The 59,617-nt window shown below is 38.8% G+C and overlaps 3 protein-coding genes across 4 annotated transcripts; 1 reads left to right on the forward strand and 2 right to left on the reverse strand.

The window, feature by feature from the left end:
- Positions 1-548: 548 nt before the first annotated feature.
- On the forward strand, positions 549-33,903 carry LOC146167023 (sodium/calcium exchanger 3-like). 2 transcript variants are annotated; one of them, XM_083389028.1, is made up of 10 exons: positions 549-2,108; positions 3,916-4,026; positions 5,957-6,310; positions 10,593-10,756; positions 21,911-22,011; positions 22,681-22,850; positions 25,759-25,858; positions 26,538-26,623; positions 28,314-28,500; positions 30,662-33,903. In XM_083389028.1, exons 1-10 carry the CDS (start codon positions 738-740, stop codon positions 31,054-31,056), a joined length of 3,039 nt encoding a protein of 1,012 aa, XP_083245154.1. In that variant the 5' UTR covers positions 549-737; the 3' UTR covers positions 31,057-33,903. The 2 variants fall into 2 exon arrangements, with proteins under 2 accessions (XP_083245154.1, XP_083245153.1); XM_083389027.1 differs by lacking the exon at positions 21,911-22,011 and adding an exon at positions 16,397-16,503 and having other exon boundaries at positions 550-2,108.
- A 2,858-nt stretch (positions 33,904-36,761) lies between these two features.
- On the reverse strand, positions 36,762-56,054 carry LOC146167024 (DNA mismatch repair protein Msh2-like). The gene is made up of 18 exons (XM_083389622.1): positions 55,843-56,054; positions 55,338-55,495; positions 55,046-55,124; positions 54,506-54,651; positions 53,935-54,071; positions 51,818-52,115; positions 51,040-51,194; positions 50,677-50,737; positions 49,748-49,918; positions 48,730-48,879; positions 48,088-48,200; positions 47,015-47,195; positions 45,840-46,020; positions 45,284-45,432; positions 44,773-44,869; positions 43,936-44,157; positions 38,260-38,450; positions 36,762-37,447 (listed from the first exon to the last, which is right to left on the reverse strand). The coding sequence occupies exons 1-18, from the start codon at positions 56,048-56,050 to the stop codon at positions 37,274-37,276; spliced, it is 2,871 nt and encodes a 956-aa protein (XP_083245748.1). The 5' UTR covers positions 56,051-56,054; the 3' UTR covers positions 36,762-37,273.
- Positions 56,055-56,278: 224 nt separating this feature from the next.
- On the reverse strand, positions 56,279-57,420 carry LOC146167025 (inosine-uridine preferring nucleoside hydrolase-like). Its single transcript, XM_083389754.1, has one exon. It carries the CDS (start codon positions 57,401-57,403, stop codon positions 56,423-56,425), a length of 981 nt encoding a protein of 326 aa, XP_083245880.1. The 5' UTR covers positions 57,404-57,420; the 3' UTR covers positions 56,279-56,422.
- Between the last annotated feature and the right edge of the window lie 2,197 nt (positions 57,421-59,617).

Consider the following 59,617-nt stretch of genomic DNA (forward strand, 5'->3'; position numbering starts at 1 on the left):
AGACGCGCGCGCTCGCGCTCTTATACTTTATTACGTCACAAACGGGCAAGCCGACAGCGCGCCGTATGCGTTTCGGGCGTCGCGTTCTTCGGTGGCATCAGAATTAGCCAACTTTGCGAAAACAAAAACATAAAGATGCAGGAAAAATTGTCAGGCAGCAGGAAACTACTGACCAAGTCCAAAAGCGAATGCTGTCGCTGTTTTTGGTTCTTTACACATTATTGGACACTTGCGACATTCAAATATTGGTCCTTTGTTACGAAACAAGAGTGACAATGCGTTGTTAAAAAAGTAAAGTTAGTAGTTTCGTGCTGCCTGGCAATTTTTCTTGCATATTTATGTTTGCGTTTTAGCAAAGTTAGCTATGTTACCACGGTTAAATTGAGCAGTTTTTGATTGAATCTTCAGTTTCGTGATCAGTACTTAAACGTGGGAAAGCTGTACTGCAGAACAATAGCACGCTGTTAGGTTTCGTTATATTTTATCTTTATGCAAACTTAAATAAAATACCTTAACCTAGTTTTGCTATTGAAATGTCCTTCAACACTGTAAGTCGTTCCTAGATTGTTTTAAAGTCAAAATCAAAACTTATTAAACAGCTAAACCACCTGTGTTTTGTTTTTCCTATAGGCGTTGCGCAAATTCCACTGTTTTCTTTAACGCGACAATGCTTTAAGCGTCAGCTGTCGGACAAGAAGCAAGTTATTTCCGTGGCACGGCAGAAGAAGCGGCAAAAAATGGAATCAAGGTCGGCGGCGTCATACGCGACGGAGCCTTGCGGCGGCCAGGCGACCACAACAACAACAAAAACGACGACAAGCGCGGGCTTTTGGGGCAAGGAATCGATAACGAGAAGAGGCGGTGGAAACCAGGCGAAGAAAAACTGGCGTTTTAGCTTCGCTGTCCCAAACCGAGCCCTGCTGCCTTGGCTTCTACTCGGCGGGCTTTTCCTTCTCGGTTGCCCGCCGAACGCCGGCGCTCAGACCGAGGTGATGTGGCCGGACATCGAGGAGCTGGAATACGACCGCTGCCATCCCAATGTGACCGGCAGGCCGCGGGTTTGCGAGCGAGGCCTGATTGTCCCCGTTTGGCCACCGGCGCAAACCGTCGACCTAACGACTGGCGACATTTGGGCGCGCGCCATTGTCTATCTCATCGCTCTTGTTTATCTCTTCCTTGGCGTTTCCATCATTGCGGATCGCTTCATGGCCTCCATCGAAGTGATCACATCCAAAGAGAAAGAAGTGGTTTATCGGCGTCCGGACGGCGAGGAGGTCACCACCACGGTGCGAATCTGGAACGAGACCGTCTCCAATCTCACCCTGATGGCTCTCGGCTCCTCCGCCCCCGAGATCATGCTCTCAGTGATTGAAGTGATGAGGAAGGGCTTCCGCGCCGGCGACCTCGGACCCTCCACCATCGTGGGAAGCGCCTCCTTCAACCTCTTCATTATCATCGCCATCTGCATGTACGTGATCCCAGACGACGAGCACCGCAAGATCAAGCACCCGCGCGTTTTCTTCATCACGGCCACCTGGAGCATCCTCGCCTACGTGTGGCTCTACGTCATCCTGGCTGTGACGTCGGTGGGCGTGGTCGAGATCTGGGAGGGCGTGCTCACCTTCCTTTTCTTCCCGGTCCTGGTGGTGCTGGCCTGGATCGCCGACCGGCGTCTGCTCATGTACAAGTTTATGCGCAAGCGCTACCGCACCACGCACAAGAACATGATCGTGGAGACCGAGGGAGGAACGCCAAGCGGAGACCGGAAGAGCCAGGATGGCAACATGATGCTCAACATGGAGACGATGGGCGAAAGAGACAGCCCTTGTGGAGAGGAGGACGCGCTCCATGACGAGCACGCGGTCGACTTCGATGGAGGAGACGACGTGATTAATCCGGAGAACAGCCGCAAGAAGATGATCCGGTTGATGCGGGATTTGAGGAAGAAGCACCCAAACGCCGACATGGCCGAGCTGGCGCGCCTCGCCACCGCCGAGTCCATCAACAAGCAGAGCAAGAGCCGGGCCTTCTACCGCATCCAGGCCACCAGGATGATGACCGGCGCCGGCAACATCCTCAACAAGAGCAAGACAGAGCAGATGAAATCGGTGGGTGCACTTTGCGTGGGGTTCTTTTCAGGGAATGGCCTGGTGCCGTTTAATTTTTGATCCTCGCGTTTCTGTTTGGCTCTTTTCGCGACCGTTTTTATTAAGCCAGGTCGTGTATTTATTTACTTTTTGCTAGGTTCTTGAGCCTAGCAAATGATTTTTTTCGCCTGTTTTGACAAGGCTGGAACTAAGTTTAGAACACAAGCAAGTCTGAGCGAATAAATCGCTGTGGGGGGACTGCTCATGATTTTGTGGGGAATTTGCCTGGCGCAATTTTAAACCTTGTGCCACATATAGTTGCGTACTTATCTTAGGTTTGGGCCTTATTTATTTCGCGCCATATTGATTGGTGCCAGGAGATTTTAATTTTCTGCTTGTGTGTTCTTGCCTTGTCAAAATATTTGCTTCACTGACCTGTACTGTATAATAGGTTTAAAATAATGGCGATGCACTTCTTTTAGAATTGGAAACAGTTGCTGGCCCAGGTGCAAAACTTGAATTTGCATTTGTGAAGGGAAAGTTAATTGTGGTGTCTTAGCAAACTATTTTGATAAATGTATTATTAGGCCTTCGTAGTTACCAGGAATACATATTAGGATAAAAGGTTGCTTTTAACAGCCCTTCCATTTCAAGGTTGACCTAGGTAACACGAAAACCATAGGAGACAAAGTTTTTTTTTTGAAAATCAACCTAGAAAACAAGCGAGAAAATACTTCCTTACCTTTAATTTTCATTGAGAGTTACGCCTTTTCGGTGTAAATAAGGCGTTGAGCAAAGTCAAAGCTCTCGAGCGCACAAAGGCCGCATAGTACTGAAGTAGCCCTAACGACCATCTCTCAACCCTCCAAGAGTGGCGGCGTTATTTTGAAACGATAACAAACGTTTCGGGCGAGCGCCGTAGGTGGCCTGGGTCCGTCTTGACCCGTCCCTTTGTGCCCGGGGAATGCCGCCGGGCGCTGGCCCAGTCAGGCGTAACAAAACACCGCCGCCGCTTCCCGACGTTCTGCTACAAAAGACGTTCTTTTTTGCGATTCAAGTGTTTTACGAAATTTTCAATGCGTATATGCTTGGGCAAATAGCATTTTGGTTAGGCTGTTAGGAGAATGATATTTTACATTATCTTTTTAAAAATAAAAAAATCTTTGCTTCCAACGAGGGTTTCATTTCCCGCGCCCATGGACAATTTTTTAGGATTTTCTTACTTTTTTTTACACCTAGGTCATTTTGTAAGTTTGGAAAAATGTCGTGAAAAAGGGGGCACGTTAACTTGTAAAGTTGGCAGTTTATCCGTTGCATTTTTGGACAAACACCCGTTGTCTTTTATGCAACAAAAACGACGTCCGTTCTACATTGCCGTAAATTTGTGGTTGTTGCTAACGTTCAATGGGACCAAGTGCTAAGAGTTGCAGAATGCACATTAAAAAAACGTTCAATCCCAGTAAAGTCACCAACAGGGAAATCAGTCCCTTTTATTAGGAGTTGGTAGTTTTTACCTATAGAATTTCTAAGAATCAATGTCCCCACTATCGTCTGATAAATGCAGGATAATATGTTTGTTTATTGTACAAAATAAAAGCCTTAAAATCACTTTTCCAACCGATTGAAACCCCTCCGAGAAAAACTGAAATTTGCTGTTTTTGATGTCTTGGTTTAGCTCAATGAGAAACTGTTACCGAGGAATGCTCACAAAAATAAATCGACACCAGTGCAAATAATAATATTAGGTTCTCTGTCGAATAGGATGATAAAGAGATTCTTAATGCTAACAATAAAGATAAAGTGGCAATTTGTCGCATTTTTTGCCCAGACGGAAAATCTGGACAGCATTTCGGTGGACGCCGACGATTCTGTTGCCAAGGTCTCATTCGACCCTTCCGACTACAAGGTCATGGAGAATTGCGGGCACGCAAAGTTATACGTAAGTAAAGTGCTGCTAATTTGCTTCCTTTGGCCGTGATTCGCTTGAACCAGAAATCAACAGATTTCATATTTGCTGGCACAATTTAAAATTGGCTTGGTATAGCGTTAGTGGTTGTCTTTAAGGGAAGGCCCAAACAAATGTGATGCCTTATCTCGTTTTTGGCGGTGGGCTAAAACCGTTAATTAAAACCAAATCGCATTTGGATGATTTCAATTTAAAACATTCTCATTTATTTTTCTAAGCTAATTTGCAAATTGTGACCTGCAATTCCGAGAGTTTCTTTTCGAGTCCAAACATAAAAAAATAGAAACCGTATTTCAAAGCAACCGTGTATAGCCGAGGTTCTAAAAGTTTGGCGGGCGCATTTGATTCTTTGAAATAAAGAACCCGTCAATATTTTTTTATATAAAGAAAATGAAAAAAAACACGGATTAATAATAGCAATTACTTTAACATTCAAATCACTACGAATGCTGACTACTTACGTTACAAAAGCTGTTAATGATTTATTACCAATAAGTCTTAGTAAGTAGGATTTGCCCCAGCTAATAATATATATCAGGTAATATATTTAAAGTATGTTATGTAGGCCTCTTGCGAATTCCTAACGGACCAGTAAGGATTCGCGAACCTCAATTCGAGAGCCGCTGCTCTACAGTGTTTTCCTAAATCAAGAACTGCTACTCAAAAAAAAAACAATTTACGGATGAAAAAAACACTTTAATTATTGCCATTCAGCATTATATATTTCCTTTGCGAAATTGGCTGGTTTTAACGATTTCCTGAATCCCAGGAAAGATGGTTCACAGAACCGTGAAATGTGCGTATATACCTTTCGTGGCAGTAAAACAGCAATTTACTTTCTATTTTAAATTGGGAGTTGTTTTCGTTCGTAACCATCGCGCGATCAAATCGAATGCCCTATTAAAATAAAATGCGTCATATAACTTTGCGAGCAACCAAATAAAACTTAAAAAAAAGCGAAAAATTGTCTATCAGGTGACAAAGAGAAGGTGTTTTTGCGTCTCATGAAAAACATTTAATTAAATCCAATGCTTCTTAGGAACATGTCATACATCTACTGTATATCCACATGGACCAAATATATTTGTCCTTCTCATCACAAAAACGTTTTTATTAAAGTTGAGCGAACGTCGATTAGCCATTGATGTTCAGTGTTTTCTTATTTTAAAGCTGTCAAAGGCACGTTGAACACATAGTTCAACAAAGCTTTCTGTGTTAAAAAGAATCACAGGGTTGAAAATGACAGGTTGAAAAAACTCTAGTAAATGCACTTTAAGGTTGCGTATATGTACATTTTCTTTTATTCAACATCAAACGAACCATTCTAATTTTTCCACTAAACTGGATCTGTAAAAAATCACTCACAAACACAAAGTGTACCACTAAAATTCCGGACATGTCTGTAAAAATTCGAAGGTATAAATTTTTTATACGTTTTTTTTACTGTACAAAAGTCTTGACCTGTTTTTCCACGGGTTTTAAACTTACACTTTCACTTTATTTATACTTTTTATATAAGCTGGCTAACGCATTCTCGTTTTAATTATTAACCCTGATGAGGTCTGCTGCCGTTTGATGCGTTCTTTATTTCACCAGAAGAGCGATTTCTAACTATTAATATGCTGCCTGGTGGCGCTAACTCTACTTGGAGTTTTACTGTTGATATACTCGTCGGGCCGTCGGTGGAGCAGTGATGGACAAGCAGAAACCTACTGCCAAACACAAACAAACACACAAGGCAGAGAAACATAGACAACACACACCAACGCAAACACACACAGAAGCAAACACACACAAAGACACATAGACAGACACATACACACACAAACACACACACATACAAACAAACAAACAAACACACAAACGCGTTTCTGATTCAATAAATTATATAATTCCTATAAAGGTGGTGCGAAGCGGCGGCGACTTAAACTCGACTCTGTACGTCGACTACCGCACCGTGGACGGCACGGCCAACGCCGGCTCCGACTTCGAGTTTTCCGAGGACACGATCGTCTTCAAGCCGGGAGAGACGATCCGGACGATTCGAGTTCGCATCCTGGACGACGACATCTTCGAGGAAGACGAGTACTTCAGCGTGGAGCTCTTCAACGTGAGGAGCGGATCGGCAGACGGGATGTTCGACACCAGCGGTGACGCGAGACAACTGGCGCGCCTCGAACCGCCAGCCACCGCCCACGTTGTGATCCTGGACGACGACCACGCAGGAGTGTTCACCTTCTCTGAGGAGAAGATATCGGTGAGTTGTTGTTTGATTCGGGTTTCACGGAGGAATAGAAGGTCTATGAACTTTTATTAACGCGGATGTCTGAACAAATTGTTTGGTTGGTTCAGGGTCGGCATGCAATTTTTTGAAAAAAGGACGTCATGAGACATGAACAAGTAGACGTAATAAACCTGCTTTTTTAAGTCCAACAAATGCGAAACTGAAAAAAGCGCCAAAGCGTCCTGTTTATAATTAAACTCTTCTTAAAGTTTTGGGTTTTAGGGAGTTGAGTTTTTGACTTTGGTTTAGTTAAGTTTAAGCACGGCTTTCGAACTTTTCATTCTGCCACCTCATTAAACGTTTACACGACCATTTACGTTTGATGCTAATGAAGCATTTTTATTGTCTGCTTTGTCGCGCAATTTTCGAAGTAATATGCCCGACAGGGTCGAAGGGAAACAGATTGTTCGTTACATTAAAAATTTTCGCACACCAAGCCCTGCCATTTGTTTAAGCATAGTGTAGGTTAATGTCACTTTGGATCGTTTTAACTTTTTTGATTTAAAACATTTCCATCGAAAATTGATCTACAGCGTTTGGTAAGTGAAGTAAGGACTGCTTTCAGATCACCACTTTAAAGGACCTCGTTTTAAGATAATCAAACACCAATGTATAAAGCGATATGAGAGGTCCATCACGCCAAGCGATTTTTCTAAAGTGGAATACTTGACGAGGCGCTTTGTCAGCTCTTTAATTCTACTTCGTTGTGTACTTTGCTAAGCCACGAACTATAGTACTTTGCTAAGCCACGAACTATAGTACTTTGCTAAGCCACAAACTATAGGCCCAAACACCACAAAATCAATCGTTTCCAAGTTATTGTGATACGAGGCGTACAGCAGCAAAACGGTCAGCGAGACGTTGACCTTGACTGTCAACGCTCTGACCTCTAAATCGACAGCACAGTGCGTCATTTGTCCTTGGCGCGGTGCCAGGACGCGGGAGGGGCCTAAAATAAGCAACGCGCAGCGCGTTTCTGCTCGGCATTGTCCGAGGTGCCAAGACGTCACCTTTGACAAATCAGGCCGCGATCCAATCGACACGCCGGCTTGCAAATCAACACGTCGCCTGTTTGCTTTATCGTGTAAGCCACGCAGCGGCGCGACACTGCCGGGTAGAAGTGTTGTGTTAGGTGCCGTTTACCTCTGTGACGCTAATCGTGGTTTTAGGGGGGTCTTGCCCGCCCCAGACGAGCCCACGGCTCCAAAGAGACAGCACAAAAGAGGCACTGTCCTGATATCGGCCAGTTTTTTAGGCTAATTCAAAGAGTTCCTATAGGCGTTTCGATTTATATTTTACGTTCCATTTAAATGGCTCATTTGAAAGTATTCAAGCAAGTGATTTTCTTACTTCTCGGCCAGTTAACTTAACTACGTTAAGAGTCCCCAATGATTCTTCCTATTTTTTTACATTTGAACAGCTTAGATGTAATAAGGTTTCAATCTCGCCTTGGTGATGTCAGCTAGCTTCTATCGCCTAATCGTCTGTTTTTACTTTGTCTACGCCAAATGAGCAACTTTTGTAGATTTGTATAAGGCTCTTTTCCAAAAAGCATCACGGCGGCCACAAAAATCATTGCGCGCCACAGTTCAGAGCGATGGTGTAACTGTAAGGCCATGTTTTTGTCGTAACATCACGGCCGTGTAATCCGAATTGTAAAAAATGGGCCCCGCAATTTTCTGGCCGCTTTTAGAGGCCTGCAACTCAATAGTCGAAGATAGGCCGGCCTACAATCCTAAAGCACGTCTGTTTCACAGTGGCCTTGTTCCCCAATAGCCATACTTAGGCCGGCCTGCAATCCTAAAGCAAACCTGTTTCACGGTGGCCTTGTTGCCCAAAAGCCATACTTAGGCCAGCCTACCTAAAGCAAGTCTGTTTCAAAGTGGCCTTGTAACCCAATAGACGAAGATAGGCTGGCCTGTAATCCTAAAGCAAGCTTGTTTCAAAGCGTCCCTGTAACCCAATAGCCTGGCCTGCGCGTCCGGGATGCTGGACTCTGTCAGCGCCCGCCCGAAACCCTGTAAGGCGTCGTGCGTCATTCGGTGCGCCGCAATTGTGCCGGCGATCAATAGCCCGGGACCAAAATAGCACCAGGACGAACACAAAGGGAGCGAAAGTCGCCCGTTAAGTTGCTGCCACTGCTTGTTCCGTTAGCCGCTTCCGCGCAGGTCGGAGCGCTTTTGGCGTGTTTACGGCGCGATCTTGTGTCCTGGAAGCGTGCATTTAGACGCTCGGTCCAGTGTCGGTCCTCCCCTTATGGCAAGATAAGGCAGAAAGGCTCTGTTATTTTATTTGGTACCCGGATTTAACGATGCTATTACAGTATATAAATATCTGCCAACTTACATTTCTAACGGATTTCGCCTTGAATTAAGGCGCCGAAAGACCTTAACACATTTTGTGACGTTCCACGAGGCGTGCGTATACAACAACCAACGGAAATATAAAAATAAGACGGCACTGCCGCAGAATATACTCCCGATTAGCTTTACGTGGCAGCTTTTTAATCGAATAAAGTTGACGATCTTTGGGTATAAACTGGTGTTGCCTTCAGGTTTATACTGGCGAATGACGCGAATAAGCCGTTTTTGCGTAAAATTAACTGGCCAATGAGAGTTGAAGTTAATGGCCCATCACCTGGATTATATGCTTTTATGTAACGCCAATGTCATTTTCTGAAACACTTAACTTTTTAACCTGGTATTCCACTATTTTGCTTACTTGTAAAACCGGAAGGCTGTATCAGCTTTTCAAACAAGGAAGTTTATAAAATACGTGGGTGGTATAACAATATACAAACTACCTATTGTACAAAAGCTGTGAAATATTTCAATGAAATTCGTTGATCCTAAATCCTAACATTCGTCTACCAATTTAAAAAAATGTTGCGAGTACCTCTTAACCTAAACATTCTACTGGTCCAAGTTTGCGAACCACTGCTGGTGTTACTTGAGTAATACCCACATCAGGGTAAATACTTAAAACAAGGAATCATAAATTCAAATGTATAGCTGTAATTATTATTGGAGTACATAGGTTGCGGATTTTGTTAAGGACTTTAATCCCTACAATAAGATGTGAAGTTTCGCAACTTAGATGTCGGACTGTCGGTGCAGGTCTGCATCAACAGGCGACAACCCTTGCTATTTAGTTATATATTACCAAATAGACAGCTGTAATATTACACGGAAATTACAGTTTAAAAATCAGTAAAAGTAGTGTAATTTTATAAGATAAGAATTTCTCAAGCAAACAAGTCTACCTATTTACTAGAATTTTTTTTACAAATAAAAACAGTAGCCATGATTTTCTTAGAAAGGCACTTTTTCAAAGTGTGGTCAATACATAAGAACTCTATGTTTAAAAAAAATAAAGGTTTTCAGCCTCATCTTGTAAACGCTATCTGTATCATGCCGCCAACAGATTTTCTGTTTTATTATTTTAAATAGAGCCCCACCACTAAATACACTCATAAACACAGACTCCTTGAAACAAAAACTTAACGGAAGAGCTTGTTTAGAGAGAGCATTAATCATTCATGCTTGCGTAAGCGTGCGGCAAACTTGCGTGGACGTTATCTCGGCGTTCTGTCACGTACGTTAACCGCTCTGTTATCCGATGCGTCATCAGGACTTTACCGCACATAGACAACGCACACGCCTTAAGAATAAGCAAGGTCCTAGAAATGACCTGGGCAAACTTGGCGCGCCGATTTTTTTGGCAATATGTCGGAGAGTTGTGCGGCTAATAGAGATGATTTTTTTATACAGTCCTTGCATTGACTTTAGCAATCCAGCAAACACACTTTTAGCTAGAAATGCAGTAAGGAAGCTAGGATTCGTACGCGGCGCGAGTTAATTTTAAATTTGGTGCAAGTCTTTAAGTTATGGGCTTCATGTTTATTGCAAGTTCAGTTAAAATAAACGTCCCAACGATAAGTGAAACAAGAAGTTGTTTTAAAAGTTGTGTTCCAGGTTCAAATACTTGCATAAATTATAAAGGCCATTTTATGTTTTAATGGCTTAATTTAAGTAAATGTTCAGATTTCGTGAAACATGTAAAGCTACGTTTTATGTATAATGGGTTCCATTTTGGTTGTTTTATGATTATTATATACAAATCTTAAACGCAATAAACACTGTTGAAAATCAGGTTTTACTATTCTGAATATAAACACTGCTACTCTGGTTAAACATTAAATAATAAATACATAGCAGTTATCCGACCTTTGACCTTTCAACCCTCTATGTCACAGGTCAGCGAGGGCGTTGGAATTCTCAAGGTGGAGGTGTCCAGGAATTCGGGGGCCAGGGGGAGGGTGATTGTCCCCTACAAGACGATCCCCGGAACCGCCAAGGGAGGAGGCGAGGACTTTATCGACGCAATTGGGGAGCTCGAGTTTGAAAACGACGAGACGACGTAAGTTTTTTTTGTTTTGAAAGAAATTTCTCGCAGTAAATAGGGATTCTATATGTAACCGAGTGTTGCTCATCCAGCAGTTTTATTAAAACAGAACAATGTTATTTTATTTGCAGTAGTTATAGCCTATGATTACAAGTCGTTAATGGATATAAGTGAAACATTATTAGACGTTGCGCTTCACCATAATCCGATATCATTGCAATGATAAAAGGCGTAATATAGCTATTTAAATTTCCCACGATATACTAAAATATGATTAACATATAGAATCCTGAAATCAGCTATTGCTGACAGGCATCGTGTATAACCGAGTATTGCTCATCCAGCAGTTTTATTATAAACAATAGACGTTTTCAAGTGCTATACAAGACACTTTCATCAGGATAATGCAATTGCAAGCAATTTGTCACATTATAAGTAATCTGTTTTGCAAGATATGCCATTATCCTGATGAAAGTGTCTCGTATAGGACGTCGAAACTAAGTTGAATCGTCGATTGTTTATAATAAAACTGCTGGATGAGCAATACTCGGTTATACATTATGCCTGGCAGCAATAGCTTATTTTAGGATTCTATGTTAATAATATTTTAGTATATCGTGGTAAAATTTAAATGTCCATAAAACGTATTTTTTATTGGAAAGATATCGGATAGTACTGAAATGTAACGTTTGACAATGTTCCACTTATATCAATTCACGATTTGAAATGATTTGCTATAACAACTGAAAATATAATAACATGGTTCTGATATAACTATAACCATTGGACGTTGAGTTATAGTAGAGCGACATCTTAAATACGTTCTGTTTTTAAATAATTGTATATTTTTTTTATCATATGTACGATTCTCAAGTCTTCGAAATATGTTCCTTAGTAATTATAAATTTCTGTCCATAATCTCTGATCAGGACCGTTTTTATTTTTTGGCTTTTATCCAAGATTTTGACCAGGTCATATATTTTATCTATTTATAATTTTTAATTTCTAACTTCATATTAAAATGTAGTCACTTTAGTGTTTAGGCCTATTGTAAGCCTAATTAAATGCGAAGAATATTTGTCTATCTTTATTAACAGTTTTTTTACATTAAGATTATTAGCCTTGTGTAGAACATAGATAATGTATTTTGGAGAACATAAAAGTAACATCTTCGGTTTTCAAACCGCTCTCTTTCTACTTTCTCTGCTCCTTCTTAGTTCTTCTATAGTTCAAAAAACTCATGCTTCATTTAAACCAACTTAACGGTCGAGCGTACAATGACCTTTCAACTGTCGTCTTATCCAGCTGTCGCGTCTATTAGTGTCGGCTCTCTGGGAATGCGACTTGACATAATTATAGCTAACTTGTGGTTTAAAATGGTCCAAGGTTTAAATTTGCGAATGACGCGTATAAGCGGTTTTGCTAATTTTAAAAGCGAACAAAACGAACCGCTAATGGAAGTTTAACGTCAATGGTCCGTCACCAAACCGGATTAAATGCTTTTATGTAACGCCAATGTCATTTCCTAAATCACTTTCTGTTCGGCCAATTAATTATTCTAAAGTGGTGGTTTAAGTGTATCAATGGGGGTTAAAACTGTTTTTTTTTTAAATGAATCGTCGACAGATTTAACAACACATTCAGAAAGTTTTATTGGATAATGAACAATGTGGGGGTAGTCTTCACATAGACTACCATGGAAATGGGGCAACATGTGTTTATAAAGATACTAACCACAAAAATACGTTTAGCTGATCGAAGCACCACAAGCCCGCATAAAAATCAAACGGTTATTAAGGTTTGATTGTCGACTAAATGGATCTCATAAAAGATTTGAGGTTTACTTGTAATCCTGTTGGTTCGATATGGATCAGTTAGACCAGTGGTTCTCAACCATTTACTTTCTTGGCCCAATTTCGTTGCACAAAAATTATGTGGCCCAATAAATGTTTATGAAAAAACAACTATATGAAATAGGTTTAGAACAAAACACAGCAGAACATGTTTGAAAACAGATTATTTCTTTAACCGTACAATAGTGAGATACTAGCTGCTGAACAATATATTTACCTTCCTTCTGTAAAATTAAGTGTAGTGACACAAATAAAACTTAATTCTTCATTAAATCTAGCTTTATAAAATTGGTCTGTGGCTCACTCAAAATGTTCCCATGGCCCACTAGTGAGCCATGGCCCACTGGTTGAGAACCGCTGAGTTAGACGAAGAACCTTGCCTGCTAATCATATAAATCCAAAAAGCAGCGCAATTTACAAAAGCTTTTGGGCGGGTTTGCTGCATAGCTTGATTAAGCAAAGGTGGAGATCGTTTACTCTTGATGGTGAAATTATCTCTTAGGCAAAAACCGGATCGAGGTATAGGCCAGTTTCCATGGACGCTTTTAATTGGTGCAGACTTCCCTACCAAGTCATGTTTTTATGTTTTCCATTTTGGGTCTACAGTAGTAACGTGACGTCTCTACATTCAGCCCCGACACACCTATTTTCGCCCTGCTTTATACGATTTGTGCACAGCTAAGAAGTAAACCGTCATTAGCTGAAGACCGCCTGTGAAAATACGTCACGAATTCTTTGATATTTTTAAACAGAAAAGCTTGTCTCGACGATATGCAACAAAGCAATAAAACAATTTACAGCCTTTTGTATAGGGCTGTGAAAACAGGCTAATCAATACTTTTTCATTCATTAATCATTTAGAGAAGATAGGATAAAACACTATAGCCCCAAAAAACTGGCGCCTTCTAAACAACATCGTAAACAATGGCGTCACGATTTTTTTTCTGTCTTAAGCGCGAGCCGAAGACGTTCAGGTGGCGACCAGGTACGATTTGTCTTCGTGCATAATTCATCCACGTTCATTGGCGCGCACGTGCCTTTCGCGCGTGAATCGTACGCGTAACGTCTGCGGATTAACGTCCGCAACGTAACGACGTTGAAGATAATTACGCGCGTGATTTCGCAAGGCGTAAAGAAGCCGTTAACCAAGTCAAGCAGTTTGGCGTTTTATAGTTTGGAAGTTTTATTACGCTGTAGGGTTTTCGCGAATATGTTACCTCTCTAACAAATAGCGCGTTTTGTGATTATGTTCGAAAAGTCCCAATTGTACTTCAAGGAAAAATTTAACAAAATGTGATCATTTTTTTTGTTTTTTTTTGCTTTTTTTTTCCACAAAGTGTGTTTTAGTTTTACTAATTTTTTACTAAAATTTGCAAAAAAAATTTAGTGTTACGAAATTTAACTATAATTTTACTGACGTTTTCCCCCCAATTCGTTTTTTTTAAAAATAGTGTTAAAAAATAGTTGTCAGTTTCAATAACGAAAAGTTTCCCAGTTTCACGAAATGTGATTCAATTTAACGAAGTAATTTCTATTTGAAAATGATTTTTACTTGATGAAATTTTTGAAATGATTTTACTTGATGTGATCCATGTTCGCGAAGCTTTTTCAATTTAGCTTACCGTTTCCGAATTTCATGAATTGTAAAAAAATCCCGTCATGTTATCCTACACAATATCTAATGTTATTTGCTGCAAAACGCAATACAACACTTTATACAGTTCGAACTCTCCTAAAAGCCTGTAGGTGTATTCTACGTCAAATCAAGCAAACAAACGTCCTATACGTGGAATTCCGCTACACCTGTTTTACCGCGCTCGAGCACGAAATCAGTGTGGTCTCCAAATTGCCATCTGCGCATTTATTGTAGTGAGACAGTCGTTGTATGTCGTTGCAAGAGAGAAGGACGTCTATTCGAGACTAATGAATAATTCAAATCACCACCTTGCAATGATCGCCCGATCCGGAGCACTACTCTGTCGCTTGGTGTATTGAGGATTGGGCTCAGTGCGCTATAATTAACAGGGCAAAATTAAAACAAGAAATTTTTGTAGACAAAGCCTTTGGCTGCCATTGTCAACGGACTTTAGGATTTTTTGGTAGATGGTGATAAAGAATGTCGCTCTTCATAGACGTGAATGATTTTAAAAGGATTTCAGTAAATACCTGTCAGAAATTCCTATATTAAGAACCGCCGAACAATATTTCCTAATTTGAAAACAAAAAGAGTCTTGTATAAAGTGATAACAGCGAAAATTTTAAATGTCACAAATAATTTTTTAACCCTGGTGATTTGATCACGGCGAAATTTTACTTTGAGGTACTGCACTGCAATTGCACGCCCAACACACACTCAATAACCCACGCACACACGTTCAACAGTGCCTTCATCTGTCTAGCACATCAAATAGAAGACCCTCGTGTTTACTATTATATTAAACCGACCGATGTTAATTGATTCCGGCAATAATCGAAATTCCCGTCAAAGATTTTTTTCGTTTCGACGTCGATCAACCGCGACCCGCGACCCGACGATCGACCAGGATCAAATTGGTCGAAAGATAATCGCACTTTCTCTGTCAGCCTAGGTTTACGTGGGTAGGAACCCGCTTAATGTCCTTACGATCGTTACTGAATCGCCCGATATATATTTTTAGCACAATTGTGAATGGATCAGTGTAACAAAATTCCAGCAATGTATTAAAAGCAGTGTATAAACATTTTGAAAAGCAAGGAGAAGCTCTTTTAACTTAATTTAAACTTTATTAGTATATTTTGGAAAATGTTAGACCAATTCTGCTAATTTGGTTTTTACTTAAAAAATTGACTTGGCAAAGTTATTGCTTAGGTTCGTAAATTCCACAGCTATACAATTTTTAAATGTATAAGTGCAAGGTTTTCTTAGATTTGAAGCTACAATTAATGGCCATCCAAACTTCGATGTCTTTAAATTGGCCACTAAATTTCCCAAAAGACCGATCGAGTAACGCACGAATTAGTTTCCTCCCACGCTTACCAGTACGAGCGAACTACTTGCTATTACAAAGTGCGTTAAAATTTTAGGCTGAGGGTCACTGCCTTTAGAAGTTTGTGCTCTATTAAACGCTGTTTTTAGCACGCCTCACTGGGCATAAATTTCCACAATCTGTTAAATTGCTAAGCGTTTTAGGCAATTACTTTTAATCCGAAGTTAAAGATAATCTAAATTCTAGATCGATTAATCGGGCGAAGTGCGGATTAATTTTGAATCACGTATTTAATTTCGCGGATTAAAAAATAGGATTGGTTATGGTTGCACTATACACTGTGGAATCATTTACCATACATGTGACCATACTGAAAAACAGGAACGTATTTTAAATATGTGCCTCCCTCCTTGGCACATGTTTCAAGGCACCAGAAAAATTGTTATGACAGACACAAAATGCAAAAGTGTGTGCAGCCATTTACTGAAAAATATATAAAAGTATCACTTGGCCAACTGACTCGATAACAACCCCTTGTTTTTTTAACCTTTTGCTACTTGTGGTTAAATTTGTGGCCAAAAATAAAAGAAAAACAGAAATCAAAAAAAGAAAAAATAAATGAATCTCCCTATTGATTTATCATGCTTATTCGCGAAAACGCAAAACTTGTACCAATGTTTTACTTAACATTTTATTTAGGAGCCTATGATACAAGATTTCGCGTGTTTGCCTTTGGTAGGCCCCGAACCTTAAACGCCCAGAGCCATTGCCTGAAAATTGCCTTGTATAAGGAACATAGAGTAAACCGATTGTTTTTTCAACCTGAACAACAACAGAAAGTGCATTCACGTGCAAATCGTGGACGACGAGGAATATGAGAAGAACAAGAGCTTTTCCATTGAGATCGCGACGCCCAGAATCGTGGCCGAGGACGGCGAGTCAGGTTTGTGGCATCCGTCAGTCGCCACTGACAGGAACACTTGCCGTGTCCGCATGCCAGTGTTCTTAGTGTGTGTCGCGAGGCTTGGGCTTCGGTAGGATGCTCGGTTTGTTCATTGTCATGTCTTGGAGTCTCTGGCGTTTGTTTGCTTTTATCACGCCGTGGCCACGTCACTGTTGTCGTTGTTTTATTTTGTTGTTGTAGTTGCGGAATGAGTTGTCCACTTTCATGTTTGCCTGATCTTTACGTAACGTTTTGCCTGAAAGAGTCCGTTTTCGACTCACAGAAATCACGCTTTGCTTAGGGAGAATATTAACATTGCGTTTACAGCAAATTAGAGCGTATAGCGCTTTTTTATTGAAGGCAGCAGCCTCTGTCCATTCCTGGCTAAGAAACATTTTCTTAGATAATTTTCTTTATGGGTAAACTTCCATGGATTTACATTAAAAATTCCAAGATTTTGACGTCCTATGCAAAACAACTGAATTGGGGTGTTACAAAGTAATGTCACAAGGCGTTTTGCATGGTACATCAAAATATCCGAGTTTTCTTATAAATTTCCCATAATAGCGGCGACTGCGTTATAAATAGCAGCAACAGAATATTACAAGACGGTTTGCAGGTTATTTTACACGTCTACGCCATTACTCGCTACGCCTTTTAAGCCATTAGGCAGGAAAAAGAAGGACGTTTTGGTGTCGGGGCGTCTAGGAGTAGTTTAGACCCTTGCTCGTCGGCAAACCCAAAAATGAACTGGAGCGCCGGTTTGAGCTCGCGCAACGGATAATATTGCGAAACCTCATTACGAGGCTGGTTTCGAATCTCCAACGACCGACATCAAAAATAAATGAGACGAGGGTTGAGGGATACGAGTTTGTAACAGATGCAGCTGTATTGTATATTCCACTAATACTGCAAAAGTAGGCGTAGGTGGACAAGACGTCCAGCAAAAATACTTTCGATATACGTTTGCACGTTTGACTGACGTCAGTTAAATTTAAGGACACGTTAATTAGGAAACAAAGATTTATCAAATACTATCCCAACTCAAATGCTTAAAATGGATAACGTTTAACACAGTCTCACTCAAATATTTATTTTTTGTCATCACACCTATCAAGGTTAAATTAAAACGGTTGGCCTTCCTTTGTAAGATTTAACTAGGTGCACTGGGGTTTAGCTCTTTTCAATAGACACAGCATGCTTGTAATAGGCCTTTTGTTGCTAGAGTTTTGGGATAATTTATGAGGTGTAAACAGCACTAGGCCCTGGAAGGCCCATTCTCACTTTACTTGAGAATAACTGTATTGATGTGCTTGTATGGCTTCAGGTTTAGCAGACTTACACTTGCACATAGATGACACACCGCTGCGATGCTAGATAAACTTATTCTACTTTGAAGTTCAAAGAATTGCGCGAGTTTGTTTCCAGGGCATGGTCATTTAAAAAAAATGCTGCCTCTCAAAAGGATATTGGTTCAGGGTGTGTGACACAGAATACATATTAAGTAAATACAAAGTTCGTTATACTGTTCCAAGGTTTTAATAAAACAACATACATTATTAACGGTATACTTAAGTGTATATGAGGTTGGAGCAAGGCCTGTGATAAACACAAAGCCCACACAACTAGGATATGTAAGCAAACACTGCAATGAATAAAGTTGTGGAAGTCTTAAACTCAAGTCTGCCAGCCAACTCAAGCACTTAGCTACTATAGGTAACTTCCAACATACAACGACAATGTGAGATTCCCGGTTTCTAAAAAGTTTAAAAAAGTTAACAAAACTATAGTATCTATAGTACAACCAGAAGCGTACAAACGCACATGGTAATGGTTTGGGCGTTGGGCACGTGCAACCGTTTACCGTTTTTTTTTAAATGTATTGAAAACAGCTATCGATTAATACTTGAGTTGTGATACGGTGGGTAAAATAACTAAAATCTGAGGAGACCTCAGTTTTTCTGCGTTTTGTTCCATGTATTTGCAACAACTAATAATGTATAATTTACAAATATCCAGGTCGTCATGATTTTACGTATTTTTTCCATTCCAAGTTGCAAGTGGATTGACTTAAAAGTTAAAACCTAATGACGTTGTTTTAAAGTCCGAACAGTCTGCAGTCTAAACCCGTTCTGGGTCACTTTGAGTAGCGATAAGGGGGAGCCTGTCCCCGTGAAGCAATAAAATCAAGGGTTCACTCGGTGTCGAATGACACGCAGTCGCAAGACATAGTTGGCCAGGTTTTGTGGCCGTTACCGGTCCGCTCTTTTTGTCTTCTCTATGTTTAAGCAGCTTGCAAATTTCTGAAAGACAGCAGCCTGGCACCTTAACCTTGACTATAGTTTAAATCGCAGGAAAGTTGTTTCGAAAATGGTAATTTGACGTCTTCAAGCTATAGTCATGGCGTGTAAGATTCTCTTGCTTTGACAGTGACTCCTTTGATGTATAAAATGCCATTTAATTTGAGATAATCATTCGATAGCGAGTGGAAAAGCTAGTTGCTATCTCTTAAGTTAGGCGACTTTAACCGGAGTAAATTGACTTACCATGATAATAAACTTGGTAAGCAAGATATTTGTCAAATTTTCTATTTCCCAGTCAAGGTCTACGTAAATAAATTGGAGAAGTTAGGCCGTAAACACCTTGCTCAAAGTTCTTCCAGGGTAAAACAACACTAAAACGTTAAAAAAACACTAAACCAAATAAAATCAAAGACTGCCTTTGCACAAATATAGAGACCCGGAAAAGGCTGAAAGGAGAAAAGCGGAAATCCGACCTCCGTGGCCACCGAAAGCGGCCAATTAAATTGTGTGGTTTCGCCGTCGCCTCTTTGTCTGCAATTGCGCCGAACTTTTTCACAACCAACGTCAAGGTTCAGCTCTCGACTCTTCCCCCACTCTATACCTCCTGGCGATTCTCCCAGACCCCAGTGTTCCGGGAGTTTTGCCGCAGTCGCTGGAGATTTTAATGGTCTGTGCCTTTGCGGGATTTCGCGGAATTGAATTGCGCCGAATCCCGTCTATTCCTGTAGCTTTTCGTTGCCTTTGACGAGTAAAACCTGTCGGTTTTGTTTTGCCAAAGAATCCTGGAGGGATTTACCGAAGTCTTCTTAGATAACCTGGTTACGTCTCAATTGGCGAGAAGTCATTTGACCTGCAGAGACGAAGTTGCAGGTGTCGCATTACAAAGTAATTGGGGTTGTTTGAAGAGATTGGCTTGCGTTCTGCGCAGATGCAAACGTTGTTCGGCAAATTAGGTTTGCAGAAATGTGTGACAACGTTTTGAGATCACCTGATCTAATTCATTTACTTTGTATTAATCAACCTGTAATAAAAGTCGCCTCGTAACGTGTTCACAATGTGTAGATATCCAAACATGTAAAAAATAATGATTAAGACGGATTTAAATGTTCGCCATGGTTAACAATACGGCGGTATAAGTGAACTCGGAATTTTAATCGCAGTTTCTCGTTTTTCTCCCGGAAGGTTTAATTAAAGCTATAAATAGTGTTTATTCAAAAAGGTTAAACGCTTCCAAGCTATTTTTTTATCGAAACCCCTAATGGTGAATAAGAATCTGACCTTGGGTAGATTACTCATAACTTTTGGAGTGTAACTCTTACAATACTCCTACAACTCGGAAAAAATGTGTAAAGAAGAAACGGGCGATATCAATTCATGTCAATTTGCATGGTGTGGCTCTTTGTGGCGCTAAACCTGACTACAAAATAAAGATCTGTGACGGTGTCGCCACCCTCGTCCCAAAGCATGGGCGCAGGCGCGGCGTTTGAACTCCCAAGGTCGCGTTAGGGGTGTAACGTGAAGCACTGGGCCACGCATTCTCTTAAGCCGGGAAGACGCGCAGACGTTACGCACGTGTGGGAATGTAAGGCCCCAGTCATGGCGCGTTTGTTCCTTGTAAGCAGAGCGACGCACCGACGCCCCGGGCTGCCTTGACGCGCTCCTCTTCTAGAGTTACCACCGTGGACGATGTTATCGATGCCTGTGCGACCGAGAAATTCTAAAAACCTGCCATTTTGGAAGCGGTTTTCTTTAGCTGAAAGTACTTGTTTTTTAAGACAAGTGAGACGAACGTTGCTCTACAGCTGCGTCCACTTGTTGAGTGGAAAAATTGTTGCCCCAACTCACTTGCGCCTGGTCTAACGGTGAATGTTGGTGGACCAATTTTGTACGACACGTTGTGTGGCTTCTCTAGCCGTTTTTCAGTTTATCTTTTTTAACTTTACATTTTAAGGTATTTAAACCCTAATTGAAAGCAAATCAAACTCAACTGTAAACTGTCGTTCAACCGTTGTACGTGGCCATTATTTTGGCATTTCACCCATAGACGCACAAAATGCTTGGCATTCCCATCCATGTTGTGTTTTTCACTGAAGTTTTGTCCTGTGCACTTTTATGAGATTTAATGTCACTAGGGATAAGTTCATTTGTATAATAAAACCAATTGCGTGTTTGCCTCGAATCGTTGGTAATAACAGCAGGAGTTTCGCTTTAATTTACAAAGGGCCCTTTTATTGAGCTTTTATTCCACAGTCAATGCCCCCGTCAGGCCGCCCACCATTTGCAAATCTCGCGTGTCGAATCTCTGATAAGGCGCAAACGAGACTTTCAAAGTCGTATGAAAACCATCCGAAGTTGGTTGACGACACAATAAACTCAGGAGCCTCGGTAATAGGCAGCTGTTGGCTATTTTGTGGATAAAGTGTTGGCGTATATTCACGTATTGCTGATTGCTTGGGATGATTAGCGAGCGCTGGATATTCGTGTCATGGGTTCACGAGTTCACACGTTTTACGCACAAAGTTTTTGCCGGCAAACTTTCAAGTAACATGTGCAATTGGAGAGGTAACATTTTTCAAACAGTGACAGTCCGCACATTTTTACTAACGTTTCGAGCGGGTTAGGACTTAATTAACATTATCCAAACCGTACGGGCAATTTTGCTTGTTTTTGCTTTGAAGAGCTAGTAAAATGAGATATAATTATTCCTTCATCTGACAATTAATATAAGGTAAAATGATAAGGATACAAAAATGCCGTAATGCAGACCACAGGATTTCATATATGGCAATATCCGGACTGCAACATATTTCGAACTCTATATAGAGTCTGGCTTTAACTTGAATCTTATCATGCAACTCATGGCCCCTAACAACTATAGGTAAAACTAAGTTTGGTTGATTTGATATTATAAGCTTGAACTTCTTATTACCTGAGGAACAATCCCAACGCCAAGACTCTTAACCCCGCTCTCAGAAGATCTTCCTGCCTCTTTTCTCTTTATCTTCATCATCTTCTGCTTTCCTGTCCTTCGTTTTTTTCGGACTTTCCTCCATTAAGAAGCCACTGAGAGTGTTTTGATTTAACCCGGGCTGGCGTTTGCACAGGGCGTTGCTGCACGTGAAAATCATCGACAGCAACTGCTACCATAAGCACGCCAAATTCCGGATATCGCTCTGCGCGCCCTACGAGCCTAGCAAGTCATTCGGTGAGTATAATACACTTCGGCAACGTTAAACCGCCCGGGAAAAGTGGGTTAATTTAACATTGAACCTTCTTCACGAAGAAGCAATGATCAACTAACACGTCCCTGAAATCGCATAGGTTCCAGTTTAAAAGTGTATCTGTTTTGCGTGTTGTATTTAGCGTAGGCGTACATCTAGTCGTGCATGGTTTGTGTTGCATTTGTGACGTGGAATCGCACCACCTGCTTTATAGTCTGCACTTGTGCTCCATAAAACAAAACATATATGCGTTTTGAAAGCTGTGAATATGGTTAACATACTGAAGTGAAAACGTTTTCAAAAGTAGCTTCAATAATGAAAATGTGTCAACTTTTATTTGTTAACGAAATTTTTTTATCATAAAACAAACTCCACATTCTGTGTCCCATTTTGATTTAGGTATCACCGAAAATTATGTATTTTTCGTTGTAAAAATATATTTGCGTCTTTAGCAGTTAAACTGCTGTTTCCTTCCAAACCAAATATTTCTCACACAACGTTGACCACATTGGGTTAAATTTTTCGTTTAAATAAGTTACGGCCCTTATTCCAAACACAAAACCTACATTTGCAAATTAACAAAAAAATGTTTAAATAAATAAAATACCTAAAAATTCTCACGTCCCCAATAATCTTTGTTCCGGACGTTGCAGGAACGGACGTTGGCAGCGACTCGGGGATCAACGGGAAGGGAGACGACGAGTCCAACAAGACGATCTCGGAAGAAGAAGAGGAGGCAAGAAGGATCGCAGAGCTGGGGAAGCCCCGACTCGGAGTCAACCCGAGCATTGAGATCGTGATTGAGGAGAGCTACGAGTTTAAGGTAAACACAAATACAAGTGTCGGGGTCTTATGTTTCCGCTTCCAATCGCTTTTTGATCTAATTGTTCCTTTCAAATCTCCTCCTGGTATAATTGTTCCGTTTCGATTTCCTCCCTTATCTAATTGTTCTCCAACAATTATTCCTCTTGATCCATTGTTCCTCCTCCACATGGAGGACCTTCTGATCCAGCTTGAAGTCTTCGACAAGAGGATAATTAATTAAATTTGATTAATATCAAGAAAAAAAAGTAAAATAATAAAACTATGCAAAGTCTACTTTGAATCTAAACAAACCCGCCATGTTTCGAGTAGTGTAATTCTACTTCAAAGTTAACATACGAGTTAGGTAAAGGGAGAGTTAAAGACTGCAATTAATTAAATGCTTATTTGGAAAATGATTGAATATTAGGTTTTCTTATTTCGTAGCGTGTTGAAATGTTAACTTAATTTAAAAAGCTTGATAAATAACAAAATTCTCACAAATTTAGGCAAAGTTTAGACAATATTTTATAATCATATTCACTACAGCATTGTCACTGTCAAAATTTCATAAAAAGCGGTTAATGCTACGAGTTTAAGCTAAATGGAAGAACTAAGGAGTGCAATAAATAAAGTGTTTCGTTTTAAGTTTATTTTTTGAGGGGTTTGGGACAACATTACGCTTTCTTTTTTCTTGTTATGTCTTTATTTCAATTACCTTGTAACTTGTTTAAATGTGGCCTATAACATACAACACACGCTCTGCAAGCTGCATTATATGCAAAAACTGTTCATCTGGGAACGAGGCAGTTGCCACGAATATACTTCTTTTTTTACCTAAAGGGCAGAACGTATGGATAATTACCTCCACTTGGGATATTTGACGTTTTAGAGGGGTTAGTTTTTGAAAAACGAATTTTTTTAATAGGCTCTATTTTTTTTTTTTTTTTTAAATAAAAAAAACTGCAAAGTTTCTCAATTGAAACCGGATTCTCATTGAAATGTACATCTAGATTCACTTTTTTAGAAATTTCAAGGGTAATAATATAATTTTGTATTCAAACGCTAAAAAGCAAAATTAGTACCATACCTTCACAATTTTTAATAATCAATTGTTTTTTTTATGTTTTTTCAACGAGGTAAACATATTTATGTTGCCGTTATTTTCCAACTTCATGTTTGTTGAACATTTTGTTGTTTTACAGTTTCTGGCTTTTAATCTGTTGACGTAATTTATCTCAACCATATTTTCCTTTCGCTTTGGACAAATTTAAAAATGCTAATAATTCTCCGTTTGTTAGTAAAACAAAGATAGGTATACTTGCGTCCGTTTTATTATTTTGTTTGACATTTAGCTAAAAGGGTTGCAAAAGTCATAAAACATCGTTTAGCTGAACGATTATATCTGGTCAGCGCTACTTTTTGTAATCTTGACTGGTTTTATTCGGGTCTTCCACGACGCATAATCTTGCTTTGTACCGTATATGCAGGGCGTTGTAAAATATTGATTTTAATGTGTTGCAATGTACGAACACTTGAGTGGTCGGGCGATTCTAAGAACATCGGGCTTTTAGTAGATATTTGTGTTAATGTTTACGGTGGAATGACAGGTACTAAAATCACTTAGCACTGCTTGCCAATGAGGTCCAGTTCTTGAATTACCTTAAGTGAATACGTCTTTGATATAAGTCGAACTTAAACAATCACTTTTCACTGTCACATATACCAAAACGTTTGTCTGGATACGGCAGGTTTATGACAAAAAACAATGACTTCTTGTTGTAAATTACCTAGATTGAAATCTTTGCTGATCCACTTGGACAATCAAGCTATTTTAAGTTCATCCTGACTCCCTTTTTTAATAATGTGGATCTCTATATATGTTTTACTCTTACCCGTAACCTTCAACAACATATACTACTTTATTTATGCATAATAATTTATTGGAATAAAAAAACACAATTTGTTGAGGAGGGGGGCTAATGTTCTTTTATTTCAGATTGTTTTAGTTTGTTCATATTTGTACCAATAATATTGGTTTATTGCGATTGCTCAAATAAGGTAGTGTTTATTTTCTATCGTAAACACGCATGATTTATAGAATCTTACACTATCTTTTCTCCAATGATGGGCTTCCGGGAATGAGTTGCCGCTGGCAAGGCGTTCGGTTTACAACATATCAATGCGGGAGTGCATCCGAAAGAGTATATTAACAGTGCCTAAGAAACAACGGCGTTTTAACAGGGCATGAAAATACCCGCCGATTCGCCGATTTGTGTCACCTATAGGCTGACTTTTACAAGTTCGAGCTAGTGGCCAGTACACGTTTTGGGATGTTGACTCAAGGGCCGCCAAAGCAAACACAAGACGCTTTATGGGAGACCCGACTGCAAAATGTAGCTGCCCGTTCAATCGGCCTGGCGTTTACGGCCGCCTTTCTATCACCGGGCGAATTCCGAGGACCGCGCTTACATGCAAAGTGCGGAATTCCAGCAGCCTTCCAGACTATTAAAGCTGCATACCGTAGGACATGTAAATACGTGTAGGTCCTGTCAAGATGTAAAACTGCCGCTTCGAGACACTGCGATTACGATTTGACTTATTAAAACAGTTTTATGTATAAGTTGCACCTTACGACACATTATGATCAACTGGATTAGTTGATTAACCGATTTACACGCATTTTGTAGACAAAGTATATTCATCTTTATAGGGGGAACTTTATACGGATTTTTGTGTGAACGTAATACATTTTAGAGCATAGAAGAGTAAAAAAAATGTAAACTTGAATCAAAACCACTTTACTTCACTCATGTTATGAAATAAAACCATTTGTTTCCAAGTCGCTATTTCTCATTCAACGATCAACGTGTTAAGGAAAGTGGCTCGTTGCCTTTATGAAACTAACCTTGGGTTTAATTGCAACGCAGAACACAGTGGATCGTCTGATCAAGAAAGCAAACTTGGCGGTGATAGTTGGAACTTCATCGTGGAGGGAACAGTTCGTGGAAGCCCTCACTGTCACTGGAGGTATGTGCATTGGGCTGAAACAACAAGTGTGGGAGCGGTTATTTAAAGAAATATTAGCCAAGTAGATATGATGTATTGCTACCAGGCATAGTTTACACTAAAAGGAGGCTCTTCCGGCATCTTAAAGCATCATGAATAGGTAGCCGAAACGTTGGATGAAATAAATAAGCGCCGATTGAGCTCCTTCTGGTATATTAGTCAAAGGTTGCAACCCAAGAGCACAATTTTTTCAAAGCACTAAAGATTCCTCAATGTACTAGTACGCTTGTTACACCATCATCTTTTGAGGTCTTTTTGTTTTTCGTTGTATAGTTTTCCCTTGCGATAATTTGTATACCGTATGTTATGCATTTATCCGGCGTCAATAGCTACGCAAAGGCAATTGCTAATTAGGACAGAATATAGCTCTTTACACTAGGTTACTGTTAAACAATCGTAAAACGCCGTTTACTACAGAAAAAACCTACCCTACTACGATCACTACACCCACATATCTAACATGTTCAAACATACAACAACAACAATATGTAACAGACTAATGGAGAAGGCGTATAAACTTCTCGGGTTAACAAGTTGAAGCGTATATGTGTAGTTCTAACTGGGATCAGCCCCTTAAAAGTCTTACCGGCCAACGAACGGCATTCGTATCAATAGTGCATCTCTTCTGTTTGATTGACAGGTGATGACGAAGACGGCGGTGAGGAAGTTCAGACAGAACCGACGTGCTTCGATTACGTCATGCACTTTCTCACTCTCTTCTGGAAGGTGAGAACGTTACTATGCAAACCGGTTAATTTCGTGGCCAATTTTATACCTTTTAAGCCCATCTTCTAAACCGTTTTATTCCACAGTTGCATACGCAGCAAACAATGTAACTACATAAGTCTTGAATGGTAGAATTTTGAGCTACGTTGGCCGATTAAGAATTGTCTAGAAAAATTGTTAAAACGATTAATTTGCCTAGGATTTGAGGACTCTTATTGATTTTCGTTTTAACATGATTTTCTTCAGTTAAACAGAGCTACTTTTAATTATTTTTAGGTTGTGATGTAAAGTTTGACAGCTATTTTGTAAACCAGAATTTCCATAACAAGCACAAGGGCTATTAATACTAACCAAAGAACAAAGGGCGTTTTCGACTGTTCCTTGACAAACAAACAAGTAAATGTTGGCATAACTTATAGAAGTCAAAGTTTAAAAATTTGCCCAAAACTTGTGTCGACTGAGCTATATCGGTTCTATAAACCTTGATCGAATTCTTGACACCTACGAAGCGATAAAGAATTACTTTGTGTCAATCGAAAGCAAGGAAGTCGTAAGGGTTTGCAATTTAGTATGGGCCCTATATCATAATATTTGATGGACATTCTTTTTTGTAGCCTTTCATTTGTGAATCAAAGTGCAGAATCCAAGAGTATGGGTGTTGCAGGAAGGACAGCTAAATTGAATAAATTTTTTATACAATTTCTCTCCCTGTCAAATCTATTTGTACCATGCAGTTATTTAGTCAAGTTAAATATGGACTGGTATTTCAACTATCGAAACATATCATGACTTTTAAACGTGAATACGAGTGAAGTTGGTAAATTCGTTGACTTTAATCGTTGCTTAAAAGCTACCTATCTTTCATCTCAATACAAATATTCAGCAAACACACTATTTTATACGTATTAAATAAAAAAAAAGCCTGAAAAGAAAAGCGAATATTGCACAAAATTTACCAAACAAAAACACTAAATTTTAAGTCAAAGTCACTTGTTTATTTGCTCAACGAATTTAAAATCAGTGTCTTCAGTGTCTGTAACTGAATGTCTGGTCAAGTATGATAAAAAACTTGTGTTAAATGTACTTAAACGAAATGATATAAGTCACAGTCTAAGCACTTTGTTCATTTACTTAAGTCAACTAATTTGAAAACAGTGAAGTGCACTGAAACTAAATGACTTAAGTTAAAGTCAAAGTCAGTAGAACAAAGTAATTTAAAAATACAGTCTCAGAGAACTAATACTAAATGAATTAAGTGAAGTCAAGTCAAGTATGTTGAAATAAAAACACCTATATTAACTACACTGAAAAAGATGACTTCAGTCACAGTCGAAGTAACTTGTTAAGTGCTACCAATCAACCAATTTGAAAACAGTGTCTGAAATGCACTAAAACTAATTATGACTTAAGTCAAAATGAATGTCAGTAGCACAAATGACTTAAATCAAGTCAGGCAATTTAAAAATAGTATCTTGATTTACTTATAGGCTACTAAATGATTCAAGTCAAGTCAAGTATGTTGACAACCATGTATTTTAACTACCCTGAAAAGAGTACTTAAGTCACACTCAAAATAATCTATTCATTGAAACCAGTCGATTAATTTAAAAACAGTGCTTTAAGTGTACCGAATTGAACTCAATCACTCTAGAAGCATTACAACACCGATCAACACGGGTTTGTTTTGCAGCTTCTCTTTGCCTTTGTGCCACCCACCGAGTACTTTGGAGGCTGGGCATGCTTCACCACTTCCATCCTTCTCATCGGTCTGCTAACGGCCGTCATCGGCGACGTCGCCTCCCACTTCGGCTGCGTGGTCAATTTGAACGACGCCGTCACCGCCGTCACAATCGTCGCCATGGGAACCAGCGTGCCGGGTGAGTGATCATTTGGCGCGACACTGCCAGTTGTGCTGTTTAGCAGGGATGGCTGTGCTGTTGACTGTTGACTATGTTTAGAGATGCCCAATACTGGATATTTATTCCGATACCAAATATTTGGAGCAAAATATATCGCGATCCGATACCAAATTACGTCATTGCTATGCTTAAACAAGAAAATTGGCTGAATTGAAACGTTCAAGAGTAGTTTCAATAGGTTATTAGGCAAAAATTAAAAAAAATAGTGATTTTCAGTTGTTAACCTACTACTTTTTTGATAAATTTACATCCATAGGTAGAAATTGCTGTGTTTGGTCGCAAATCTTGGCTAAAATTCTTATAATAATTTGGTATCGAGTCGGCACCGGTCCGATATTATCGGGCATCCTTAACGGTGGTTAAGTGGCTGATGTCCTTCAAAATGGCTGGCGAACGATTTGTTTGTTGGCATATGGGAAAACAAGACTGATATTTATGGCAAAGCTTATCGTCTTGCGCCTTATTGGACTTTGGCCATTTTGACTAAAGTATAAGGACAAAGAATGTTAAAAAAAATACATTTCTGTTATAAGTAATAATTTCAATGTTACAGAGCGAAATGTATTCTGCACTTTACTAGCTTCAAGTAAAAAGTGTTTGAAAAATGTTTTGCACTTTACGAGCTTGTAAAGTAAAAAGTGTTTGAAAATTTGCGTTGGAATTTCTGACCCCGCTAAACCGCCATATGTTCCATTACACGTGAGCAACAAGAATCGTGCGAACATGTAGCATTAACCAGACCCAAACATCGTTTGAACGTTGTCGTTCCTATACGTAAAACTCATCAACCTTAAGGTTAGGTATACACAGTCTGGCCGACGCATATTGCCGTCGAACGTTAACGACAAACCCCACTCATCTGCAAACACCCAATTTATGACGAGCAAATTTGTTCAGCTCTGCGTACAACAGGCCGTATGCGACGCTATTTCGGCTTTATTTGATGAATCACGAACAACGCGACGTTTTTTTTATGTGTGCGTTGTTCCTACAGAAAAACAAACGCGCGTCGCAAAAATGCTTGGTGCGTGCTCATATAGCGCCAGCAACAAGTATAACCATTTAACCACTACATTTGCATATTTTTGAAAGTTTTTCCAACTAATCAACTCATTTTTCCAGGATTGTTCCCATAGCTTAGTCACCTACGTTAAATGCGGGCTAAAATAACCTAGAATGTTGCTCCTAAAACAAATTAGTTGTATAAACGATCTTTTATGGAAAAAAGAGCATATGATCGTAAGAATATATCGTTGTTTAGTAATGAGTTGAACTTGTAATGAAAGCCAAAGTTACCTTTAGCGATTTTTTTGCAGCATTAATGTGCTGCTTGAAACATCGCCGGTGCCAACAAATAAAATAATGCTAAATATTGGTTGACTTATTTGAGTCAAAACCCGCAGGTTTGATAAGGCATAAACAAGCATTAGCCAGACGTGCAACCTAAACATAAACTTTGTATTTCAGGTGCTATTTTAAAACGCTTCTCGTCTACTCTTAACATGTAATCGATATTTACCAAATTTCACACACCATGCATTGTGCAACGTATACAAGTTTTACCAAGCTATACACGGATTTTAGCCTAAGTTCAATTAGTGACACATAGTAACGGAAGCATATTATTTTTACTGAGTTTTAATATAAAGAAAGTTTGTGTAAGTTGATTACAAAGTTGAATGTTAAAGTAATTATTACACTTCAAAAATGATTCCTCATCATTTCAAAGATGAAAGAGGAGGCCGCCAGGTAAAGAACCTTGATCGTTTCTAGTTTTCTGCTTCTTTTATTTTTTGTTGGAACCCTTTTAAAACAGTGATGGGCGAGGCAAAACAAATCTTAAGGCGGCGCGAGCGCTCTACTACAATATTTCACTTGTATACTGATTCGCTTAGTGTTAAGTCTGTTTTTATGCTGTCCAATGCCTTACATAAAAGTGCTCAAGAAATGACCGATAATATCGGATAAAAATCAAAATTACAGTTATTTTTTTTTTAAGGTACCGGTTTTATATTTAAAAAATGGTACTGGCTTTATACTTGAAACCACTGAAATAGATGGTTCGCGTTTTACTACTTCAAGTTACACGCAAAATAACTCAACTCCCGCCTATTTCCAGACACGTTTGCCAGCAAGGTAGCGGCGGTGGGCGACGAGTATGCCGACGCTTCGATCGGCAACGTTACCGGATCCAACGCCGTCAACGTCTTCCTGGGGATCGGCATCGCCTGGACGATGTGCGCCATCTACTGGGCGATCGCAGGCACCACTCCGGAGGAGAAACTCTTCCGCGTTCCTGCTGGAAACCTCGCCTTCACCGTGACCGTTTTCTCCATCTTTGCCGTGTTCGCGGTGTGCGTACTCATGTTCCGTCGTCGCTACTCCAAGATCGGAGCTGAGCTCGGAGGACCGCGCAAGTACAAGATCATCAGCAGCGTGATCTTCGTTCTCCTCTGGCTCTTCTACATCCTCCTCTCGGCCCTGGACAGCTACTGCGTCATCAGCACCTTCTAGACGGCTGCTGTGCGCCCGGGAAGGAACGAAACAATCGCGTGATTACGACGTCACCCGGACCCCTCGGGGAGACTCGCCCCCCCCCCCCCCTGAACCGCGCGGGTCGAGCGTTGGTCGATAATTGTTAAGCCCCGAGACCTCCTCCGTCCCCCTATCTTTTGCGTGTGTGTGTGTTCGTGCTTGAAGTGCATTTTCTACTACCGCAGTGTTCGAAATGCGACGGAGCGTGGCGCAGGGCTCGAGTCGGGTCGAGCGCGTTTTTATTTCGAAATCGTCTCTCAAGTGAACCTCCTTGCAAGTTTGGCATTTTTTGTCGTGCCAAGGTTTAGGAACTTAAAACATATTAGAAAAATTCTGGCAGTAAAAACTTATACATAACGTCAAATATGTTGGTGAAAACCCCCAAACTAAAACAGTTGTTCTGTTGCAGAAATTAATTTAAATCTGACCTTGAGTGGTGTTCTTTACAAACCTCCAAACGATGTTACCTATACTGTCATAACATGTTTTAAACTATTTATTTCATGTCTTGCTCAAAACTCCAAACAAAACAATCTTTTGAGTGATTTTTGCAAACAAGCCTGAAACAAAGGACTACAATATGTTTTGGGTATTTACCCCCAAAGGTGTAATTTGACAATTTGAAGGGGTGTTGTTTTTACCGTAGCAACACAGAATAGCCCAAAGTGGTATCAGCCTTTTGAGATCATCCTAGCGTTGTTTAATCAATATGTGATTGATGACGACACTATAAAATGCTACGAACCACTGATGCACTGTAAATGATGTGATTAAACGGTTACAACACCTCTGTTTTGTCAATAAACTTAATCAAAATTTCGCTGACTAAAAGCACTTTGAAAGTGTCCTAACTCTTAAATAAAACATACGAATAATAAAATTAACGTTAACAATAGGAGACCCACTAAAACAAACATTACTTTATTAGCAGCTTTACCGAAAAACGTCGAGCCCTAAAATGATAACAATTTGTGTGATTTTGAAGCTAAACTGTGAGGCGTCGCCGACTTAAGTCGAACTTCGTGCTGTTTTCCCTTCTGTTATTCTCTCATCGGCTTTCTTTCGTCTTTTTTCGCTTTTCTTTGTGAAATCCTGCATCCCGCCTGAATCCCATTACTCTTGCCATGTACATTGAGAATTCGGTTTTCGCTTCTACTTTTTGCGTGGATGTTGATCTTATTATTATTTTTTTGTTACTTCTGTTTGTCAAGCCGCTTTTTTAACGTCATCTGTCGGGAATTCGTGATATTGCTTCGGGTAATTATTTACCGGCGCGAAATTGGCTACAATTCGATAATGAATTGACAAGACGAAAGATTTTCAAAGTAGTCCGAGTATCTCAAGCAAATCATCGATGCCGAAAAAAAACTTCAAGCAATCAGTTTAGTTATGTCGAATTTAAAAAGTCCGATAAAACCCCTGGAAATCGCATGTTCAATGAATATGTGATTTACTTGATTCTGTCGCGAATTTCTAGCTTTACCTATCAACGTGCGCGTGTTTGAATATTGATTTTTCATTCGTGAAACACCACACGAAAACTGCAGCCATCATAAAACGCAAAACTTTAGGTAACTTTTCAAAACTTTAAACCAACCCGAAGTATCAATTGTTTGAAGTTTTCAAATTGCCGCTAAATCGTCAATCGACCGTGACGGGGCAGATGTCGGTCACGCATGGGACGAATTCTGGCGCCAACGTCGTTCCACCGCAAAACGTGAAACGTCCATTAACCCTCATCTTTCTCGGTGGGAGTTCAAATCGATATTGGAAATAAGAGCATTTTAGCGCGAGTGCGGCGATATAATTTTTTCGCCAATAAATGTTATTGCCGTTTCGCTGTTTGCACGCCTTGCGGCACAATAACCCGATGACGCACGTAAATGATTAAATTCATCGATTTTCGCCGTGCGAGCTCGTCGGTCGCAAAGAAAAGGTGAAAGCGCCGCGTTCCAAAGCACGTTTTCTGGCCTATTTGGCGCCGCGTTTTGATTCTATAGAAACAACCCCCACCCCGTTGGTTAAGTGGACAACAGGCCTCGTTTGTCGAATCCACTTTCGGTGATTTATGTATTAAAAAAAATGGGTCGAAAATAAAAATATCCTCGTAAATCGATTGTGATCGAAACTCGGCGTTTCAACAGTAGAAATCGAATATTTTTTTTTCGATGAAGTGAAATTCTGGGCATAATCATCAAACACCTCGGAAACAAGGTTTCTGTCATTTCAAATGCTTCTCTAAAAAAATTACGGCATCCGATCGAAAACAAGGGCAATAATGTGCTCTCTGAAAATATTCTCACAAGGTGAAAAAAATACCCAGATGCTACCAGTATGTCCTTTTTTACTGATGACTCACACTGAAAATTTAACACACCCAGGCCACCTTTGCCTACTTGCTCTTGGTTCCTTATCGCGTTTTTCGTCCTTCGTGAAAAACAGAGGATTGAACCGCTTTATTTTTTCGCCGTCTTCTTATTTATTCTGTCGGTCGTTCTCTCGCCGCCGCCAACGCTTTAGTTTTTTCTCCTCTCCGCCTCCTTTCGCGCCGCTCGTTTTTCTCCTCCTCCTCCTAGTACGCGCGTTTTGCCTACGTCATTACGCGCTCGCGAAGTTTTCCCTGTGTGTACGCGGTCTCGCAATGGATTGTTGAGTTTTTTTCTAATCTACGGCCTCGCCGGCCTTGCGGCAAAAGGACTGGCAGTCACGTCACCATGTCCGCCTGCCGTTGTGGAGCTTGACGTTCCAGACCGTCCTTTTGCCAGCGAGCGCCGACGGGTCGCGCGTTCTCATTTTTGTTCGCGAAATAGAGTCGGACCGCCGTTGCTTGAACGAATGTTTTCTCGCATGCTGAGATTTGCAACAAGTTCACGTTGATTTCAGCTCTTTATTATCCTAATAGACTCCCCTAAATAGAAATCAAGTTATGTTAACCGTCCTTATTTTAATGGCCGGATGAAAATGCTAAAAAGGAAGAGTTAAGTTGAAATTCAATGGTCCTCAAACCTGTTCATTTCGCTGACCCATTTGCTTCCTTGAAATAATAAAGGACCCCATCCATTTTTTTAGTAAAAAATATAAAGTAAAATTACTGACATTGAATTACTTTAACATTCAAATAAGTACAAATCACTCACTGAACAAAAGCTGTCAATGATTTTTTATCCGTAAATCTCAGTAAGTATAGGATTTCCTCCAGTTAGAATATATATCAGGTAATATATTTAAAATGTGTATAGTTTTGCTCCAATGAGACTTCCTCACGGATCAGTGAGGGTTCGCGGAATTCAGTTTGAGAACCATTGTTTTAAATCATTTTATGTAAGGTTTCTTATTAAAATGAAAGCCTATTTAGGAATATATTTAAACCAAGTTATGCAGTCTGCTTGATGCACTTTAAACAACACTTATCTATATATTTAGAATCTCGGTCAGAAAAATATTTGGTTTTTATATTGCATTTAAACAGGGGTAGTATTTTAAGTATATTTTATCGAAAAATCACTTGAAAAGGCGGTTATCTTTTCAAAAGAGATCTTACTGTTAAAATAAGTTTAGAAAAACAGTCAAAAACCATGGATAGTCTAAAGAAGCAACGAAATTTTGCGCATTAAACGTATGACATTTTACTTTTACCCCAATAAGACCCTGTCATCGATTGTAGTGTGATCTTTCAGGAGCCACCCCCCCGCCTCCATGTAATTTAACGTGAATTTTTTGCAAGGAATATCAAAACTAATTTTTAGATTTGCTGACAGGCATAATTGTTGTTAGACTGAATTAGAAATCACCAATTCACATCCCAAAAAGTCGGAAAAGAAACGCTGTCGTCCGTGTAGTGCAAAATGAAAGTAACTTCATCTACAAATGGACAACATCCTAACTTCGACAGTTATTGTTATTTGTTTGTGTGTAACGAAGAACTGTCTGAAAAAAAATTTTCGTGGTGTCATCAGAGACATTTCCTTATAAGGCATTGCAGGCACATGTCTTAGACCTAAATCCCTGAGAGGCACGATCAATTGGTTGATTAAAAATCAGTTTAAAGTATATTTGCGTCTAACGTTATACCTTAATTGCCAGTGTTTTGTGATTTCTGCCAAATAAAATCATTCCAATAGCCGCCAAGGGTGACAGCAAATCATTTGGCTCCGAGCACTTTCAAGGCACAACTATAAAACCTGCGGTCCTTTGGCAATTTAAACATATTGCCTACTTCGACACTGCTTTGACCAAGACAGGCAAATATAAGCAAATCTGCAAAATAACAAACATCAAGTTACATGGCAATCCACAAGAGTGCTTTTTCTGGTTTGCTTGGTTTTCTGACAAGGTGAAATTTACTAATAGGCCAGGGGAGTATATTAACCCGAAAGGCATAAGTAAGCCTGTGGTAAAATGACAAGAGAAAACCTTGGTTTATTTGGCGTAGACTACTACGGAAATTGCCATTTTGTACTTGCAGATAAATCTGACAGCACAAGACTTCCCGTATATTAAACACTTTTTATAAAGTTGTTGTTTGTAAAACGACTTTTGTCCAAGTTCGTTTATTAATAAATATCAAGTTAATCTGCAGTCCATGTCATTTAAGTCGGTCCACAATCAAATATATTAACTGCTCATATTAAGTTCCAATTAAATACCAATGCAATCAAACAATAAAAATCATTAGTGGAATTCAATAGTGAAGATTTAGTTACTTCTAATCCAAACGTAAGCAGCAGTCCTGTTTCCGTGGATTTTCGCTGACTGGGGCCATTTTCAAATTAAAAGCGCCCCGGCATGCATAATTCACGGCGTCAGGTGCGCCCGGTCGCCGGATAATAAATTTTACTGACACGCCACGAGGTAAATGAGCGGTGCAGCTCGTTATGGGCGCTAATTACTGAAGAAAAATATATTTTCGCCCATCAGCTAAAACCCGGGCGCCATTTAGTTCAATAAGCACGGTTGTTTCAGCTTTTTTAAAAACTAATAGCTTAAATGGTTTCCTAGTTGTTGGTATTAGCTACACAAGTGGCACACTACAGTTTATGACTTAAGTCAATCCATTGGCTTAACCTAGAACTCCACGGTTTTTAAATGACTCGACTCAAATCGTTTGGGTAAAATGACTTGACTGACCTCTTTAGAAAAATGAATTGACTTCTCTAAAATTATTCGTTTTCATTTAACGTTCTTGTATCAAATTCGGTAATTTATCTTATTTTTTACTCGTTAGCAAATCGCTTGCTATATTTTTTTTTAGATGATATTTTTGCTATACTTTATTTATTTATTTTGTATTTTATTTTTTGGAGTTATTATATTTGGACCAGTATACCTAATTTATTAGTTTTACGTATTATTTTTTATCAATGACGAGATTTAGAGCTGACTTGTTCTAAAACAGCTTTACATCTACATTTTTTTTATGATTAAGTTTATACTTTTGCGACACCACCAACAAAACAAAAACTCAACTTACTTTCACGTTGATTGGAAGTCTACTCGATTGATATGGAACCTGCGAGCGCCTTTTGTGACTTTGTGACGTCATGATAGTCTGTTTACGAAAGCACCGAAGACACAAGTTGAACAAAACGTTTTAATGTGTCGAGTAGAAAGTAGCAGCGGTTTGGGCGAGTTTACAGCGGAACAGGGTAAGAAAGAAGAACTTGCAAGCAAGTTGGCGTGGCAGTGGAAATTAATAGCACAAAACTTGGAAAGAAATTACAAGAAAATGAATGTTGCAACATTATCATTCGCGACCAAAATCGCCATCTCGAAGGACACTAGCTGACGTGATCATGAAGTTTCAGGTGGTACGCAATCAGCTTATAGTATTTTAAGAAAAAATACCGCAAGTGTAACACTGTTGCGGATATTCTCTCTTAACCACATGTTTGTCTTCGGTGAGTGGTGGAACTTTTATCATTAGTTTATAACCTTATTTAACATAAGTAAATATGAGAAAAAATGACAATTTCTGTAGGCAGCGATAGTAAAATGCCACTATAGAAAAAAGGTTGACAACCAGTGTTCTAAAAAGATAAATTTCAAGTCTACAGACCGAACTTAAAACAAAAGTTTGCTTAATAAAAAATCAGTCGACTATTTTATCTGTGTAAGATAGACCCGTGAATCGCTGAAAAAAAAACTTTCAAACGGTCCGCTATCCACGTTTACTTTAAAAGTTTGAAAACCACTAAAACTAGTTGCATTTGGTTTCGATTTTGGCCACGAGTTGTTTCAGGTAGTTGTTTTGCGAGTCGGCGATCGGCTTGCGAAGTTCTTGCCTGCGTTTTTGCGCCTCGGCATCGTCGAGCGCTTTCCAATCGATAGCGTTGCTCTCATCCAGGTACTTTCGGATGGCGGCGTCGCCCTCCTGGGATTTAAGCGTGACGTGTGAAAAGTTCAGCGAAACCAACCGAAAGCTGTAAACTCTCTTTTTAAATGTCAGGCTTGCCTATTGGAACCCAATTAAGCAGAGAAATAAAACACCGTCGTTAAAAAAACACTTTGTTGAACATATATTGGAGTTCAGTTTTTCAGCTTTTCGAGGATTTAAGACTGCTAAAAGCGTAAATGAACATAAATTACTAAGAGATAAAAATACTTTGTAACGTTAAAGCTGTAAGCTCCAGTTTTTAATGTCAGGCTTCCCTATTGGAACTCAATTAAGCAGAAAAATAAAACAGAGTCGCTAAAAAAACGTTTGTTGGACATAATTTAAATTTCAGGTTTTCATTTGTTCGAGGATTTATGATCGCTGAAAATCGTAAAGGGTCAGTAATTACTTCTCTAAGTGACAAAAAATATTTTGTAACATCAATTAAATGTTTATTTTCAAGTTAAACTTGTCGAAGTATCGTTGTACTCCAGAGAATTTACATTGCCAAAAAACAGTTTCGATTTTACAACGTAACACAACAATTGAGAGATAAAATTAGGGAAAATCGGAGCTGTCCCTAAAGTACGATACTCCTGACAAAATTAACTTGAAACTAAACATTTAATTGACGTTACAAAGTAATTTACAAAGTAAAGAGCTGTCATGAATTCTGCTGCGTTTTATTTTTTCCTTAAAATAACTGGACCTTATTATGTCGCACATTAATAGGGCACTTTTAAAAATACATACAGCGGCTTTTAAAATAACAGTAATTCTCACAACCAACCGAACCGCTTCAGTCTCACCTGTTTCATTTTCCTTCTCTTTCTCGATTCCTCCTCGGAGCGGAGCAACGCTCCTCCCTTCTCCTCGTCCCCTCCGCTTGTGACGTAATAATGCTCAAGCTCCTCGGCTTTCCGTTTGGCCGAGTCGATCACGGTCTGGGGGAATCCCACGCACTCGGCCACGTGGATGCCGAAGCTCCTGTCGCACGACCCTTGGTCAGAAGGACAAGTCAAGATCGGACCAAGTTAAAGTTTACCCGGTGGGATATGAACGACTGTGCCAGTGGTTCTCAAACGGGGTGCCGCGCCCTGGAGTGCCATTTTTAATATTCAAGGGTGCCGAAAGGTATTTGAGAACTTTTAAGAATTTGATTTTTGTTCAATTGGTAAGTTTCTTGATACAACTATTTGTGTACTACTAAACTAGAGACAATTATATCAAAATACATTTTCCTACATGTTTTAAGTTGATTGTGTTGTTCCAGTTCCATTTATAGTGACATTTCAGTATACTCAGCAAAAATTCCAGTCAGGGTGCCGATAATCTATTTATCATTTTTGAGGGGTGCCGTAAGACATAAAAGTTTGAGACGAACTGGACTATGCTGTGATAAATGTGCTGGTATAACAATGTGGTGGACTTAGTTGAGAGTTGGACTGTGTGTCTTTTACTGGTGTTTTGAGCTGTTTTTTTGTTGTCCACGTGTTTGTGTGGTTGTTGACTTATTGTTAAAATTATCAAGCACTGAAATATTAACGGAAATTATTTTAGGCACGCGTTTTTTACAGGAGATGATGTATTTCGCCTGTGCTGTCATTTAAAAAATCTACAACACTTTAAACTTGATATTGAAAAGGGTAACGAAAACCTATTTTTTTGCCCTATGCAGCAGGTACAATAACCGAAACAGAAATTGTAGTATTTCCATTACGGACACCGATATTGAGATCTGTCATGTTGGCGCATGCCAGACAACCACTTGTTGATAAATCTACAGAAATCTTACGACATAAGTTTAATCAAAGTAAGTTACAGTATCAATGATAAAAGTTTAAATTAATTGTGTGCTCTAATCACTTATACTCTCACAGAAACACACGATGGCACTTAGGTAAATTATAGAATCTGAAAAAAATACGTCAAGTCCGACTTTGTATATTTGTTTTTATTCCGGAAATCGTGGTGGGTACACTAAGGAGAAACGAAACCGAAGGCGGAAAATTGCATTTAAATATTTGAAATATTTAAAAACATGTTTTTTTCCCTTTTTACATGCCTATTTTCCGCGACGCCATTGCTTTGTGTCCACAACACGAGGCTCGCGCTAAAAAGACCATGAATCAAAAATTAGACGCCAAAAATTCGGAAATTGCCGGGCGACGAGGGATTGTTATTTGCCTTCAAACATCCGATGGTTGTGCCACTTCAAAATGCCACCGGGCCTCACGGTAAACAGCTTTTGTTGCTTTCATAGGCAATTTTGTGAGATGATCAGTTTGAAGCTGGCCGTGCTTTTTTCCATTTTTGCAAAAAATAATTTTCTGCAGCTAAAATACTGCACAAATAGGATTCTTTTAATTTTTAGGTGGCTGGCCGAGAACGGATTTCTAAACAATACCGTTACGGTTCTAAAATTTTATTATCTCGAAGCTGTAAAAAAAAGATGTTTTAAAAGGAATCTAACCGGATAACATTTTAAATCATTTTTACTCTATTTGTTTAAACTTTTATATACAGCTTCTGCGAATTGGTTACGCTTTTTGCCAGTCTGCTAGTTTGCCTAAACGTTTTAAAAAAAATATGTTTTTAAATATTTTACAGGCTTTCAAACTTCTGCATTGTTTTACGTTCGAAAGTTTAGCATAAAAGCAAATCCGACTCCTTGGAAGCAGCTGTTTCTGTTTTTGCCGTTTTTTGAAATTTACGCATTTTTTTTTTCGGGTTTCGTAGAGCAAAAGTAAAGCACAAGTTTTATCCAGCTTTTAACAGTTTTGTCCTTTGTTTCTTTTAGAACACATTTAGTAAAACATCTCGGTTTCAGTTCCTCCAAAACGCGTTTTTTTACAGATCTTTAGGTAGTCGTTTTGCGAAATTAGGTAGTTTACAAAGTTGGTTTTCAAACATCGTTGTTACACTTTTCAAAAGATTAAGTAAAAAGTACCGCAAAAAAGATAGGGTTGGATTTCAGACGTTTATGTAAGCCAGCCACCGAATTGCAATCACATTAGTTGAGTAAGGACGTAAAATAGTAACGGGTGCAAATCTCGCCAAGCGAAAACAAACAAGTTTAATCAAGTTGATCGTGGTGGTTGCGGAAGCTATCGACGTGGCTTCAACGCTTTCGTTGACGATAAGACGCCGCCCGCCGATTGTGGAAAGATTATCTTTTTGCGGGTTTGAAAAGGTTTTATTACCGAACCAGACTTGGACAACTGGATATATTTTATATTTTTAAATTGGATAAGAAGTTAAATTAGAGCATTTTAATTATTTCCAATTTAGTTTAGAATTAGAATTAGAGAAAAATACTTCTGCCTAAGCAATGCTTTGTTTCGTTTTCAAACGTTTAAGATACTGCGGTTGGTACGAAAAAGTTAAAAAAAATATGTTAAAAGAGTACTGAGTGGCACAGTTGATAATTATATTTTTCAAAATACTTTCGTTCATTTAAAATTTATCATTGACCACATATTTCGGTCTTAATTTTTCTGCTTTTAAGAACTTTGTTCCCGCTAATTCAATCTACTCGACCAATACACCTACGGATCTTCTTGAAAAAACGTCGCTTGCGCGCCTTCAGGCTACATTACTCAGAGAGATCTGCGCTCGGCACACAAATACGTGTCGACGCACGTACGTACGTACGCACGCTTTATTCAGTGGGCGTTGGCTTTTGCGTCACGCGTTTCGCCCTCCACCAACGATCAAAGTGCGTCTGACCCGGAATGCGCAAACATAGCTGGCGTTTTTCGCTCGGTTAAGGTTTGCTTTTAAAATGAAAGCAAGTTTTGCGATCTTGGACAATTGTGGTTCCAAACCTGTTTTTAATTCTATCGGATTTCGTTTCATTTTATTTTTGTATTTAACTAAGGGAGTTTATCCTAAAATAATCTTATGTTGATAGCCGTATTTAACTTATTCGCAATCTGGAAATCAGGTGGCACTGTTGAACGACAAATTGTATCTACAACTTTGACATGGTACAAAAGATGACAGTGGAAAACGAACTTTTAAAAATATCTCAAGAAAATCAAAATTACAAAAGATGAAGCAATGAGGAATTACTAAACGTTTTACTTGTAACTGCAACAAACATTATAGGACTTGGTCAGCAATTATTATATCAAATACTCGAGGTTAAGTTCCAGTATGTTATCCAGAATAAAAAAAATTGAATAAAATATTAAAAAATAATTAAGACTCATACAGAAGTTGAAAGCAGTTTGTGAACGTAGTAAGAATAACAAAGCCCAAAAAGAAGTAGGTATTAATTTGAACGTTTCGAATAACTCTTTATTCATTTACAACATCGTTCAAAATGCTACCAATACTTCTGTATGGGCTGTGCTATTTTTACTACGTCTTACTATAACCTCCAACCAACTATTATGCTCCAAAATTTGTGAACGTTTCGAATAATTCACCTACTACGTGGGTTTTAATGTTTATCCTACGTTTAACGACAAGCTCCATTTATTATGCTCCAATAGGATGTTTGTTCCACGGTTATATGGCCTAAGTGGTAGAGTGATGTTTTTAGTCCGACACCTTTGTAAATTTGACTTTGGGGCAATATGGTTGTAAAGCACGCACGGGCAAGTACTGGAGCCGTATTTTATGAGCTTCGCAAACCACCCAAAGGTTTTTTTTTTTTACCACCCAAAGGTCAATAGAAGCAGCGCAATGTACGCAATATCGCCCTCTTTGTAGACAAAGCGTTGTGCGTATTCTCGGCGTGGTTACAATAGGACGATCGCTGAAAGGGCCTTGTTGTTTACATTGAACTCGACGTGAGTATGGGTGTTCGTTTTCTTTGATAAAGTGATTTCGCTAAATGCGCGACCTTACAAATGCCAAATTGAGAGAATTATTCTACTGTTTTAGCTGACATCAAGGCAGCAAGCTATGCTAGTATTTAAGTTTGTAAAAGTCAATTTGTGATATTTAGCACGACGCTTCATTACTGAAAAGACGCGTGTCTGCAATAATTTCTAAAATTTTCAAATTAAAAAGGCGATTTATTTTTTTTAAAAATATTTCCATAAGCGACCTATATGTCTCGCTAAACAGAAAACCGCTTTATATGGAATACTCCGATTGAACCGATTTAGGACCTTCAAAAACATCCAAAAGTTGAAATCAATTTTTGACCCACCACTTCATTCCGAACCACTGAGCAAACAAGCCCAAGGTCGGTAAACCCCGATTGCGAAAGTAATAAATATTAAGGGTTCGGTTCTCACTCAAGCACTATAAGCGCTTCAATAAACAGAGCGGTGAAATGCGTTAGCGGGCATATTTGTTTACATGGCCACTCCATAATCGGCCGGCATAAATTTTACCCTTTAAACAAATTTCTTTCCCGGAGACCTGGTTTGTGTAATCGGACTAAAACAGTCGATCATAAGTGGTACTCGAATGTGGTCCGAAAACTAGACAAACTGTAAACCAATAAGATCTAAAAAACGGTGCTTTACTGGGCCAAGAGCACCACCAAGCGGTCACGGCAACCGACAATATCAAAGTTTTGACGCGGCCGAAATAAATTTCGTCTATGGAACGACAATATGAACAAAAAATAGGTAATAGTGTCGTAATACGTAGTCGTAATAGACTATAGGAGTCCGATCTATATGGACCAAATTGCACCCAAAACAGAAGGGAGATGGTATAGGGCAGGGGTGTCCAACTCAAACATGCCGGCGTGCCAATTTTTATCCTATAACTTCTTCCCGTGCCAAAGTTTAGTAACTAATTCTTTCTAATAATAAAAGCGTTTTGTTACAAATAATAAAAACGTGTAGTTAGCAGTTCGCATTACTGCATCTAAGTGTCCGTCGGTAAGCTGACTTTTGCTTCTTGTTTCTTCACACCAAACTTACAGTTATGTGAAAGCCTCCACTACAATAAAATGTTATAGTATTAGAAGTAATTGTTAGTTGTCGTGATTGCAGCGATTGTTTTATATTGCGAATAAACAATGGCAATTTACTGCATAAAAATTAGGTATTTTTTGACAATTGGGTGAATAACAAATTAAGTATATTTTTCTTGCGTGTCATTTTTTATTAGGTCGCGTGCCACATTTGGCACGCGTGCCGCTTGTTGGACACCCCTGGTATAGGGCGATTGAGTGCCCCTTTTATCAACTAAACTGTTTGACTTAGGGTTGGGTAATGGGTGTATGGTTAGAATTTGCGTAAGGGATCATATTTAGTGAAGGCAGTGATGAAATTAGAGTGGGCTTTGGGTTTAGGTAAAAGGTGGCTTACATCTTAGTTTTATTTCGACTATGAGGTATTAGTCCTATTTTTTCCTCATACCGAACTGATTTATTCCGATAACGATTTTATTCAAATTTTGGTTTTATTACTGGAGCCGATATCGCCGATACCGCGGTACCGATACCATCCCTGGTAGGACCTAGTATCGGGCATTGGCTCCGATCCAATATTATCGTATATCCTGCCACTCACCTGGTTTGATCTGATATAACATCGTTAGACTCGACCTTCCTTCGTCATCGACCGTGGCCAGTGCGGTCACGTGATAGTTCACGGCCGACTGCACCTCGTCGGCGAGTGACGTCATCTCGTGGAAGTGCGTGGCGAAAAGGCAGGAGGCCTTAAGTTGGACGCTGATGTGGTGAGAGATTGCCCAGGCGAGTCCGAAGCCGTCGTAGGTCGAAGTTCCCCTGCCTGTGGAAAGCGCGACAGTTTCTTATTTTTTTTAATTTAAGAGCTTCTCGACTGGGGTCGCGCACGAGTTAAGTGGCTGGTAGGTCGATATTAATTTTACACATAAGTAATGCTGTCGATAGAACGGCAAACTTTAATTTTTAATATCCAACTGTTAAAACCAATGATTGATTTTTCTGACTTTCGATATGCAAATTTAAAAAGTAATGATTGTATTTTCCGACTTTCGATATGCAAACGGGAAAACTAATGATTGTATTTCCTAACTTTTGGTATGCAAATTTAAAAAATAATGATTATATTTACCGACTTTTGATATGCAAGTGTAAATTCTGATTTTGATATGCAAATATTAAAAACTAATACAAAATGCCATGACACCTAAATGATTTGCAAATTACTTTAATAAATCCTTCCATACAAATAAACTAAAAAAAATTATGTTTATTACTTGAAGACTAAACGTGGCAGCACATTTGTTTTGATAAATTTAAAGGAATTGCAGATTAAATTTGGGAAGCCACACAGTCAGGTCCGACAAGGTAAAGTAAAAATCTGATAAATTTACCAATAATCTAGCAGCTCATGCGGTAAAATATTATTTCTTAAACGAACCTAATTCATCGATGATGAGCAGGGAATCTTCTGATGCAGATCGGATGATCGAAGCGGTTTCGAGCATTTCAGCCATGAAGGTCGAGACGCCTTGAACCTGAAAATGCAATAATTAAATGGAACCTAGCGTTCTTTACATAACAGCGTTATTAAACATCTCAACGTAATAAGTTTATCAACATTCTGGACTCATATGGTCCTCCTATTTTATCGGTATCACTAAATTTGGACTGTTATAGTTTACCGATATTTAACTATGGAAACTGTAAACAGCATTTCCTTAAAAAAAAGAATAGTCCTTTATAAACTTCCAAATTTGTTTGTTGCTTTCATTTTCATGGCTGACTGATCTAAAACAATGTTTGGCCAGTCTCAATCAAAGTAAAAATGCAAAATAAATTATATCGGTAGATCTCAGTTTTGTGGCTATGGGGCTGCGGCTGGTCATTCATTCCAAATACTTGGAAGCCGCGTATGTTGTGTGAATGGTTTCAGCAGTAATCGCATTTACCTGACAGTCACCAGCGCCGACCCTGGCCAGAATAGCGTCGAATAAGCAGATCTCGGCTTCATCGCAAGGAACAAAACTCCCGATCTGCGCCATCAAGACGATCACACCGGCTTGCCTGATGTACGTAGACTTTCCACCCATATTCGGACCTTGGAAGAAATGCTCAATTAAAAAAAGAGAACATTTTAAAATATTTTTCAAATTAGAAGAAAATATTTTTAGAGTAAGGAACCTTCCTGATCAAATAACGTCAATCGACCAAAACATAAACAATAGGATCACAAAGATCCTTTTAGGCTCTGTTTACACATAAATGCAATTATTTTTAAACCAGCACCTTTCCATTCTGCGCTGTATTTATGATAAAACAACTAACGGCGGTAAACGACTCGATTTGATGACGTAAGTTGAACCTGTTCCTTTACCAACGGTTAAGTTTACCAGATTCATGTAACACGCGTGGTACTCTGTAAAATCTTGTACAATTTTCCGCGCTAAAAAAGTAGTTCCACGATACGCAGGCAGCCGCCTTCATTCATCAACAGCCGGTGCTTACCAGTTACGATGATGAAGTTGTGATTGTCCTTTTCGAGGCTTAGATCGTTCGGAATGAAGGACACATTGTCAAGCCTCTCCAGACACGGGTGTCTCGATTGAACCAGTTTCAACCGGTTCTTGCTGGATCCTGTCGCGTGCAAAACCGGTCGAACGTACGGCATCGGGGCTGTAACGGCCGCCTGTAGAAAAGTAGTTCTTTAAACTAAAACTAGATTATTCTAGTCGCTTTCGACGAATTATAGAGTAATGAAAAGCTGACTAATTAGTAAAACGACACTTGCATTAATTCTTATCTAATTTTGTAACGCCTTTTGTTCAGTAATTACTTTTAGCCTAAAAATAGTTTTTAATCAAGTGATACGAGAACGCCATAGGAACAAGAAAATAATAACCTCAGTTATTTTGTTTTATTAGGTACATGTAAATCTACCAGGAATTTGGGTTAAGTTCGGGGTTCCATAATTCCAGAATCTAATTTTATTTAGTCGCAGTAATGGTATTAGTCTGATACTGGGGGTTTATATCAGTGGCCAGTTCTAACTAAAAATAAATTACGCATAACACCCTTGAATAGCCTAGCAATACAGCGAATTTTTCTCATTCGGACTTTGTCAGAGTAACGAGCAGCCGAACTTTACGCACATAATAACGAAACAAAACACAAAACCGCGTATAAAGTCGCAGTATCAGTACTATAGCTTGATGCTGGGGGTGGAATCAGTGGCCAGTGCCAACTAGGGATGTTCAAAGTGGAATATCGTAAGTCAAACAATGTATTGACTTTTTCTACTTGAAGCATGTTGCCCTAATATCGAGCAACCCTATCGTTTCTGCCCCGGATAACAAAACAAAACACAAAGTTTCGACACTTTAATGAAACATATGTACACACAATTCACATATGTTTGTTAACAACTGGGATCTGGCCCTTCTGAAGCTGCTTTATGACCAACGATTACGGCTAACGTATAATTAGTTCACCGAAAGCCATCGCAGTGTAGCTCAGTTTGTAGAGCACGGTCCCGGTATGACCGGAGGTCGTGAGTTCGAACCTCACTGCAGGCTAGTTGTTTTTCTAGCCTGCCCTGCTTGCATCATAGATCGACAGATTCGGTCTGCGATGGCTTTCGGTGTATCGCTACTTATATCAGTAACGCATAGGCAACAACAGACCTGTGCAAAGCTGACCAGTACGTCCAGTTTGGCGACGAGTTCGCCCAGCGCCTGCATCGGCTCCACGTACCCGGCTGCTATGGCAACGATCTCCATGACAACGGCGTCCTGCTGCCGCTGGTAGGCGCCCTTGTACTCCTGGAGGTCCTCGCTAATCTCCTGCAGGCTCTTGTTCGTGAATCTGGAAAAAGGAGAGGAAATAAATAAGAACACGCCTTCAGTGTTAAAGTCAACTATCACTTTATTTAATCAAGTCATTTGTGAATAACTTATCTTTGTAAATGGCGTATTTGTTTAATTTTAAATAAGGTAGTCAGATGGCATGATATTTAAAGACAAATTGTATTGAATTCTCGACAAGTCTTTGACCTGATGAAGCACGGTTGTGCGAAAGCTTGTGGAGAATTCAATACAATTTGTGAATAACTTATGTTAAGTTCAAGGCATTTGCGAATGATAGTAAGTCAAGTCTCAGTCCAAATCATTGTCATATCAAATTTATACCAAGTCAAGGCATTTTCTTCAAAACCAGAAGTTCAATTATTAAAACTGTTAAACTCGTCCGATCCTAAGCGGCATTTTGATAAGCAAGCAACAAAAACGAAATTTTAAAACTGTTTTACAAGCAGAAATTCAGTAAAACCGAATAGAAATTTACAAAAAAAATATTTAAAAAGACTTACATTGTCAAATAATTTGTTCGAAAGACTTTAGAAAAATCGACAAACGTTTTTTAATGTCGCTAAGATATCATCAACATCCTAAGGAACTTTAAATGCAATTATCCTTTTTCATCAAGGTTCGATTCATACCGAAACCACAAATGGGAGAAAATCTGAATTAGATATATGCCAGACTCAGTTTTACTGGGCAACTAGGCCAGCGCTTAACATAGGAATTCGGTAACCTATTGAGCGCCACACGGTTTTAAAACGACGTTTATCTAACAACAGTGATAAATAACGCAAACGAGGTCCGAAGAAGGCAACGACTTATTTTGAGCACTGGGAAAATGTGTTCAGGTCTTACATTGGTACAAAAATATATGAAAAAAAGCAGTATATAGGTTTCACCTGACGCCAGCCTTGTTTGTGTCGAGCGGAATGTACTTCTTGTTGTTGCGCAATTTCTTCTCTTCTTTACACGTGGTGCGAAACACGTGACCGAATTGGCTCGTTGATTCAAGCTGTTCGTTGGATAAAATATATATATATATAGGTCAAGTATTTTTACAAAGAGGCGTACCTGAATAATAAGTTTGTCTATTAAGACAAAAAAATTGCGTAATTCATCGTGAAATTAAAGATTCACAAAAAATGTGGTAAAGAATTGTGTGAGCCCTTCGGAAGCTGCTTTTTTGACCAACGATAAGTTCGAACCTAAGTGCAGGCTAGTTGGTTTTCTACCCGTCTTGCTTGCATCATTAATCGACAGATTCGGTAAGTTTGCGATGGCTTTGGGTGTTTATGTTTATCGTGGTACATCGTAGAAAAGCTAACTTTGCGACAGTGTTTACACCAAAGTGATCCTGCTTTATCGACGTATTAAAAAGTGTGATCTCGAAATCAAATATATACAAGACCTTGAACAAAGAAAATTTACATTTCGTATTACCTTATTTGTACTGCAATTTAAACAAAAATATATATATTATCACACCAAAATAATATATTTTAACAGAAACCTTTGCAAATCGCCTCCTTCCGATATTTTACCTTTATTGTTTTTCCGGCATCTAAATCCAGGTCGTCAGCGGCCTTTGAGAGAGCCCTTTCCATTGCGCGTTCACTGACGTCCATCTTAGTTCGCAGACGCTGTAGCTCCGGATCAAAGTCGGGTTTCACCAGGTATTCGTGTTTCTCAAGCTAGACAGGAGAAGAATGATAAAAATTTTGCAAATAACCATGCAACTTCACAAAAAGTTTACAAAAATGTTTGCTATTTGCTTTTAAGTGAAATGTATTGTTAACGATCCACCGATAAATGGGGACTTGTGTCTCTCAAATTTGCAACGACATGAAATTGTAAAAAAATTCATCAAGTACAGTGGAGTTCATTTTATTACCTTTTAAAAAACATAAACAATTTATATTTAGTTTTTTGGGGATTAAATTTCGTTTCCAATCGTAGAACTTAACACCATACGTGAATATTGTAGGTTAGGTCAGTGTTTTTCAACCTTTTTAAGTCCGGGAACATTTATGCAGTAAAATAATTCGGCGCAACACCCAATAAAAGTTTACAAAAACGGCATTGCGTTAAAACTAACAACGCCGCACTAACTTTTCGCTTTCAGTTTTTTAGTGCGATATTAGGGCTGTTTTCCATTTAGTACTTAGGCAGAAACACACATGGTTGCACGACAATAAATGAAGCAAATCACGGCGGAACCTTTCAACTGGTGATATTGGACTTCTATTTTCAGAAAAGAAAAGCTACTTCCGTGTTACGTCCATTTTGTTAAACCAGTGATTTTCGACATGTGTTCCATGGAAGACTATTTAGCATTTTTTATTTCCAGTGAACTGGTGATGGTGGATTAAAATTTTCAAAGACCATCAAGCTATACTTCCATTTTATATTTAGGTACTTACGTTTACAGTGCAAAACCAGTGATTTTCGACATGTGTTTCTTAGAAGATTATTTACTGGGTTAGTCCATAGGAATAAAAGCAACGTCATATCTTTTGACCTAAATTATGTTTTTCTTTTCATAATTTTTGGGCGACTTACCATCTGGAAGTCGAAGGTTGAGTCGATCATGTCGGTGAACTTGCCGAAGTCGAGGAGCAGATCGTGGATGGGAGTCATGAAGAGCTCCTGGAGAAGAGTGAGCTCGAAAGAGGAGGAGGAGGAGGAGTGCTCCTCGATGCACTCGCACAAGAGTGGGAGGAGCTTGATCGCCTGCGCGGAAAAGTTGGATGACAGAAAGCTGAACGGACTGATAAGTTGATGGATGTCTTTAAATAAAAAAATAGGCTGAAGAGACAGATCTGTAAATTTCATAAAAACCTCACTACGCAGAACGTGGACAATTTGTGTGCTTCGCAAATTCAAGGGAAGCATGAAGGTAGAAATACTAAAATGTTGCCTTTCTTTAACAAACCTTCAGGTATATGCCTTTTTGTACATACATGGCAAGCTAAATGTCATACATCAAGGCCAATATAGAATTTTGCTTGTGTGTAAAATTGACATCCTTTTGTCTTCAAAAAGAAAAAAAGGCTGAAGAGACAGATGTCTTCAAAAAGAAAAAAAAGGCTGAATAAACCGATGTCTTCAAAAAAAGGCTAAACAGGCTGACGTCTCTCCGTTTGGTGTTTGATTGATTGTTAAATATTGCTTTTATAGTTCCAGTTTTTGCGAAGAGCAAAGCTTAAGTCTCTGCTGTTTAGCTGGGATAAATTTCCATTTAATTTCAATAAATAAATAGGTTTTAATTGAATTTTAAAAAAGCTGAACGGACTGTCTTCCCGTTTGGTGTTTTATTGATTGTAAAATATTGCTCTTGTAGAGCCAGTCAGCAAGTTTTTGCCGCTGAGTTGCGCAGTGGATTGTGATGGCAACACCCTGATTTTCTTGTGTAAGTTTTTTTGCTGTCCAATATAAACAGAGTTATCAAAAAAACGTGAAAAGTAGAATTACAAAAGGATTTTTTTTACCTGGTACATTCTGTAGCAGTCCTGGAGGTTTGCCCTCTTGCGAAGAAACTTTTTCGAAAATCTGTAAGGAATATAAATAATTTGAAAACGCAGACGATAAAACAGTCCCAATTGTACAATTGTTCTTCCGGCAAAATTTTATTAAAGTGCCAACGTTTTTACCACCTTTTCAGGCAATCTTCTTCATTGCAAACGTTGGCTTTTTTTCTAAGGTTTATAAACACTATCCTAGCACAACTTTCAAAGTCCAGCTAGCGTGCTTTAAACTAACTTCGAAAACTTAGACCAAAAAAAAGCAAATGTAATTTATTTGTACAAGAAAAAAATAGAAAAAAGGTTAACTAAAACGACGAAAAATCTTACTTGTCGAAGTCTGGCTGCTTGTTGAGATGCTGATCTGCTAGCGACATTCTCAGCTCGGCACAATCGACCAACGCCCCCACCACGCCCACTCGTTCCTCGATGCGATTTAGGTCGACCAGCGGTTGCTTGATCCAGCGCGCCAGGAGACGCTGGCCCTGCCGCATGGGATGAAATCGTTTATGTAATCTAAGTTGTAGTAAGTGTTAGTTTGATTTTAATCAGACTGACAGCGCGGTAATACCCTTACAACGCGGTAACAACCTAAATATTAGGTTACGGCCCCGGGTAAATAAGCTATAAAAAGCGAAAATGCTAGTATTTAGTGTTTTACCGCATATTTTATTAGGTCGATTTTGTCAACGTTTATCTTATAGGACAAAGGCAACTCGCATCTAAACGTTAAAAATATTTTTTACTCAATATGTTCGCGTAAGATTTTTTAACCGCTTGCACCTAATAAGAGGTTCTTAAGTGTGCTACAAATTTAACAACCTATTCGTATGACAAATTTGCATGCAGTCAAGCATGTAAGACTTAAATGCAGACTGTCTATTAAAACCGACTAAAAATCACTATTCCATAGAACTGAATAATAGAATAATGTGCTATTTACTCAGTGCCTTGCGCTGTAGTATGTTATAATCAGATTGGATTATTTTGTACAGATAGAAAAAGTTTGCTGGGTTTGTAGTTAGCTGAAAGCATATATGAAAAAAACTAAACTTTTTCGCGTGAAGGGATGTCGCAATTCTAACGACAACCAATCGACAAAGTTCACCTGCTGCGTTTTGCAGTGGTTCAGCAGTCCGTACAGTGAGTCCACAGTGGTCTGGCCCTGCGTACTTCCCCCAAGCGTGCTCCTTTCGGGGAACAAGTTAAGTGCTGTAAGGGAGGCGCTGCCCAGCCTCATGAACTGCGAGAGATCGAACTTGGAGACCGAGTATTGGCCGAACTGGTCTTCCTTGTTCATGAGGTCCAGGTAGTGGAGCAAAGCAGCAAGGCATGAAGCAGATTCGGCGCAGTCGCTCGTCCAAGACAACACGCTTTCGCTTGTGCTGTCATCTTGGCCTGCTTTTCTGTTAAAACAGTACTTTTCAAATCGTTTTTGTCCGTTGTAAACTCTGTCTTTTTTTATTCTGAAACCCATTAAGTACATACGGGTAAAAAGAATATTCTCTGAAATACATATAAAACGTAATGAAATGTCCTTAATTGTGAATTGCTCCACTGGACAGTAACAAAGGGACAGTCGCCGTTAATTATACTGGTTCTCTAAATTTAGAGCTGCTGGAGGCGGGGCCAGACTTAGTAGTCGCTTTTGGCAGGAGTCCAATTTAAGATTGTATAGTGTATACATCAATTCGAGTAACCCTAATCAAGTCCCGAGTCCGTAACGTAGATGGGTGAAAAACAGGGCTGTAGAGTCGGGGCTGGACTAGGCGAAATTGGTAAAGGAGTGAGACTCGGGAATCCAGTTTGTTTTCTTGGCCGGAGTTGGACTCATCGCTATGTATTATCAGCAAAGCGGCTTGTTATGCAGTTTTTTCATTGGAATTTTATAATTTTTATTTTTAATGTCAGTTAATTTTAATCGGTCCGGTTTGACAGTTAAAAAAAATATTTACCATTAAAACAAAAGCCATAGTCACAAGCATATCGTAAAACAGGTGAGCCTACATCGCTAAATCGGTAGAGCCAGAAGGTATTCTTTTCCTGCTCGTACCTAATCGCTAAAGGGTCATTCCATCCTTAATTTAAAGGCCCGGAACCCATGTTCTTAGATTTTATTTAAACTTAGTACAATTGAAGATCTCTTTTAAAAAATAAGAAAGCAAAAAATTTGAGCGTTCTGTGATAAGCGGTTTCGAAGATATGACAGTTTAAAATATTTTACCACTAGGTGGAAATGGGTATTTTTTGGTTCCGCTTGAGCGCTTTTTGCTCATTTGTGGCTTAATTTTGCAGTAGAAGCCTGAAGTAAAATTCTATTCCACCATTTATGGGGTTGCTTATTTCAAAAATGATGATTAAAACTATATGTGATGAATTCTTCTACATGTAATTTACATTTAAAGTTTTCTGACTTCCGAAGACTTTTCCGAAGCTCTCTGCAATTTTTTTTCAATTTTTATGCTGGAAAAATAATCTTGAGACATCATAGTATTTGGAATTTTTAAAGTGATTCTTGGTTATTTGCAATTAGTAATTGGTTTTTATGTTTTAAATTTGTGTTAGTTATAAAAAATGTAAAACACTAAAAAGTTACAACTGATAACTAGAGGCAGGAAAAGTCATACTTTTTTGGTGTAAAATCAAAAAAATATTGGTAGGAGCTTCATATAAGAAGGTTTAAGGTCATATTCTCTGTTTGTAGTCATAAAATATGACCTTTTGATTTTACTTAAACTTTAAAGATTTGGTCCTAGTAATTTTGTAGATAAAGTTAAAGCAGTCCCCTCTGGAAGTATTGCAATGAGAGTTCTCATGCTGAATTTCATGAAGCATTTAAAGCATGATTTTCATTGTTTTCTGTACTTTAATGCTTACTGTTTGATTTCAATTTACATTGTGACATTATCTTGACACATTGTTTTGCAACACACAGTGTTGAATATTATAAACACTTGCCATAGGTCAGCTCGTACAGTCAGTTAGATGAGTTATAACTTCTATGGTCAGCCAATGTTAAGATCTTAAGAGCTCCGCGTAGTTTTTAGCCTACAGCTCAATAGTGTATTTAATTTCTCAGTGCCTTTTTCAGGATTTAGTAAATTTGTGTAATCTCTAAGTGTACATTTAGCCTTGCTAGTATCTGTTTTTGAGCTAAACTCATTTTTAAAGATGTTTTATAAGTTACCAACTAGTTAATTAAAACTTATGTTGAAGGAAGTGTACTTTTTAGCTTTCTTCAGCAGCCGTTGTACGTCCTGCTGTATGTTCTTGGTGGAGAAATTCGACCTTGGTTGCTCGGTAAGCAAGACGTTACTGCGCTTCACAATCTCGCACAACTTGGCCGCTTCCACGCTCGAATCCTGGTCAAACATAAAAAATAAAAAACTAATAGGTTCGAACAACATAAAGATTTTAAAAGCTCGCCTCTCCTGACATTATTCCATTATCTGGGTTTTCAAATTTTAGCCAAATCTTTTTCGCGTGTGTATTTCTCGACGTTCTTATAATTTGCTTTACCTTATTTAAAGTCAAATCATTTACCCTCCGGTTAAAGACAAACTCTATGGGGACGAAAGTGAAAAATGTTAACTAGGTCAACTAAAATTTTACGCATGCAAAATTTACGCCAGTTCCATATTTTGTCAAAAAAAACTTTAAAAAATTGAAAGTTTTTTCTACTTTTATAAGTAAAACAGGTCACAAAATGATTCTTGCAAGTCACATTGTTTGACATAGGGTTATAACATACTCTTGCAAAGCCGCATATAACCAATGTGTTTCGACTTTTGTGTACCAGCTTAGGTGTGATGCACTCCTTCGGTCCAAATTGAATGATGGCGGATTCGAGGTTGGTAAAATGTCCGTTGTCCGGAAATTGAGAGTATGTCATCTCACAGAGGGTTGCGTCAATGTAGCCGAGGTAGACTGTAATTTGTCCCCCTTAAATAAGCATGCCTTTGATTTATTCATCAATACCCAACATTAATTTTGCTATTGGTTTAACCAAAAAAAAATTTTCAGATGTTGGATATGAAAAAAAAATGTTAATTTTTTACCCATTTAACTGCTATCTGGATCTAACTGTGGGTTTCTCAACCGGGGGCCTTTAGGTCCTAGGTACAACTACTAGATAACTAAAGGGCCACAAAACAGCAGTTTTCGCCAGGTAAACTCATTTTTTTATTTTTTCCAATTGTTAAAACACCATGAAAGGGGGACATCATGAATGGTGGGAAACCGATGGTCTTACCCTTATAATGAGTAAATGATGTTTATATTAAACATCAGAGAATAAATAGTAAAATAATTACTTGTCTCTAAGAAAACAACTTACCTTCTGTGTGATATCTTACAGCCAGCACTCCAGAAGCAGTATTGCTGATGTCTTCAGTTTTGAACAGTAAATCTTCAACCTAAAAGTTACTCACTATTAAAAACCAGCCGCTTGTATCATTGCCTTAATTTCTAAAAATATACATAATATTGAGGCAACATTTAAAATTAACCTGCTTGAGAAACCTGAAGACCTTAAAAATTAGTAATATTATGAAAATATTACAGTAACAAAGTTGGTATATTTGTGAATCAACTATACCTTGAGCAACTAGATTGTGAATCAACTATACCTCAACTAGATTGCCTGGAGAAGCTTTGTAAGCCAATGCCCATTTGTTGTTTGAATTGCGTGAATAAACCTCCAGTCTGTAGAGCAAAATGAGAAGCAAGTCTCTGGCAAGTGCCTCGAAATTCAACTTGCCCAGGTAGACAGTCTCGATTTTTTCACCTGCAAAAATAAATTTACTGAAAAAGCAAATCAACAGAGTAGTAGACTACAAAGGACTTGATCTAGATAGATATAATATAAAGTTCTACCTGAACATTTTAAATATATATAAAAGTTTTTTTTTTACTTTAATTAATCCTAACAAAAGAATAAAATTTAGTGTCTGTCTCTAAAAGAATTTTTATACAAACAATATAGCTTTGAATTAACATTAAAATATATTTTAAAGTCCAATGTGTTGTGTTTGAAATGAACGCTCCTTTTTCACATGGTATTACAAGCGAACAAAGGTTTACTAGAAAACATAATTTTAATATAAAAGAAGTGCATCATAAAGTCTACAATACCTTTGACATATAGGTATTTAATTGCAGTTGGAGTTTTAAATACTTGCTTGGCCGCCAATACTGCATTCGGGCCATGGGTTGTGTAGAATTCCCCATGATCAAATACTTGGAATGTGGTGCTGATTGGGGTTTCATGGCTGCGATAGAATTCCACAAACTGTGGAATATCTTCTACTGTCCAGTGCTGTTTTGCTTGCAGAGTAGCCATTAAAAAACACTGGTCTTTTCTTTTGATTGAAAATAAATTACCATTCAATTTGAATATAATAAAGAGGTTTAAATTGAATGCTTTAAAGAATAATGCATATATAAGATCAAGCAAAAAATGACGGATAACATGAAAATATCATAGTTAACAGCATGACAAATAGACATTAATCACAGGCTACACAGCATAGGTTTCACAGCATCAAAACTGCAGGTCATTATTCAAGCCCTAAATATATGTATATATATATATATATATATAAATAAACATATTGCAAAGAATATAACAATAACAGATTGTCTTTAAACATAAACATTTCTAATTGTATTCCGATTGCACACAAAATTTTTAAGAAACTAAAGGCACCTTATCTTATTTCACAGCATGTTTAAGCATTGCATGATACTTGTCAAAATCAACAGAGCGATACATGCGAATTGGCCCCAAACTAATTTCTGGTGATCTGTTGAGTGGGTCAAGGACTATCATGCCCCTAGCGTGATGTCCTGCCAATTCCACAACCACTTTAACATCATAGGGCTCCAACCCAACTGTTTCATCCAAGGCAATTGCTGTTGCATATGCATCGCAAATAACTAAACCACGGCCAAATTCAAAATTCCCCCTTGAAAGTTTAACCAGTGCAGTCAAAACAGCTTCAACAAAGACCTGTTTTGGATTATCTTTATCCGAAATCCACTTGTCATACCATTCCCATGGTGTTCCACTTTCAACAGTTAGCTCATAATCTATAAGGTGCACTTTGCAAAGCGCTGGGAAGGCTTTGAAAACAATCCAAACGGCTTCGGGGTCAAAAAAGAAGTTGAACTCTGCACACGCATTTATATTTCCAGCGGCACTTCTTGTCCCACCCATGATGTAAACACTTTTCAATCGCGACGGCAAATCAGGATCAAGACTCACGGCCAACGCAAGGTTGGTTAAAGGACCAGTGGCTATGATCTTTAGCTCTCCAGCGTATTCCTTAGACAGCCTAATAATGGCATTTGCGGCATGCTCCTCTTTTGTGAACTTTAACAAATCTGGTGAGGACTGAGGATAGACATCACCTCTATCACTTAAACCGTCATTTCCATGAACCTTGCTACAGTTATCAGGTCTGTTAATTGGCACAAGAGAGCTTGGGCATCCACTGAACAGGGGCACTTTATCCAGCATATCAAACAGCTTTAAAATTCTTAAGTTATTCATGATCACGTTTTTCAACCCAGAATTGCCTCCGACGCAAGTGACAGCAACAATATTTGCCTTGTTTTGGTAGCTGAGCAACATCATTAACGCAATTGCATCGTCTGTGCCAGTGTCACAGTCGATTATTACAGGTTCTGCCATGATTGTAAAAAATTCAGTGCTTTCTAAAAAATACCAAAATTTGCAAACAGGATTATTACATAGCACAACCTTCAGGGCTGGTCTAGAATCCCACCACTTTTTTACAAACTTAACGTAACAAGTTGTTAAAAATGAAATTGCAAGTAAGAAATATTCAGGGAGAATAAATATAATAATAATACTTGACCCACTTGAAACACAAACTCGCATCCTCACCCAAATATAGTGTTAGCATTTTGCAATTTACCCAGGTACACCATAGTAGTTCAAATCGCCATATCACGACTAACGGGTGCAAGACTGCAAGCGTAAAACAGCGATCCGGTTAAATAGCGTAGGCACCGCACCTCCTGAAGCTATTTACCAGGCTAGCAAGTAATTTAAAACGATTTCCGAAAAAATCATTAAAATTATGCAAAACTCGGAAAATTAAATCTAGTACTACTACCACCCAAACTCAAACGCTAACCCCAACCCTAATCTAAATCATTAAATTATCACGTATTGGTGCAAGCGCGAAAGAGCGATCCGACAAAATGGCAATTTTCCTTAAAAGCATCCTTGAATACAATGAGCTTGCAGCATTTCGTGTGTTTTCCCGCGAAATGCACACAGCGTTAATTGCTTGAACATATCGAATGAATTCTCAAACAACATCGATTACACTTTTATCACGTGAGTGTGCTTTGAAGGGGAACCATACGTAACCTGTAACTTTATGTAGGGTCGCCTGTACCATTATATAAAAGCATTTAACTGATCCAAGATATGTAAATACTATTTTTGTAAATTTAAGAGAACCGCTTATGTTGGGCAGTCTTGCCGAATGTGTCGAGCAATCTGCCGTCCGAGTTCATAAAGTCCCTGTTCGTGTAATTTAACGTGTGCTTTAGAAAACAAACTAAATTATATCAGAGTTTACTGTATTTGGGAACGGCAGTATTCTGCCAATTATGGGTTGATTTTACGGCAATTGTGTAATTACTGTATTGCTATTGGTGCAAGCTGTAATAAATGATTGGTGCTGTGGTTCCTACAAAATTTCACTTTGGTTTGGTTTATGGGAAATAACCTACTATGTTATTAGTGAAACAATAAAAAAACGTTTAATACAAATAAAGTGTGACACAATTTGGCACTTTTATGGTTTCAGTTTAATTAATGATAAAAACAAGATGTGCCAAAAGTAGCTTAATTGTTCTTAATTAGTCTGAAAGACAACTAAATCAAAAGAAAAACACCGTTTGAAAATTCCCCTGTCTCATCCGTTATTTGAACACGTTGCGCAATGTAGTAAATTTGACGTCAGGCCTAACTATGTTTTGTAACTGTAAGCTACGGCTAAACCTAATGCTTTTTTGATTATATATTTTAAAGTTAATAAAAATCAATAATATTGCCATTTTTTGCTCTATGTTCTAATATGAGCGCCAGTATTTTAATGTTGATTGTTGTTAATTTTAAAGATAGCTGTAATGTTTTAAATTTTTGATAGACAAACGTTTTATTTTGGCGCTTGTCTTCCACGCACTGTGGAAAGTATGTTTTTTTCGGGTAATACTAATTTACGGAATGATGAATGGTCGGAACGCTCACTAATTTACGGAATTGTCGGAATGGAATGAATAGGGCCGAAACTAATTTGATGAATGGTCGGAACGGAATTAACTGTTGGAATGAAAAGAACGGAGCTGTAGGAACAGAATGAACTGTCGGAATGAAATGAACGAAGCTGTAGGAACAGAATGAACTGTCGGAAAGCTTCGTTCATCTCATTCCGACAGTTCATTCTATTCCGACAGTTCATTCTGTTCCTACAGCTTCGTTCATTCCATACCGTCAGTTCATTCTATTCCGACAGTTCATTCTGTTCCTATACAGCTTCGTTCATTTCATTCCATTCCGTAAATTAGTGAGCGTTCCGACCATTCCGTAAATTAGTGTTACCCGTTTTTTTCAAACTTTTAAAAGTGTATCTCCTAAAACATCTGAACTGCACCCTAAATATCGAAAACGCTTGTGCGGCATACGTTTACAGTGCAATATATGTAATACAGAGTGCATCAGAAAATCATAAAGTGCACCCGACCCGAGGTGCCCTTTTTCGATTGCACCCGGTCACCCGGATTTTTTCGGTCTTGCACCTGAGAGAGTCCAAATCTGCCATACTTTCCAGACTGGTCTACCACATTTATTTTAGCAAGTTAACGAAGC

The sequence above is a fragment of the Ascidiella aspersa genome, chromosome 1 (genome assembly GCF_963924565.1).
Source record: "Ascidiella aspersa chromosome 1, kaAscAspe10.2, whole genome shotgun sequence".
Taxonomy (NCBI): domain Eukaryota; kingdom Metazoa; phylum Chordata; class Ascidiacea; order Phlebobranchia; family Ascidiidae; genus Ascidiella; species Ascidiella aspersa.

Coding starts and splice junctions, on each gene's coding strand:
- LOC146167024 (XM_083389622.1), bottom strand. CDS start 56,050: ATGGCTACTCTGCAAGCAAAACAGCACTGGACAGTAGAAGATATTCCA. Junction 54,072..54,505: donor AGTGCATCACACCTAAGCTG/GTACACAAAAGT, acceptor ATGTTTGACCAG/GATTCGAGCGTGGAAGCGGC. Junction 45,433..45,839: donor CAACTTCATCATCGTAACTG/GTAAGCACCGGC, acceptor ATTTCTTCCAAG/GTCCGAATATGGGTGGAAAG.
- LOC146167025 (XM_083389754.1), bottom strand. CDS start 57,403: ATGGCAGAACCTGTAATAATCGACTGTGACACTGGCACAGACGATGCA.
- LOC146167023 (XM_083389027.1), top strand. CDS start 738: ATGGAATCAAGGTCGGCGGCGTCATACGCGACGGAGCCTTGCGGCGGC. Junction 6,311..10,592: donor TCTCTGAGGAGAAGATATCG/GTGAGTTGTTGT, acceptor TCTATGTCACAG/GTCAGCGAGGGCGTTGGAAT. Junction 16,504..22,680: donor GGCCGAGGACGGCGAGTCAG/GTTTGTGGCATC, acceptor CGGACGTTGCAG/GAACGGACGTTGGCAGCGAC.